General features: G+C 38.9%; 1 protein-coding gene across 1 annotated transcript; it reads left to right on the forward strand.

Annotated features, from left to right (window-relative positions):
- The first annotated feature begins 8,192 nt into the window (after window positions 1-8,192).
- LOC101438656 (cytochrome P450 2J2-like) lies at window positions 8,193-51,307 on the forward strand. The gene is made up of 9 exons (XM_004484531.4): window positions 8,193-8,564; window positions 17,115-17,277; window positions 20,838-20,987; window positions 21,377-21,537; window positions 39,064-39,240; window positions 40,182-40,323; window positions 42,605-42,792; window positions 43,674-43,812; window positions 47,890-51,307. The coding sequence occupies exons 1-9, from the start codon at window positions 8,355-8,357 to the stop codon at window positions 48,066-48,068; spliced, it is 1,509 nt and encodes a 502-aa protein (XP_004484588.1). The 5' UTR covers window positions 8,193-8,354; the 3' UTR covers window positions 48,069-51,307.
- The last annotated feature ends 9,641 nt before the right edge of the window (window positions 51,308-60,948 follow it).

A 60,948-nucleotide genomic window follows, 5' to 3' on the forward strand; every position in this document is an offset into this window, starting at 1 on the left:
TGCTTTGGGGATCTGCAGACCAAGAGAGTATTGTGCATCCTCTAGGAAGGCAAGGGACAGGAGGAGAAGAAGCCAAAATGAAACCATGTGTTTCTACCCCCCCACACACACACTATGGCCAGGAATGGCACCCATCCCCCACCCTCAAGACAAAGCCTGGATAAAACTCATGGTTCATTGCAGTCAACTGAGAAGAGAAAAGGAATTTTCCTCCCTGGCAAGAGGGAAGGTTCAGTAGAGGGTGGAGAGTGGTTTCTTTTCAGAAAGTTTGGCCAGTAGAGCCTGCTTTGAATCTCAGCTCTGGCCAGGTCTCCACAGGTAAGTGGAGGTTGAAAGAGAACCTTCTTGGAAAGATTTGCTGAATCTGCTGGCAAACCACAAAGAGAAAAAAAAAAGCTTTTTGTAGTCTCTTGTCCCAGACCCCTGGGATCAGATCTGTAACCAAAGTGAGACCCTGGTCTTATTTTGGTAACTTAAACTGTGCAATTTTAAATACTTAGAATAAGCTGAACCAAAAATTAAAGAAGAGCTGTGAAAGAAAACCACTAGGCAAGAGAGAGAAATTGATCATCAGTATAAATTCACCAACATATTCAGATACCTAGAAATCAGCAAAAAAATTATAAGCCATTGTATTAATCAGCCAAATGGGTGCTGATGCAAAGTACCAGAAATCTGTTGGATTTTATAAAGGGTATTTATTTGGAGTTGAAGCTTACAGTTACCAGGCCATAAAGCATAAGTTACTTCCCTCACCAAAGTCTTGCCCCGTGTTGGGGCAAGATGGCTGCTGATGTCTGCCAAGAGTTCAGGCTTCTTGATTTTCTCTCTTCCCAGGGCTCTATTTCTCTCTGGGCTCAGCTGCTGTACTTTGTCCACAAAGTCAGCTGTAGACTATCAGCGAATGGCTGTCTCTCTCCCTGGGGTTTCTGCCATGTCCAAGGAGATGTCTCTATTCCTCTGTGTTCTTCTCCTGTTTGTTCACTTCCCAGGGTCCTCCTCAAAACTCCAACATCAAAACCCATCCTCCCCAAAATGAAGATGAAGATTGTAGTTAACAGTATAAATATAAGAATATTTTTCTGTTACAATGTGTTAGGAATCTGGTGATAAATGGGAAAATTACAACTAATGTAGTTACCAGTAATATTGTAATATTTTGCAGCAAGGGAAAAAAAGATGTTATGTCAATTCTAAAGGACAATAACAGAGGTGTAAAAGGTTTTTCCCTCCACTGTAGTATGAAAATGTTCTAAAATTGACTGAGGTGATTATAGCACAACTCTGTGATGAGAATAAATTGTACAAAGCATGTGACTGTATAGCACAGGGAATCCTGTGGTGGATGATGAACTGTGGTTAACAGGACAAATATGAGAATGCGCTATAACAAATATTTAATACCAGTACAGGTGTTAATAATCTGGTGGGCTGGGGAAATTACACCAAATGTAAAATAGGTCTGCAGTTTGTAGTAATTTGATGATGCTCTTTCATAGTTTGTAAAAAATGTTTCACAATGATGCAAGGTGTTGGTGGTGGGATGATGGATGGGGGCCCTATATAATGATATGTATTTTTGTTTTGTCAGTTCCCAACTTTTACTATACACTTAACATTTATGTATGTTCATGTATGAATGAGCTACTTCAATAAATTTTTTTTAAAAAATCACCAAAATTTAAGAAGTAACTCAAAGAAGTAACCCTGGTTAAGCAAAATATCCTGACAGAGGCTCACTAAAAAAAGAGATCCAAATGCAGGATGGAGTCCTTGCATTTTGAATGTTTAAAAACAATTTATTGGGAAAGAATAAAAAATCAGGTATCTATGAATGGAACAATAGTCATATTTGAAAAGCAAAGCTAAGAATAAAAGTCTAGACCAGGGATCTATAGGCCTCAGGCCAAATCTGATCCACCATCCATTTTGTAAGTAAATTTTTATTGGAACACAGCTGTACCCATTGTCTACATATTGTCTGTGGCTGCTTTCATGCTAAAAACAACAATGTTGACTAGTTGTGACAGACATAATTTAGCTCACAAAGCCTAAATATTAATAACTGGCCCTTTACAGATTTTGCTGGCTCTTGGTCTAGATATGTACATTCTTCCTACTATGTAACCATTGCACAGGACTGGAAAGAACTGGAAAGATCTAACTATTGATATCAAACATAATGTTTTCAAATTGTAAGGAATGGAGAATGCTAGTTATGTCACAGTTAATTCCTTTTTATACCTAAAATAGACCTAATTATTTTTAAAATTTTTGGTCCTACACAGAGTATTTCTAAGTTATTATAAAGATGATCTAGTGTTAACTTTCTATAATGATGAAAATGCTCTATATCTGGACTGCCAAATGCAGTAGACAATAGGCACATGTGTCTATAGAGATTTTAAAATATGGCTGGTACCACTAAGGATCTTAATTTTTAATTTTAATGAATTGAATTGAAATTGCCCCCTGTAGCTTGTGGTTATGTATTAGATAACATGGATTTGGCATAATTAAATTAAAATTTCAAGTTTTTAAATTTATGGTCAAAAATTTAGAATGTAATGTCTTTGGAGGAAGGAGATTTTATCAGAAATGAACTAGTGCCAAAGACTCAGTCCAAGACTTCCAGGATTCTTTCTCCAGGAATTTTGTTGTGTTAAATGTTGGAGTAAAGTAAGTTAGACTTCATTCTTTCTAGCTCATGTAGGAAATAATTCCTCTAGCCTAGACACCTTAATCCAGTTCAGAATCTTGTCTTCTTTCTAAACCTGCTGCTTGAATTTCCAGTTTGTTCTGCAAACATTTTTCTTTTTAAATTATTAATAAGGATTTTTTTCTGCTTACATGATTTAATCTTTATTCTAAAGAATAAAATATTTCATTTTATCCATCGACTTTTGTATTAGTCAGCTAAAGGGGTGCTGATGCAAAGCACCAGAAATCTTTTGGCATTTATAAAGGGTATTTATTTGGGATAGAAGCTTACGGTTACCAGATCATAAACTGTAAGTTACTTCAGTCATGGAAGTCTGTTGCCACATGTTGGAGCAAGATGGCTGCTGGTCTCTATGAGGGTTCAGCCTTCCTCCTCCCTTAAGGCTCTGTGGCCCTGGATTCTTCCTTTCTCAGCTTTAGGCTGGGGTAAGTTTCATCTCTCTCCCTGGGGCCCATTTCTCCTCAGCCTCAGTTGCTCCGCTCTCTCCAAAAGACCTGCTGTAAACTATCAGGCGAATGGTTCATCTCTCTTCCTGGGGTCTCTGTCATGTCTTATTGAGCCTTCTCTCTCTCATGTATCTGCTTCTCTGGGTTCTCCTTCTCTGTATGGTTACTTCTCTGTGTGTGAGCCTGTTTTATACCCACCAAGGAGGGTAGGGACTCAATCCTGCACACCCTAATAATGTGGTCAAATAAAATCCCTAATCGTAATTTAATAAAGTAGAAGTGAAACCTCAGAATCTAATACACCCAGAGAAACAGACCAGCTTACAAACACAATCCAATATCTATTTTTGGAACTCATAAACAATATCAAACTGCTTCAACTTTCTTATAGCTTTTTATTGTAATATCTCTAAGAGCAAATGAAATAATGCTTTAGTTTACTAACACTGCCAACATTGTGACTGATTTTTCTGTTCTTATCGAATATGTTAGATTAAGAGTATTTGTAAATCATCTCATAACTAAACAAAACAAAGGAAAAAAACACTAAAATAGTAAAAGTAATGTAGGCAAGATTTTTAATGTGTATTCAATCACCAATATCACTTTGTGGGTGTGTTTGGTGGACTGAGGTAATATAGTTGTTTTGGAATACAACATTTTTAAATTTATTTAAGTTATTAAGTTGAAAGATTTCAAATTGAGTAATTTCAATGTTACAGAATGCCTAATGAATTAATACGGAGAAGAGTGAGTCTTCTTAAAGAATGTAAGATATAATAAAAGCATTTCACAAATTATTTTCTTATTTATTGTTATATTTGGAATTGCTTATTGGAATTGCTGTTCAGGTTTGAAGGAGATAAATAAGAATCATTGGTTTCCACATTAGTGTGGCAGTAGACATTGTTTCAGCCCTCTCAGGACAGAGGTGGAGGCAGTGGAGATTTAAAGATGCAGTGCTTCCTCAGGGCTGCTGGAGACAGTTATCTGAAGAGCTGGAATTACTAGGCAGGCAAGGAAAGCCAAGATTTGGGGAACCATTGGAGAAGGTTTCTTGATCCCTCCCCAGGGCAACAGGGAGCCAATCTGCATTCCTTTCATGGATCCTTGGCCCTGTTTGTCTGGGAAAGACTGACTTGGGAAAGTACTTTCTGGGGTGCCCCACCTCACAGAATTTGCCTTCCATGCAAAAGCAGCTTGACAAGAAAATGAATATAAAGAACTATATTTGCCCTGGCATTTGAAGATGGTAGATGTTCCAGCCCACTGTTCAGGGAAAATTTGGATTCCCCCAGGCTACAGAAAGTGTGGAGCACATTCCCCTATGGTTGGGGAGAGTTAAGTCACCAAACCACTTCTCTTAAGAGGTGGGCCTATTCTCCATAGGTTGGAGAGAGTGATGTCACTACTTCACTGCTCTGATGGGGTTAGGAAAGAGTAGGAGGGGCAGATCATGATAAGAGAGGAGACATTGAAGCCCTAAATTCTGCTGTGTTTTCTTTGCCACATAATCCTTTAATGGCCTCTTCTGGGAAGCATCCTCCTACTCTTGTCTGGGAAGATTAACTCTGTTTCAACAAACTAACCTGTAATGGAATCCCCTGAAATAGTTGATGTGCAAGGCACTGATAATTCCTCACAGAACTCACCTGTGGAAGTTTGATGCTGGGTATACTCCAGAAAATTATGTCCTTAGAGTTAATCCATTCCTAGGGGTATTAACCTATTGTTGGTGGGACTTCTGAATATCACTTCACTTAAGGACCTTTGGGTTAGATTACTTCAGTAAGGCTTGAACCAGGTTGAATTTTAATCCTCTTATTGGAGTTCTTGATAAACAAGATGACTATGGAGAGAGACACAAGCGCTCAGGGAGGAACCCATGGAATTTGAGAGAGAAAGCCAGATGGAACAGCCAGAAGCTGAAAGCAGCAGAGCCCAGAGGAGAAGGCAGAGATGAGCAGACTCTGCCCTGTGCTTTTCAATGTGACAGGTCCCAGGATCATCTGCAGCAAGCTTACAGAGAAAGAGTGACAGCTGATGACGTCTTGATTGGAGACTTTTTTTAGTCTCAGAACTGTGAGCTTGCAACCTAGTAAATTCCCGTTGTGAAAGCCAATCCTCTTCTGGCATATTGTGTTTGGCAAGTTTTTAGGAAACAAGAAAACATCCATACCACTCCTCTTTGTGTCCAGAAGATAACTAATCTAAATTCCCAGTAGACCCTGAAAGGTGGGGTATAAACCCATGAAGAAGTATGCTACACTCAAAAGAACTGCATGAATTCCTTCCAGTTTATGTGGACAGAAATCAGGGGACTATGTGTGGGAATGGATATTATGGGTGTGGAATAACGTGGAAGGAACATAAAGTTAGACCTTGGAATCTTCTGGAGTTCACCTTGCTGGGTCTTGGACTTGCTTGGGAACAATGACATCTCTTTTCCACTCAATTTCTCCCTTCTAGGATGGTAATGCCTTTCCAAAGTCTGACTCATCATTGTACAGCACTGGAGGCTATTTATGATGTTTGCTGCAACCCAGGTGGGTTCTTCTTAATATCTCTTTTCTTGGTTGTTTCTGGTAAACTTCTAACTAATCTGTGGTATAGATTATTGCTTTCATGGAGCTAACAGTCTCCTCTATATGCGTCCCACAAAAATTTCCATTGTTTTCCAGAGCTCCTTTAGGCATAAACTTCCCCACACACTGTTCTATATGTCAGTTCCCTGGGGAAGAGCTTCAGATTTCTCTTTTTTTAGGACCTGTCTCTTCTGGCAAAAACCTCTGTGCTACTACTCCACAGCTGAGTGTGGGGACAATAGTCCACTTCTCTGGATTGGCACTTCTGCTTTATGAGCTGGCCCTGGGCAGGGGCAGTAGCCTCTGGTCTTCATGGCTTGCTGCTCCTGATATAGGACCTCTGTCACTAAGAATGAAGGGGGAGGTATTTGGTGCCCCAGTAGGTTCAGTCAGCCAGCCTGAAGTAACACTTCCACCCTAAATGTTGGGGCTGGGTGGAGGAAAGGAACCCTGAACCTCTCAGCTGCTCTTGCCTAGAATAGAGTACTGCATCATGGAGTTGAGCCTGGGGGAGAGGTGAGAAATGCTGTCAGACTTTCTCTCCCTCAGAGATTCAGTAGCCCTCAACTGGTAGCTATGGAGCTAGGGAGCCCCATGTCCTTGGTTGTGCTCACCCAGCATTCAGCTTCCATCACACTGAGCTTGTGTTTGGGAGAGAGAGGCAATGGTTATCCCTCAAATACCACACACTCTTGCTGTAATAACTGAAATTTAGATTTTCTTGAATAAAGTTTTTCCATTTGCCATATGCCCTTAGGAAATTAAGAAGATATTTTAAATGGTTACATTTTTTAAAAATAATTTTTTTCAGTTATGGTTGTTTTGCTTAGGAGAATAAGATGATAGTTTAAATGGCTGGATTTCCCCCCCCCCCCCCCTTGTGGCTTGCTTGCTGTCTGCTCTCTGTGTCCATTCACTGCACTCTCTGTTGTGTTTTTTGCTTGTCTCCCTTTTTGTTGCGTCACATTGCTGAGTCAGCTCTCTTGTGGTGCCTGCAGGCCAGTGGCACTCCGTGGTGCCTGGGGTCCAGAGGCACTCTGCAGTGCCTGCGGTGGGGTGGCACTCCACAACCTGTGGGAAAGCCTGCCTTCACAAGGAGGCCCTGGGACGCGAACCCAGGGCCTCCCATATGGTAGACAGGAGCCCAACTGACTGAGCCACAGACTCTTCCCAAATGGCTGGGTTTTTAAAAAATAATTTTTACCTGTCATAGTTGTTTTGTTGGGAAGAAGATCTGCACAGCTCTTCGTGCTGCCATTCTAGAAGTTGCCCCCTGCAGTATTGCTCTAATGCAAACAAAAAGGGAAGGAGGGAGATAACAATTCTAAATGTCCATTAATATGGGAATAGGTAAATAGTGTTGTAGTGATAAAAGATTACATAGCTGTTAAAATGAGTGAATTAGAGCCACATGTATCAACCTGAATAGATCTCAAACACATAACACAGTGAAATAAAAGAAAAGCAAGTTGTAGAATAATTCTTTGAAAAACAGCATTTATATGAATATTAGAAACGTTTAGGAGAGTATAACGATTGTAGTAAAACAGAAAAATAAGGACTGGAAGGATATAAGCTAAGTTCTGGCTAGAGTCTCCCTCTGGACTTTGGACAGGTAGAGAAAAGATTTCAATTCTGTTCTATTTTTTATTTTCTTTTTAACACAAGATTTTAAGCAGAATATGTTTCTGGACATTGAGTATTTGCTATAATATTCCAGAACTATCCAACAAGTTTTGAGTATCTCATAAATAGTAAGATAGGTGGGCAAATGAGGGCAGAAAATGTTGGAAAACGAAAGCTTAACACTGTCTTGGAACTTCAAAGGAAGAGCTTCAAAAAGCAAACCAAGAACTAAAACATATCCCTTCAACATCTTCTGGATTAGGCTCAGTTCTAGGAGTTTGCTGTTAGATCTTCAAAACACTTTTCTAGTGCAAAACCTTGATTAATCTGGTAACAACCCCTGTGAGGTTTACCAGTCTAGGGAATTCATTTTCTCACTACTTATTTAATCCTAAACTGTTTCTCGGTTTCTTCAACTACAATACCTGCACAAATGTGTGAGGATGAAATAATTTATTTGCCGGTTTGTTTATATTAAGAGCCCAAGATTAGTCAGTTCCTGTTGTATACCAGGCACGGTTCCAATAACTGAGTGAGGAGATGACTGCAAAATGTGGAACCTGTCTGTTGAGCTCTCTGAATTGCATTACAACTATAAACCTAAGAGCACTAATGATGTCAAAGAAAGATGGACCTTCAAAAGAGAAGAAAAAACGCCCTGGCCTGGCCTTTTCCAAGACAGCTTTCCAGGATTTGGTGGGGTTTCTCCCCGGTAATCAGCTCCTAACGAAAGCTTTGCAGAGTCCCGCGCCTGTCATCCCGAGGGCGCACTGCGAGGGGCGTGGCGTGGAAGGGGCAGGACTCCGCAGCAGCGTCATCAGCGGGGCGGAGGGGCGGGTCTTTGTTGGAAGCTCGGCAGGGAACTGGGCGCAGCAGACGCGAAGTCTGGAGGGGAAGGGCGGGGCTGCGAGCGGTGCCGCAGAAACTGGCAGTCACGGTCCTCCCGCCACAGAGAAGCAACCGGGCATTCCGGTCATGCTCGCGGCGTTAGGCTCCCTGGTGGCCGCCCTTTGGGCCGGGCTCCATCTCCGGACTCTCCTGCTGGGTGCTGTCACCTTTCTGTTCATTGCTGATTTTCTCAAAAGGCGGCGCCCAAAGAACTACCCTCCTGGGCCCCCGGGCCTGCCCTTCATAGGCAACTTCTTCCAACTGGACTTTCAGCGGTCGCACCTGCAGCTTCAGCGGGTAGGAGCTGGCAGAGGTGCCCTAGAATGCCCTTGCCTTAAACATTAGGGCGGCGGGCACTCCAGGGGCCGTGGGGGCAGGGTTTGGGTGGATTTGCAGTCAACGCTGGTAACCTGGGTAAATCTCACTTTGAGGCTCCTTCTTCTCATCTAAATGACATTTTTCTATCTGGCCTTTTATATGGGTGAAATATCATTAAACGGTTATTATTTAAATGTGCTAGGCACGTTACCTTCCTTAACTTATTTAATTATGTTATGTTGTTAAATATTATGCAACATATTATTCATAATATGAATGCTTTGTCACTTATTACTACTCTGTAAAACATTTCGAACATATGCTGTATTTTCCTTCTTGGAGGTTTCATTTCCCCTGCGTGAAATGATGACAATAATGCCTAAATCCTCACCACTTTTTAATAACTTACTGCCACCTCCACAGGTGCTGCTCACCTTCAGCCTCTTCCCCCTTTCAATGCCCTCTCACTAAAGTCATAATTTAAATTTGTCATTTCCCTGCATAGCGGTTTTCAGTGCCTTTCACAGACACTCAGAGTTCACACCTTATTAAGTCACTTGAGATCCTTCTTGGTCCAATCTCTTTCCACCTCTTTATTCTCATCTCCTGCTAAGACTTCCTAACTCTGGTGGTTCTGAATTCTTTAAAGTTCCCTCCAACATTCAACACTTTCTCAAGAATCCTCAGATGGTATAATTGTTCATCAGTGGAGGTGCCTAGCTGAGAGTCAACACTGTGCTAAATGGTTATGAAGCTTAAATAAAACAGTTAATGGACAATATTAGCATAGCTTATAGAAGGGGCTTGACAAATATCAGTCCCACTTTCCCTACAAATTTCTGGCATAGTTAAAATATGGATTTATATTACTTAAACACAAATGGACAAGATTTATCATTTTCAGGGAGAAATACCCAATTGGTAAGCTGTGAGACAGAATTACAGAAATTTAAAGTTAGGCTTCTAAACTCTTTCATTTGTTTTAGATGTGTGTGGTTTAATTTTCAAGTGTTTGGAGATTTTCTCATTGTCTTTCTGTTAATGATTTCCAGTTTGACTCCAGTGTCTTCAGAGAAGATCTGTTGTATTTTTAAAATTCTTTTAAATATTTTAAGGTTTATTTTATGACCGAAGATATTGTCTGTCTTGATGGCGGTCCCATGTGTGCTTGAAAAAAATGTGTATTCTCCTCTTGGTGGGTGAAGTATTTGATAAATGTCAATTAGATCCTATTGGTTGATGGTGTTATTTAGTTCTTCCTTATCATCTGCTGACTTTTTGTCCATTGGTTCTACCAGTTACTGAGAAAGAGGTGTTGAAGCCTCCAACCATAATTGTAGATTTACCTATTTCCCCATTCAGTTCTACCAGGGGATCCTTTGTGTATATGGCAGCTCTGTTGTTTGGTGCGTGCACATTAAATTTGTCATGACTTTTTGGCTAATTAACCCTTTTGTCATTATGTAATGCCTCTTTTTGTCCCTGGTGATTTTCATGCCTCTGAATTCTACTTTAACTGGTATTAATATAGCCACTCAGACTTTCAATTGTTTAATATTTTCCTGGTATATTTTATACATCTTTTTCCTTTTAAGCTACTCATATCACTGTACTTGAAATTGATTTCTTATACACAGCATATAATTTTACACTTAAAAAATTAATCCTCCCAATGTCTTTCTTTTAATTAGTGTATTTAGACCCCTGATATTTAGTGTAATTGTTGCTATATTTGAATTTAAGTCTGCCACTTTAATTTTTTTGTTGTTTTCTCTGTTTTATTATTGTTCTCTTTGCTTTCCATTCCTCTCTTTCTCTAATCCTCTATTCCTGTGTGTTACTAGAACAATTTTTAATTCCATTTTTATTTTATCTAAGGTGTCTTTGACTGTATCTATTTGAATTAAAAATTTTCAATGGTCACTCAAGATGTTCCAGTATACCTACATATCTTATTGCAGTCTACTGGTGTGACAGTTTGAATCTGGTGAATCCCCAAAAGATTACGTTTTTAAACCAATCCATTCCTGTGGGTGTTGGGTCATTTTGATTGGACTACATCAGTGCAGCATGATTCAGATTGGGTCTTTGACCTCTTAATGGAGTTTTATATAAACAGAGAGACACACAGAAAAGGGAGCTCAGCCATTTTTATCCTGCCATGTGAGAGAAAGGAGAAAGTAGGACTCCAGATTTGCCTACAGTTGTAGGAAGGCAGAGAAGCCTGAGAGACTGAAAGAGATTCCAGAATCTGGAATCAGCAGAGCACAGAGGCATGGAAACAGATCACCTAGAAACCTACAGTTCATCTCAAGGCTGAGGAGATGAGCCCTGACATATGCCTGATTACAGCATGGTAGAATGCCTTCTCAAAAATGTCGGTTACTGGTTTTGTGCCTTGGTTTGGACATTTTTTGGCCTTGGAAGTATAAGTTATTATTATCCCAAAGAAATTCCCTTTTAAAAAGTCACCCCATTTCTGATACTTTGCATTGGCAGGCCTGTGGCAAACAAAGAAAACTAGTATCAACATTTTACCACTTAAAGTGGAATATAGATAGCCTATTACCACATAGGTACCTTTATATTTCTCCTATATGATGTAATTGTCTTAAATATTACCTCTAAATATATCAAGAACCCACAGTAGACAAAGTAATGCTTTTTGTTTTTAACTGTCAAACATGGCTTTCAATAGCCAAGGGAGAAGAATAGTCTATTTGTGTATACCAAATTATTTACCCTTTTTGTTGCTCTTTCTTCATTTTTGAGGCTCTAAGTTTCCTACCATTATCATTTCCTTCCTGTACGAATAACTTTCTTTGCTGTTCTTTTAGAGCAGTTTTTCTGATAACAAGTTCCTTTCACTTTCCATCATCTAAGAATGTCTTTATTTTACCTTCATTTCATAAAAGTATATTTTCACTGGATTTAGAATTATGCATTGACAGCTCCTTTCTTTTGACACTTAAAAGTATTGTGCTTCTTTTCTCTGCCATCATGGTTTCTGATGAGTCATTTAATTTGTTGTTTACCATGGATAATGGTGACTGCTTTCAAGAGTCTTCTCATTACTTTCAAGATTTTTTTCTTTGTCTTTAGTTTTCAGAAGTTTGATTGTGACGTGTCTTTGTTAGCATTTCTTTGTGTTTGTCCTGTTTGTGGTACATTGCTTTGGATTTATCTTTCTTGGGCTTTCTCAGTTTTTTGATTCATACACTGATTTGTTTTGCCAAATTTGGGAAATTTTCAGTCATTATTGCTTCACATACTTTCCATGTCACATTATTTTCCCTTTTGTGGGACTCTTGAACTTTGATGGCATTAGTGCAATCTTCTGTTATTGCACCACAGGTCAATCACTTTTCTCTGTGTTATACTATTAGATACTTTCTATTGATCTGACTTCAAGCTCACTACTTCACCTATCATTACTGCTTTGCTAGTCTGTTCATCCACTGAGTTTTATTTCAATTATTATCTCTTTCAGTCCTAAAATTTCTACTTGGTTATCTATGGTCTTTATTTCCTTGCAGAGATTTTTTTACTTTTCTCTTTGGTCATAAAACTATTCATTATTGCTTGATGGAACAAGTTTATGATGGATGCTTTAAAATACTTATCCAATAATTCCAACATCTATGTCATCTCAGTGTTATTATCTGTTGGTTTTCTCATTCAAGTTGCTGGTTTTTACTAAGATGAATAATTTTGAACTATATCCTGGATATTTTGTATATTGTGTTAGAAGACATTGGCTACTATGTAAATCGTCTATTTTTGCATGTAGTCAACCTGCTCAGTTTTGTGGACTGTGGTTCAAATGTGATTCTAGACATAAATCCTCTACAGTGCTGTTTTAGTTTGCCAAAGAGCTACTGATGCAAAGTGTCAGAAATGGGTTGTTTTCATAAAGGGGATTTTTTGGGGTAAAAGCTTACAGTTTTGAGGCTTGAAATGTCCAAATTAAGGCACTAGCAGAGATGCATCCTCACTAAGAACTGCCACGTGGTGAAGCAAGATGACCACCAATCTTTGCCGAAGTCTCTGCCTTCAGAGCTAGCTGTGGGCATAGAACTTGTCTCTTTCTGGGCATCCTCTATCAGTCTCGGATGATCCACTTTCTTCCCAACTTCAGTAGCAAGGTATCAGGCATATGGCTCATCAATCCTGCGTCTCAGCTCTTTGATCCTCTTGGAGACTTCTCCAGTTTTAGTTCAGCTATGGGCAAAATTGGAGTCCTTTCTCTCACATTGCTGGATCAAATATGGTGTCTCCCTTTTCCTGTGTGTGTCTCTGTATGTCTGTTTTTATCAGACCAGCAAGAGGGCAGTATCTCAACTGAGTTACACCTCACTGACATAGTCCCATTGAAAGAATCTCACACCCTCAGGAATGGATTAGTTCAAAACATAATCTTTTTCTTTCAGGGATTCCTAAACTAATTACAAACTGCCTCAAGTATTGTTGTAGTCTCACTTATGTGTTACCCAGTACACGTTCTCTTTAGTGCAGGCTGGGGAGAGAGATGGTTGGTACAGAAGACAGGATACTGTCCACTGACTCCTCCAGGGAGGGGAGCCTCCTTCTTACTGCATGAGGAATGGAAGGCAGTGTTCTGTCCACACGCTTAATGAGGAAGAAGTACTTCCTTGTAACTGAAGAAGAGGGATAGAATTCCTAAGTCGCCTCCCCCTAACTTCTCCAGGGTGTCTACTACTTCAGAGCATGTGTGGAAGTGCGAGTTCAGCCCTCAAACACTTCAGGTGAGGGGTACCACCTTGTTATGGCAGCACCCATAGGGTGGGGGAGTAACTACATCTTTTTTCATGGTTTTTGCCTCAAGAACAGCAGATTAAAAGATTAAAAGGATTGTGTCCTTTTGTGCTTCTCTTTTTCTAATCCTTTGGCTAGATAGAGAGAACAAGCATTTCTTGGAGCTATTTTTATCTGTGCCCATTTGTGTTATGATTAGTCGGAAGAGTAAAATGGAAGGCTTTAACTCAGTGTTGTCCAGAATGAGATGTTAAAGACTTGTAGTAACCCCCACCCACACCCCAGCACTTGCCCTTGACCTACCACATAGTTGGGCTCCTTTAACTAATGAACCCTACACATTCCAGTAACATTGGGTATTTTGTTTGTCCTTGAACACCCAAATTTTCCTGCCTTTTCTATAATGTGTTCTGTTCCCACAGCCTCAAAGGTCTCTGACCTCACAGTTTTTGTTCCTTTGCTGACATCCTGACCTCCATTTAAGATCTAGCTCAAATATTACCAACCTTTAGAATTTTTCTCTGATATTTAGGTATATATTTATCTCTTCTTGTCTCTTTCTACCTGCATTACAGCATATGTTATCTTCTGCTCTGTATTAGTTTTTCTACCCAGTCACCCTCTCCCAAGGATGGGAAGTGCTTTAGAAAAACAACATGTCTTGTTGATACTGATATTTGTCCTACCTTAAGATGTAACATGAAAAACAGGAAGGAGTCTGCCACTTCTTATAAGTGTTATTAAAACTTGTTGGATTCATCTTGAATTTTATTTCCACAAATTGTTCTTAGAAATCTAAGATATTCCCAAGAACTAGCTATGAGACCAGGATTCTTACTAAGCACCACTGAGCCCAAGGACACTAGAGAATCCCTGAAACTGCATGCAAAACAGTATTCATCTGTAGAGGATTTTATCGGAGAGTAGATCCATGACCAGCACTAGATTTTCAAAGGATTCCATAACTCCAAAAAGATTAAGAACCACTGTTATAAAACTTCACTCCTTTCTTTTTTTTTCTTTCTTTTCTTTTCTTTTTCTTTATTGGATGAAAATACCTTATTAAACAATAAAAGCAATAGACTCTCATTGCATGATACAGTTTAGCAACAGAGAGAAGACCTGACAACTCCTCCTGCTCATCCCTCCCACACCCATCACTGCCTCCCACCAGCCCTCTTAACACAATGTGAGGTTAGCCCTTTGATATACATCTTTCCAGATTTCTGTGTAATAAAAATAAAATTATTTTGTAATGCTTTATTAGAGTCTTTACATATCAAAGAGAAAAATGTTGAATACCTAAATACAAAAATAATTAGAGGATAAAAGCAGGCAATTCAATTTGCAGATTGTGGAAAAGGTGTTTGCTTTAGTTTGCCAAAGGGCTGCCAATGCAAAGGCCCAGAAATGTATTGGTTTCTATAGTGGGGACTTATTTGGAGTATAAGGTTACAGATTGGAGGCTGTGAAATGTCCAAATTAAGGGCATCAACAGAGATGCTTTCTCTCTAAATCCAGCTGCCACCTGGTGAAGCAAGGCGGCCACAAATCTTTGCTGTGGTTTCTGCTTTTGGAGCTAGGTGTGGGCAGCCAGGCATAGGCTTGTCTCTTCAGGGCCTCCTCTGAATGAGCATATGGCTCATCTCTTCCTGGGCTTCAGCTGTTTGAGCTTCTTGGGGGCTTCTCTGCCTACAGTTCAGCTGTGGGTGAAACTAAACCACTTTCTCTCACATTTCAGGATCAGATATGGTGGCTCCCTTTTCCTATGTGTGTGTCTCTTTCTCTGTGTCTCGGCTCTTATCAGACACAGTAAGAGGGCAGAAATGCAACTTGAGTCATGTCTCACTGACATAGTTCAGAAAAAAGGATCTTACATCCGCAGGAATGGATTAGTTTATTTTTGAGATTCATAAAAGAACTTCAGTCACAATGTTAAACTTCAATGAAATACTGAAATGGCAAGAACAGGCAGGGAGCCAGATGACTTGCCCTTCCACTCTGGGGTTCCCAGCATGGCTGAACCAATCTGCTTCCTAGGGGAAACTTGGGGGACCACGGTGCACCATGGGCATAGATGTCTGCCGAGCTGGACACAGACTCCCCCTTGCACCTGTCTGGCCAGCTTGGTCTGGTTTCAAGTTCTGGGGCCATGGGAGTGTCATGGGGGAGGGACTAGGAAGTGTCCAGGGACCCGAAGAATAGGCAATGTTTTGGACGTGGCCATGGCAGGGGGCCAGGCCACCCCGCTGGGACCTTCCAGGCCAGGGAGGACTGAGGAGGCATGTCCACGGAGGAAGGGAACAAGCATGAGTGACTGAGGCACTTGAAAAATGGGCCTGGGCTCAAGAGAATTTTCTTCTTTCTCTCTTTCTTTCTTTCTTTTTTTCTTTTCTTTCTTTCTTTTCTTTGCATTTTTTTTTGGACGGAAATACCTTTTTAAAGTAGAAAATCTATACACACTTATTGCATGATATAGTTTAGTAAGAGAGAAAGGCTAACCACACCTCCTGCCTGTCCCTGTACATTTTTGTTTCTTTTTCTGGAAATTAAGTTTGTCATTCAGGTAACTTCAGCTCCCTGGAGGAAATGGAACCCTTCTGTTCGATACCACTGTCTTCACCTAGGGACAACCCAGGCAGGTAAGAGGCAGAGGCAGTGTCTGCCAAGATAGGCTATGTCTTAGAACAGACAGCTGGGAAAGACTTTGATTCATGAGCAATCATTGTCATCTACGCCACATTTACGCACTTCTGCACACCTGAGCACACTCATGAAAACATCCACCCAGGTTTCCATGGATCCTCCACACCCTCCCTTTAACTCTTACTAAATTCAAAGGTTAAGGAGTCATCTCATGTTCAGTTTTTGTTCTCAGTCTTAACAAGATACCCAGTGAATGTGGCTGTCTTTATTCTTTTCTCCCTCATGTCCTTGGCTCGCATGCTTCCATCACCATGATTATGTACACACATCCCTCTCCACACAGAGGCTATTCTTTCCTCAGAGACTCTCCCAGCAGCAGTGCACCAAGCACCAGAAAACAAAGTGCCTTTCTCTTTGTGGCTGTAAATATTCCTCACAGAAACCTCTTAGTAAAGAAAAATTTTCTCTTTTTTATAGCTGGTTGCTAAGGCTTAAAAAGGTGAAGCCACTTTACCAATAGTCCACAGCTAGTAAATTTCCAAGCCAAGATTCACATATAACTCCAGAGCTAGAGTCCTTTTCTATATGTGCCCCAGCCCTCTAATGAATTTTCTATTATTTAGCATGTTTCGGGGGATGGAGCATTCTCTTCTGGGTAAAAAGATACTATGATTAGTAAGAAATTTGTGTTTTCTCTACCAGACTTTCATTAAATATAACTTTGTTTGTTTGTTTTTTTGGTGGGCCAGATGTTCAGAATTCTATACCTTCACTATACTCTTGACAGCTGGAGATTAGAGACCTTGTTCTTTTATTTGTAGTTACATCCTCATTGCTTTCTAGGAACCTGTAGTAGGAACTCACTCAGTTCAGGTTGGCTGAATATATGAAAGGCCCTCCAAATCCTGTAGTAAATTGAAGTTGAATCTAGTTGACAGGAGAAGAAAAGGAGACAGAGCAAAACACTCCCATTAGACAACAAAGTGTGTGTACACACATAGTATCCTCAATCCACGCCCCTCCAGGTGCACACACACACACACACCCTTTATTTCCTGACACACAGGCAAGTACATATTCAACTGTAATCATTTAACTATTTTTCAGCTTGTGAAGAAATATGGAAACCTCCTTAGTCTGCATTTCGGTGACTTGCGTGCAGTAACTGTAACAGGGTTGCCCTTAATCAAAGAAGTCCTTGTCCACCAGGAACAAAACTTTCTGAACCGTCTCAGGACTCCTATCCGAGAACGTATCTTTAAGAAAAATGGTAAGTTTCTTGCCCCAGGTAAGATTTGAGTGTTTGCTATTCTTGTGTTTTCTTAAGGGTTCCTCTATGATTATAATTCTTTAAAAACCCTCGAGACCAGACCCACTATAAAATCTCCTCCAATAATAAATAAATCTCTTCCACTATAAAATCTCTTCCCCAAGTGACAGGACCTTATTGGATTCAGCATGGTCAGTGCTAAAGTCAGAGATTTGGAAGAAGTCTCCTCTCCTGTAGGAACTGGATACTTTGATAATCAAGTAACCTCAACTCTCAATGATAACAGAGGAAGAGGCAATGTGTTTGTGTTTTCTGCTCTCCCATTCCAAACCTCTTACCATAGAAAAATGACTATGGATTGACTTCCATCTGGTACTCATCAAATTCCTCCTTCTTGTCTCTAGTTCCTTCTGATTGGTCATTAGGATCATGCCACAAAGGGTATCTCCAAGACATCCGGTCAATTACAAGTCATTACATACTTTTAAAGAGGCTGATGGGACTATTTAAAATTATTATTAAAGAAACATTTAAAAACTGAAAAGATAAACTCTATTAGTTTATCAAAGCATCATTATTTTCCAGGTGTTTTGCAATTCCTCTTTGAAGTATTTTATCCTTTCAGTCTACATCCAGTCCCTGTAATTTTTTTCTCCTTAAAGAGAATTTTGTGCCATCATTCTGTCTGTATGCATTTAATTTTTTCTGATTTTTAATTTTAATTTTTAAAGAAGCTTTGGCTTACATAAATGTTACATAAAAAATAGAGGTAATTCCCAAATGCGCGACACCCTCCCTCTCTCACACATTAACACCAGTCTTATTAGTGTGGTACATTTGCTAAAATTGTTGAATACTTATTAAAGCATTGCTACTAACCATGGACTATAGATACATCATAGCTTATACTCTATCCCACACAATTTTGTAAGTTATGGCAAAATATATAATGACCTGTATCTGTCATTACAATGTCATGCAGGACAATTCCAATAATCTGAAAATGCCCCCATATTACACCTATTCTTTCCTCTTCCTCCCCTCAGAATCTTTGGTGGCCACTGTCTTTATATCAATGATAAAAGTTCTTTCATTGACAGAATAACACTAAGTCTACAATAAAATAATAATGAGTCTACTTTAGTCCATTGTTTATTTCCCAATCTTGAGAGTTTGGGGATGGTGATGCCCACTCTGTTTCTAATTGAGAGGGTGCCTACGTCCCATAGGATAGATGGATGGAACCATCTTGCTTGCAGTTGCACACATTCTCTGTTCCTTTGGATGGGCATGGTCCATCATCATTTCCTTGTTAGTTTTCCTGGGTGAGTCCAAAGAACTGGAGAGTAGGTGTTGCAACTCTCCTGAGATCCAGGGCTTAACTGGCACATGCAGAGGCCAAAGATTTAAGTCCCTAGGACTTATATTTAACAAGTATAATGCTAATTATTGGTTCAAATAAAAGGGGCAGAAGAGTCATGTGTAGGGATACTCTAAATGAGTCTAAGTCTGTTATAATGGGGAGCATAAATTCCAGAGTAAGGTAGACTAACATGGTGCCATTCCCTGTATATTTTTATTGTCTACCATGTAAAGTACTCTGCTAGGCACAAGGGATATGATAGTGAGTAGAATAAAGGAAGTCCATGTCCTTATGTAACTTACATTCAATTCAGAGAGAGAGACAGTGTCAATTAATTCTATGACAATTAAAAGCCTGTAATACTATGGAGACAAGTGCAGGGCACACTTATTAGAAGTAACTAATCTAGTTCAGGAATTCAGGAAATGCTAACATAAGGAAATGGTGATTAATTTGGTAAAGTGAAGAGAAAGGTGGAACAACCATGCAGAATGAATAACATGAAAATTGATGAGATGGGATGAAAGACAATGAACTTAAGGAATTGAAAGATGGCCAATGTAGCAAGAGAACAAGCATTAAATGGAGATAATTGCACTACATGAAGTTGTTAAACATGGCTAAGAATAGTTCATGCAAGTTCTTGCTAAGGATATTGGTTTATATACTAATAACAATGGAGCCTATTGAATAGTTATAAGCAGAGAAGGGAAACATCATAGTGATAGTGGATATTTCTAAGACTCATTTAAGCTACAAGATAGAGAATGGAATGAAGGAAACAAGAGTAGATGCAGAGAAGTTCATTTAAGAGCCAGGAGAAAATGGTAGCTTGGATTAGGTAGATGGCAAAAATTAACAGTAGGTTAGACAAGCATGGTAGCTGTGAAGAACATGGATTCAAGATATTCAGGAGGTAAATCCAATAAGAAATTATGAGCTAGATAGAGATAGGATGGAAGGAGAATGAATTGTTGAGATGGATGCTTAACAGAATTAAGGAAAGAAGAACACCTGAAGGAAGATAACGTGTTGGCTTAGTTTGGCTTGGGTGGGAAATTGTATGGAGAAAATCCTGATTTCAGTCTTGAAGATGCTGAATTTGAAATGCCTTTAAGTTGGCATTAAAGTCAAGCAGGCAGTTGTGTTTGGATCTGGAACTCTACTCAGAATTAGATGGTCAATATCAGTAGATGCTATTTAAAATTTTAGGAGTTTATGAGATTTCCCAGAAATAAAATATATAGGGAGAAGAGAGGAAGCTTTGGAACTAATCTTGAAGAAAGTCATTATTTCAAGATTTGATAGAAGCATATGACCTATCAAAAGAAATGGAAGGAAAATTTGGAGATTATGGTGTTTTGGGTGCCATAGAAAGAAAGTATTTCAGGGAAAAAGTGTCCAAGGCTATTGAAAGAGCACATAAAATAAGGTTAAAAAGTATCACTGATTTTACAAAAGGAAGACCATTTCATTGGAGTAGTAGAAGCTAAAGCCAGAATTTAAAGTTGAGTGAAGAAATAGAAAAGATTGTAGCACAGCCTGTGATATAAAACAAATTATGTTAGTTTGAGTACACCAAGATTTATTTTACCTTTCTCTTTACTGTTCTACTTTCTGCATGGTATATTCACTCCTCCTTGCTTTCTTGAGTCATTCCTTCACTCTTTAAGAACCAGCTTAGATAGAATCCCTCCTATAAAGTCTATTGTGCCTCCTTCAGAGTTTGACTAAGTTTTGCCCATGAGTTCATTCCTAATATTTAATACAACATAAGTCCTTAAATATACTTATGTAAATACTCATCCAAGCATGAGCTTTGGAATCAGGCAGAACTAAATTTGAATGCCTGTTCAGATTTTGTAATGATATGACTGTACAAAGTTTACTTTACCCTTTATGCCTTGTGTTTCATCAATAAAATGGAGCCATAATTGTAAATTCTATAATAATTTACCCCATAGAGTTTTGTGAGGATTAAATTATATAATGCATGAAGAACACTTAGTAAATTGCCTGGCATAGCAAACATTCAGTAACTGTAAACATTATATCCATTGCTTTGGGACTATTTTTATGAACATGTTTCAAGTGCCTTAAAGCTCTTCACCTTCCCTCCCTCTGATCCCCAAAGTATTTGACAGACATTCATATTATAGAATCAGGGTAACATTAATAATGACTTTCTTTTTCCCAGGAATAGTCATGTCCAATGGCCGGACTTGGAAGGAGCAAAGAAGGTTTGTCCTGACAACACTAAGGAATTTTGGATTAGGGAAGAAGAGTTTAGAAGAACGCATTCAAGAAGAGGCCCGCCACCTCATAGAGGCAATAGAAGAGGAGAAAGGTGAGTGTTTCTGAGGACAGGTGTAGGAGACTGTGGCTCATTTATGGACTGTACAGATACTCATTAAGTTCCTGTTCCATGCCCCACATTATACTAGGCACTGAGGAGATAACAGTGAACAACTAATTGTCTGTGCCCTCATGGGGCTGTAGAATTAATCACACAACAGACATTTAAAATATTGTTAAATTAAACCTTGGTCATCAATTTGACTTTGTAGGTATTGACTGAGTACTTGCTCGGTGTCAGCCCCTGTGCAGGTTGCTGTGGCAATAACCTCATACATAGTTCCATACCAAGTATACCATGTGTCATTTTGAGTGGGCTTTCCATAGAAAGCAGGAACAAACCCATCTGAATGATCCATCTCCTTCTTCATCTACCTCCAGGACAGCCTTTTGACCCTCACTTCAAGATCAACAATGCAGTTTCCAATATCATTTGCTCTATCACCTTTGGGGAGCGCTTTGATTACCAGGATGGTCAATTTCAGGAACTGCTGAAGTGGCTGGATGAGGCCACATGCCTGGAACCTTCAATGCAGTGCCAAGTAAGACAGTTCTCCTTTCATAAATATGGGTTAAGGATATTGGGTCTGGTATCACACAAAAACAGTTTCTTTCTTTACCCTTCCTAGGTAAAATATAATATCTTTTAATTGATTTCAACAAAAATTAATTTGAAATAATTCTGTTGGCTTTCACATTTTTGATAATATTATGAAATTTTTATTAAGTGCAAAGAACATTTTAAACAATTATGTAAGGTACAAATTTCCTGTAGCAGTTTGGTATTATTTATGATTTCCAAAACAAAGATATTGATTATGTTTGTAAACTGGTCTTCTCTTCCAAGCATGATACCTTTTGATTGTGTTAAATTCAAAGGTTTTACTCCTACTTGATTAAATCAAGATTAGGGCTTTGATTCTACCATGTCAGTAGGGTGTGACTGAGGGTTAAGTCCCTACCCCCTTCATGGGCTGATAGAAACAAACACTCATTCAGTAATACACACAGGGAAGCAGTTGTGGCTCAACTGATAGAGAATCCACCTACCAAATAGAGGGTCCAGGGTTCGATATCCAGGGCCTCTTGACCTGTGTGGTGAGCTGGCCCATGTGCAGTGCTGCCACAGGCAAGGATTGCCATGCCACACAGGGGTGTCCCCTGTGTAGGGGTGCTCCCCACACAAGGAGTGTGCCCTGCAAGGAGAACCGCTCCATGTGAAAAAAGTGCAGCCCACCCAGGAGTGGCACGGCACACATGGAGAGCTGACACAACAGGATGATGCAACAAAAAAGCGACACAGTTTCTCAGTGCCACATGACAAGAATGCAAGCAGACACAAAAGAACACACAGTGAATGGACACAGAAAGCAGCAACCATCTTGCTTAAATTTGTGGCACACCAATGACTGCCATCTGCTGGGCAGTCTGGAAATTACATGAACAAACACTGCTTTTAGAATTCTCTCTACCCCAACTCTGGGAGAGAGTCTGCACACCTTTAGTGAGCCCCTGGCACAATTTTGATAATTTAAGATGGGGAATTTAAAAGACTTAGGATAAGTTGAACAAAATATCAAAGAAGAGTTTTGAAAAATATAATAACAATAGTCAAGAGAGAGAAATTAGCCATCAGAGTAAATCCAACATCATATCAAATGCCTAAATATCAGAAAAAATTACAAGCCATGTTAGGAAACAGGAAGGCATGGCCCAGCCAAAGGAATAAACAAAATATCCTGAAGAGATTTAGGATTTAAGAAATTAATCAAAGATAATCACACAACTCTCCTAAATCAACTTAAAAATTGAAAGAAAATATGACTAAAGAAATTAATGATATTGAGATAAAACTGTATGAGCATAAAGAACAATTTGAAAGTCTGCAAAGAAAAGTAACAGACCTTATGGGAATGAAAGATATGATGGATGAGATTTAACTATATTAGAGGACAACCAGCAAGATGGTGGCAGAGTAAGGAGATCCTAGAGTCAGCTCCTGCTACAGGGCAGTTACACCCAGACCCAGAGCTACCTAAATCACCTGTATGGGGACTCCAGGAGACCAGGAGAGCACCCTAAAACATCCTTGAAAGAATGGAAGGAGGAGACTGCCCATCTGCAGAGAATATGCATAAGTAGAGCACTCCATGCCAAGGAGGCTGGTGCCCATCCTCCACTGGTGGCACAAGCTGCATTGGAAGCTATTCCATGACTGGAATTGGAAGCTCAACTTCCCAAAAATGGGGGAGGAAGAGAAGATTGGCCACCAACTTCAGCTACTAATTAGTAAATTTGGCAGGCTAAAGTGTAATCCTAAGAGCAGTTAAAGTTTTTGAAACTCTAAGTCAGAAAGAGTTTGGTGCCGCCATCTTAACTCCACACCTGACACAAGGGAAACTGGGGTGCACCGAAAATCACAATACTGGTAGGGACTGGCTTCTTTCCATCTAGATCAAATTGCAGCTGTAGCATAAGCCACAGCCCTATCTCCAGCAGGGATGAAGCTAGGGGACATGCACCAGCCCTTCCGGAAAACTACAGTCCATGCTATGGAGGCCAGTGGGTGATCATCCTACTTTGGTAGCACAAGCTGCCCCAGGAGCTATTCTGTGGCTGGAATTGGAGGCTCCATTTCCCAAAAATAGGAGAGGAAGAGAGAGTTGACCACTGATTTCGGTTACTTATTAGTAAATTTGGCTAACTAAAGTATAACCCTAAGAACAGCTAAAGTTTGAACCTTTCCAACTCAAAAATAGGCTGGAAGCCACCATTTTGACGCTGCCCCCAGCCTGAGGGAAAGCCAGGCTGATTGAAAATCACAGTGAAGGTAGAGACTGGTTTCTTTCACCCAGATTGGTCTGCAGTCCTAGCCTAGGCTTCAGCCCCACCTCTATCAGGGTGGAAGCTGGTGGTCCCTGAACCAGCCTATCCAGGTAACTGCAGGTATATTTGGCTGGCACAGACTGAATAATCAGAAGTTTACCGGGGCAACTGTGGTGAACCTGCACTGCCAAAGACAAAGAGAGAATTCTGAAAGCAGCAAGAGAAAAGGAATGCATAACATGTAAGGGATACCATAAGATTAAGTGCTGTTTCTCACCAAAAACCATGGAGAGAAGAAGACAGTGGTATGATATATTTAAAATACTTCAAGAGAAAAACTATCAGCCAAGAATCTTATATCTGGCAACATTGAGTTTATGAGTTTAGAATGAGGTGAGTTTAGAATATTCCCAGATAAACAGAAACTGAGAGAGTTTGTAACCAAGAAATTGGCTTTGCAGAAAATATTAAAGGGTTTAGGGAAGCAGATGGGGCTCAGCTGATGGAACTTTCACCTACCATTTGGGAAGTCCTGACCCATGTGGTGAGCTGGCCGATGCACAGTGCTGATGTGTGCAAGGAGTGCCGTGCCATGCATGGGTGTCCACTGCATAAAGGAGAACCACATGCAAGGAGTGTGCCCTGCAAGAAGAGCCACCCTGTGAGAAAAAAGTGCAGCCTGCTCAAGAGTGCCGTAGCACACACAGAGAGCTGTCAGCAAGATGGTGCAACAAAAAGAGACACAGATTCCCGGTGCTGCTGACAAGAATGTAAGCAGACACAGAACACACAACAAATGGACACAGAGAGCAGGCAATGGAGGAGGGGGGATAAGAGGAGAGGAATAAAAAATAAAAAGAAATCTTAAAAAATAAATAAATAAATAAATAAAGGTTTTGCTACAGCCTGAAAAGACAAGACCAGAGAAAGAGGCCTGAAAGAGAGTCTAGAAGTGAAGATTATATCAATAAAAGTAACTAAAAGTGCCAAAAGAGTGGTGAAAATAAAATATGACAGATAATACCCAAATATTTAGGAAGGACCTTAACCAATGATATAAAGCAGTTGTATTCAGAAAATTACAACTCATTATTAAAAGAAATTTAAAAAGGCCTAGATAAGTGGAAGAGCATTCCATGCTTATGATTGGAAGACTAAATATCATTAAGATGCCAAATCTACCCAAACTGATATACAGATTCAATGCAGTCCTGATAAAAATTCCACCAGCATTTGAAAAATAAATGAAAAACATGATTATCAAATTTATTTGGAAGAGTAAAGGGTCCTGAGTTGCCAGAAACATCTTAAAAAGGAAAAGTGAAGTTGGAGGACTCTTATTTCCAGACTTTAAATCATATTACCTAGCTACAGTAGTAAAAACAGCATGATACTGTCCTAAAGATAGACACGTAGACCAATGGAACTGAGTTTATGGTTCAGAAACAGACCCTCACATCTGTGATCAAGTGATTTTTTACTAGCCTGTCAAACCCACCCAGCTCGGGCAGAACAGTCCATTCAGCAAATGGTGCTGAGAGAACTAGATATCCATAGCCAAAAGAAAGAAAGAGGAACCCTATCTCATACCTTATACAAAAGTTAACTCAAATGAGTCAAAACCTAAATATAAAATAAGAACCATAAAGTTTCTAGAAGAAAATGTAGGAAAATATCCTCAAGTCCTGGTGGTAGGTGGTAGCTTCTTAAAGGAGATACGAGGAGGACTGAGATGGACCCCTGATGTTTAATATATATAGAAGTTTTAATTAGCTTTACTGTAAAAGTGCAGAAATGTACAGAGTTGACAGTAACACATTATACTGACTAATAGCTGGTTTATAAATGGGGATGTAAATGCCAATTTACAGAATGCCAGAGAATAATCTAGGGACTGAAAGGCACCGTAAACCCAGAGGTGGATGAGAATTGTGGTTAATGGTACAGATGCAAGAGTGTCCTTTGTGAGCTAGAGCAAATATACATCACTATTGCAGGGTAGTGGGAATGTGGAGAAGCATGAGAAAAATACAACTGGAGTGACCTGTGGACTGTGGTTAACAGTAATAATGTAATATTCTTGCATCTATGCCAAAGATGTACTGTGTTGATAATGGGTGAGTATGGAAAAATGTGTGCAAAATGTGTGCTATGAGCCTGGTAATAATCAGATGATATTATCTCATAATCTGTAACAAATATTCCACCATGGTGTAGTGTGTTAATAGAGGGGTGTTGTTTGGAAATTCTGCACATGTGCATAATTTTTTTAAGTTTACAACTTCTGTCATAAAAATATATTTAAAAAATAATAGTAGGGTGGGTTGGGGAAAAACACACCAAACATAAGATAAGACTATAATTGGTAGTAAGAATTTGACAATATTCTTTCATAATTTGTAACAAATGTCTCACAACAATGCAAGGTTTGATGACATTATGCATGTTTGCTTTGTAAGTTTATGACTGTCACTATATCCTTTTTGTTTATGTATGTTCATGTATAAATGATATAAATATATTAATAATAATTGGTTGGATTGGAGAAAATACTTTGGTTAGTAGTAATATTTTGAGGATGCTCTTTAATCATTTGTTGAAAATATTTAACAACAAATCAAAGTATTGGTGGTAGGGTGAGATGAGAGCACTGTATGATGCTATGTATATTTGCTTTGTTAAGTTCACAACTATTACTATACACTTATTGTTTATGTATGTTCATGTGTGAATGATATACTTCAGTAAATTTTTTAAAAGCCTAAAAAATGTATTAGGGGCACATAAGAGTATACTTGAATTGCTTAAAGAAAGAATTAGTGACTTCAAAGACAGATTATCTGAACTGAAAAAGACAGAAAAACAGAGAGAATAGAATGGGGAAAATGGAGAAGGAGCTCAGGGAATTGAATGACAGGGCAAAATGGGAAAAAAAAACAAAAAAAACTATACACATTATTAGTGTCCCAGAGAAGAAGAAAATGGAAAAGGGGCAATAAGAATATTTGAGGAAATAATGCCTGAAAACTTCCATACCTTTATGAAAGACATAAATATCAATATCCAAGAATTACAGTGCACCCCAAATAGAATAAATGTGAAGAGACATATCCCAGAACACTTACTGTTCAGAATGACAAATATCAGAGAAAAAGAGAAGACTTTGAAAGCAGCATGAGAAAAGAAAGCATCACATACAAGGTAAACTCAGTAAGATTAAGTGCCTCCCTTCTTTTCAGAAACCATGGAGAGAAGAAAGTGGTATGATGTTTTTAAGGTATTGAAAAAGAAAAACTGCAAGTACAGAAATCTGTATCTGGCAAAACTGTCCTTCAAAAATGAAGGAAAGTTCGAAGTTCTTCACAGACAAACAAAAATTGGTAGAATATGTTACCAGAAGACCAAAATTACAAGAGCTACTAAAAGGAGTGCTGCAAATTGAAAGGATAAACAAGGGCAAGATACTTGGAAAAGAGGGTAGAAATGAAGATTATTAGAAAGGATAAAAATGATAGACTATAATACAATAGGACAGCACAATGCCAAAAGTCAGAATGGATGAAGTAAATAATGCCTTTAGTTATATCATTGAATGCTAAAGGCTTAAACTCCCCAAACAAAAGACATAGACTGAAAGAATGGAATAAAAAAATATGAGCCATCTATATGTTACCTATAAGAGAATCACCTCAGACATTAGGACACAACCATCTTAAAAGTGAAAGGTTGGAGAAAGATATTCCATGCAAAGTGTAACCAAAAGAGAGCAGAAGTAGGAAAACTAATATTGGACAAAATAGACTTTAAATCAATAACTGTTTTAAGGGATGAAGAGGCTATTATGTATTAATAAATGGGGCAATTCACCAAGACAAAATAACTATTATAAATATCTATGCACCTAACCTCAGTGCCCCAAGGTGCATGAGGCACCCACTTGCAAAGCTGAAGGGAAACAGCATATTCCATAGAGGCATGCTCCAGGTGCAGTCCTCCCTGCATATCTCTCCACCACCAACACCCTGTACCAGTAATCCTCTTCTGCCACAGTTGCAACCCCTCTGCAACCAAAACTTCATCAAAAACAAAGCAAAATATCATGATAAAATAATAAAATAAGAAATAAAAAATCTGTTTGCATTGTGCCTTTCATCACTGTAAGATGTATATTGACAATTTCTTTTATGTATATTGACAATTTCTTCTGTATGTTCCTCCAGCGTCTTATTTTTATATTCACTTTATTTTCCAAGAAACTTTAGGTTACAGAAAAGTCACATAGAAAATATAGGGGATCCCATATATTGCTCCCTCTCACCCCCACATAATCCCCTACCAACAGCATCCTGCATGAGTATGGTACATTTGTTTCAACTGATGAACCAGTATCAAAGCATTGCTACTAATCATGGTCAGTGGTTTAAATTATGGTTTACATTTCATGCTGTGCATGTTTATAGGTTCTGACAAAATGTATAATGGCCTGTATCTGTCAATGCAAGATCAGGCAGAACAATTCCATTTCAATTCCTTAGAAATGCTCTATGTTCCACTCATTCTTCCTCTTCCCCAGGGAACATATGGTAACCACTGAGTTTCAGTTTTTGAAGAATAAGGTTTCTAGTTTCATGCATTAATAATGAGGGCTTGATATACTGGTCTGTTTTCTTTTATTAGACACTGCCTATGTACTCAAGAGTTTTGCTCCTCTATTTGATAATGTATCAGGACTCCTTAGGGTGGGAGTTCAAGATTTTCTTCTTTATTGTGTGGGTTTCTACCCACTGAGATGACACCCTGTGACAAGATGGACACATTCATATTCCACAGAATCATGGCCGAGGTGCACCCTTTCCCAAATAACCACCCTCCCCAACACCATGCACCAGTGACCTTCCCCTGCCATATTTGCCAAAAGAATATTCCCCCATTGTAGTTTCAATCACAGATCTACAAATCCCCAGAGTTCACCTGTTCCTTCCTCTAGCCCTTTCCCACCCTGCTCACCCTCGCACTCCAGTACCCTCAACCCCACTCATCCCTGTATCAACACCAACCCCATCCACTCCCAAACCATCCCCCTTCAACTTTATCATGCATTTTTTCTGTAATGAGCATCAGTTCACCACACTGTACTCCCATTCTGTCCTCTGATAGCCTATCTTCCATACCTTAATGCAGTGATTCTGCTCAATATGCTTAGGTCAAATTAGTGAGATAATGCAATATTTATTCTTTATTGATTGGCTTCACTTAGCATAAAGTCTTCAAGATTCATCCATGTTGTTGCATGTGTCAGTACTTGAATTCCTTCTTACAACTCAGTGATATTCCCTTGTGTGTATATACCCACATTTTGCTTATTCATTCATCTGTTGATGGACAGTTGGGTCCCTTCAAACTTTTGGCAATAGTGAACAATGCTGCTATGAACATTGGTGCGCATTTATCTATTCATGTCCATTCTTTTAATTCTTCTGGGAACATACCAGAAGTGGGATTGCTGGATCAAATGGCAATTCTAAAGTTAGGTTCCTGAGGAACCACCCAAACATCCTCCACAATGGCTGCACCATTCTACCTTCCCACCAGCAGAGGATGAGTGTTTTTTTTCTTCCATATCCTCTCCAACACTTGTAATTCTCTGTTGTTGTTTTTTTTATAATAGTCACCAGTCTAATAGGTGTAAGAGGATACCTCATTGTAGTTTTGATTTGTATTTCCCTATAGTTAGTGATGTTGAACATCATTTCTTGTGTTTTTTAGCCATCTGTATTTCCTCTTTGGAAAAAAGTTTATTCAAATCTGTTTCCCATTTTTTAAATGACTTGTTTGTCTTTTTATTTTTCAGATGTAGGATTTCTTTATATATGCTGGATATTAGATTAAGTGGTTCCCAAATATTTTCTCCCATTGAGTAGGCTGCCTTTTCACTTTTTTGACAAATCCATTTGAAGCATGAAAGTTTTTAATTTTGAGGAGGTTCCATTCATTTTTATTTTTCTTTCATTTCTCATGCTTTTGGAATAATGTTTATGAAACCATTTCCTACTAAAATGGCTCATAGGTGCTTCCCTACATTATCTTCTAGGAGTTTTATGGTCTTAGTTCTTATAGTTAGGCCTTTGGTCCATTGTGAGTTAATTTTTGTATAGGGCATGAGATGGTGATCCTCTCTTATTCTTTTGGATATGGATTTTGGAAATGGATTTCTCCCAGCACCATTTGTTGAAGAGTATATTCTGTCCCAGCTAAGTAGGTTTAGTGGCCTTGTTGAATAGTAGTTTACCATATATGCGAGGACTATATCAGAACTCTCAATTCAGTTCTGATATATGTCTATCCTTGTGCCAAAATCATGCAGTTTTGATCACTGTAGCTTTGTAGTATGCTTTAAAGTCAGGTGGTGTGATACCTCAAATTTCACTTTTCTTATTCAAGATGTTTTTGGCTGTTTGGGACCCCTTGCACTTCCAAATAAATTGCATAATTGACTTGTCCAGTTTGGTAAAAACTAAGGATGTCCAAAAAAATATCATGGATCAACTTAATGAGTGAAGGAAGGGATAAAGGATATTAAGAAGACACTGGGGGAACATACAGAAGAAATCATAAACATACATTAAGAGATAATAGATTTGAAGGAGATGAAAGCACAATCCAAGAAATTAAAGTATGCTAGAAGCACATAACAGTAGATTTGAACAGACGGAGGAAAGAATTAATGACATTGAAGATAGTACATCCAAAATTTCACACAGTAGAAGAGATTGGTAAAAAGATAGGAAAAAAGCATGAGAGACTCAGGGAATTGAATGGCAACATGAAACGCACAAACACAATATAGACATCCCAGAGGGAGAAGAGAAATGAAAGGGGGAATAAGGAGTGTTGGAGGAAATAATGGCTGAAAATTTCCAAACTCTTTTGAGGAATATGGATGTACATTTCCAGGAAGCACAGCACACTCCAAACAATATAAATCCTAACAAGCCTACCCTGAGACACATACTTATAAAATTGTCAAACAGTCAAGATGAAGAGAGAATTCTGAAAGCAGCAAGAGAAAGAGATCTATCACATATATGGGAAGCTTGATAAGATCAAGTGAAGATTTCTCATCTGAAACCAAGGAAGCAAAAAGGCAATGGTATTGCATAGTTAAGGTGCTAAAATAAAAAGTTGCGAGCCAAGAATCTGTATCCAGCAAAGCTGGCATTCAAAAATGATGGAGAGTTCAAAATATTCACAGATAAACAGAAATTCAGAGAGTTTGTTAACAAGAAACGTGCCTTTCATGAAATACTTAAGGGAGTGCTGCAGGTTGAAAGAAAAAAATGGGAGAAAGAAGGTTGGGGGAGAAAGTAGAAAGTAAAATTATTAGTAAGAATAACTAAAAGACTAAAAAGAGAAATAAAAACAACATATGAAATATATAAACCAAAAGAAAAATGGCTAATTTAGGGACTGCCTTGACAGTAATAACATTGAATGTTAATAGGTTAAACTCTTCAATCAAATGATACAGATTGGGAGAACGGATAAGGAAATATGACCCATTGAGATGATATCCACAAGAAACTAACATTAGACCCAAGGATTCCAGAAGATTGCTAATGAAAGGTTGGAAAATGATTTTACATGGAAACAATAACCAAAAAATGCTGATGTAGCTATACTAATATCAGACAAAATAGACTTTAAATTCAAAACTATTGTAAGAAACAAAGAAGGACACTATATCTTAATAAAATGAGCAATACATCAAGAAGAAATAACAATCATAAATATTTATGCACCTAACCAGGGTACCCCAAATGCATGACGGCAAACATTGGAAAAACTAAGTGCAAAAATAGATGTCTCAAAAATTATAGTATGGGACTTTAATACCCCATTATCACCATTAGACAGAACATCTTGACAGAGGGTTAATAAAGAAACAGACCTTGAATAATACATTAGAGGATCTAGACATAGCAACAAACTAGAGCAAATAAACTAATCCCAAAGTGAGCAGAAAGAAGGAAATAACAAAGATTAGAGCAGATCCAGATGAAATTGAGGATTAAAAAAAAAGAAAAACTAGAAAAAAATTAACAAAACCAATAGCTGTTTCTTAGAGAAGATTAATAAAATTGGCAAACCCTTACTAGATTTTTTTTTTTAAAAAAAGAGAGAAATAAGATGCAAATAAATAAAATAAAATAAACAAGGGGATATCACTACTGATCCCACAGGAATAGAGTATCATAAAGGATACTTTGAAAAACTGCATGCCAACCTGATGGATAACTTAGATAACTGGACAAATTTCTAGAAATACAAAAGCATCCTACAATGGAAATGCAAGAAAATTGATGAATTCAGCAGACCAGTAACAAATAATGAGATGGTATTAGTCATCAAGAACCTCCCAACCAAGAAAAGCCCAAGGCCAGATGGCTTCACAGGTGAATTCGACCAATCATTCCAGAAAGAAATAACACCAATCCTACTTAAACTCTTCCAAAAATGGAAGTGAAGGGAACATTACCTAACTCATTCTATACTAACAATTTCACCCTAATACCAAAGCCACATAAAGATACCACAGGAAAAGAAAATTACAGACCAATCTCCCTAAAGAATTTAGATGCTAAAATCCTCAAGAAAATACTTACTAACTGCAGTCAACAACCTATCAAATGAATTATATACCATGATCAAGTGGGTTTTATTCCTGGTATGCAAGGGTGTTTCAACATAAGGAAATCAATCAATGTAATATACCAAATTAACAAATCAAAAGAAAAAAATCACATGATCATTTCTATTAATGTAGAAAAAGCATTTGACAAGATACAGCATACTTTCTTGATAAAAACACTTTGAAAAATAGAAATAGAAGGAAACCTCCTCAACATGATAAAGGGTGTATATGAAAAACCCACAGCTTACATCATACTCAATGGTGAAATGCCAAATGCTTTCTCTCTAAGATCTTGAACCAGAAAATGATACCCACTGTCATTGCTCTTATTTACCCTTGTGTTAGAAGTACTAGCTTGAGGACTTAGGCAAGGAAAAATAAAAAGCATCCAAATTGGAAAGGAAGAAATAAAAATTTACTATTTTCAGATGACATGATCCTAAATTTAGAAGGCTTTGAAAATCTAAAACAAAGCTTCTAGAACTGATTAACTAGTTCAGTAAAGTGGAAAGATCTAAGATCAACCTGTAAAAATCAGTAGCACTTCTGTACACTAATAATGAGCAATCTAAGGAAGAAATCAAGAAAAAATGCCATTTACAATAGCACCTAAAAGAAGCAAATATCTAGGAATAAACAACTAAAGATGTAAAGAATTTATACACAGAAAACTATACAGCATTGTTAAAGGAAATCAAGAAAGACCTAAATACATGGAAGAATATTGTATATCCATGGACTGGAAGACTAAACATCATTAAGATGTCTGTCCTACCCAAATGGATTTACAGGTATACTCTTTTGCATCTCATTCAATCATTTTGAGATCTATTTGTGTACATGCTGAATAGTATTCCATTTCACAAATATGTCTCTGTTTGTTAATCTGTTTTCTAATGATGGGCATTTGGGTTGTTTCCATTTTCAGGGTGTTCTGAATAAAGCTGTCATGATCAGTCTTGTACAAGTATTTTTGTGGATGTATCTGCTCATTTTTCTTGAGTAAATATGGAAATAAAAGATGGCAAAATATTTTCAAAATGATTGCACTATTTACACACCCTGCAACACTTGGTATTATTAGTCTCTTAATTACATAGAGTGCAGCCCTTTGGGATCCTAACATCATCCCTTTCCTTGATATGACCTGAACTCCAAATTTTATGTTTCTATGCCTGCATGTCTATAAAAAACTCTGAATTTGGAAGACACTTCTAGAGTCACCCCCTAAGTACTGAGTTCACCGCTCTGGGCTTCTTTCTTTCCTTAGATCTTATTCCTGAATTCCTCACTAACTTGATCAGTAAGTGTATGCATGTCACATTGTACAATTTTTTTTATCTTATCTTACTATTCTTATTAAAGGGTTGTCCTTAATATACTTCATCTGACATTGCCAAACTTTTAAAATGTTGCTTCACTTTGAAAAATCAGGTGGCGGACTTGGCCCAGTGGTTAGGGCGTCCGTCTACCATATGGGAGGTCAGCAGTTCAAACCCCGGGCCTCCTTGATCCGTGTGGAGCTGACCCATGCGCAGTGCTGATGCGCGCAAGGAGTGCCTTGCCATGCAGGGGTGTCCCCCACCTAGGGGAGCCCCACGTGCCAGGAGTGCACCCCGTAAGGAGAGCCACCCAGTGTGAAAGAACGTGCAGCCTGCCCAGGAATGGCACTGCACACACAGAGAGCTGACACAACGCAACAAAAAGAAACACAGATTCCCGTGCTGCTGACAACAACAGAAGCGGACAAAGAAGACGCAGCAAATAGATACAGAGAACAGACAACCAGGGTGAGGGGGAAGGGGAGAGAAATAAATAAATAGATAAATCTTTAAAAAAAAAACCACTTTATTTTAGAAAATTACAGAGGCATATAAAAGTAGAGAGAATATAATAATAAATCATTATGTACCTATCAATCAGCTCCAACAGTTATTAACACTTTGACAATTTCATTTCATCTGTACCTACAGTCAATTTTTCTTCCTGGCCCTGGATTATTTTGGGGCAATTTACAGATCTGTTATTTGATACATTAATATTTCAGTATATATTTCTTAAAAGGTCCATTTTAACAAATATATTAATGAACCTGAAAAATATTAATAATAATTCTTTGTCATCAAATACTCAGTATTCAGATTTCCTAAGTATTTTTCATGGGTTTTATCATTTTTCCTTTGAATCAGAATCCAAACTAGGCCCATATGTTGAATTTGATTCCTATGTCCCTCAAGTCTTGCTCATTCTATTGCTTTCTGCCCATTGCTTTTTTTTCCCTTTAAAATTTATATACTGACAAAACTTAGTTATTTGTCTTGTAGTTTATTCCACATTCTTGGTTTTGCTGGTTATATTTCTTTGACATTGAAAATGTCCTTCTATCCCAGAGTTAGTAGTCAAATCCATGTCTGCCTCATCTTAAGTCTAGGCAAATTATTATATTACATGCTTTCTATCAGATATTAGAGAAAATTTAATTAACACCTGTTTTATTTAAGTAAAAATACCAAGTTTTGCCCAAATGAAAATTACCTCATAGTGGAGAGACAAATACAAATATACATGTACATATATGTAAGTATATATGTGAAGGTGAGATTATTTATGAATTCCAAAAAAAGAGACTATTTTAGTAAACTGGTTTGTATCTCTGGACATGATACCCTTTGATTGTATTAGATTCAGCTGAGGTGACTTTGATTAAATTATGCTAAGATTAGAGCTTTGATTCAACCACTTTGGCAACATGTACCTCAGGTTAAGTCCCTGCCTCCTTGGTGGGCTATGTAAATGGTTACTCACTCAAGAAGACAGATGGAAGAAGATACATTAAAAAAAAGAGAAAGAGCTCCATAGATGACAGAGGAGAGAACTTTATCATGACTTGGAAGAGGAGACAACTTTGATCCTGTGGCCCTGGGAGAGGGACAAGCTCTGTGCCAGCCTGTAGCTGAGAGAGAGGAAAGCTGAACTCTCAGGGAGGTTGGCAACCATCTTGCTTCAATACGTGGCCACTGACTTTGGTGAGAAACCAACCTTAAGATAGATTTGTTAAGGCCTTTAACTGTAAGGTTTTACCCCAAATAAATATCCTTTATAAAAGCCAACACATTTCTGATATTTTGCATTGGCACCCCTTTGGCAAACTAATATACCAGGTAATATTGTAAGTGGCAGTACCACTGTCACCATTTATCTATTCCCTTACACTGCTTTATTTTTCTTCATGGCATTTGTTTCTCATATATATATGTCAGCCAAAGAGGTTTCATAAAAGGTATTTATTTGGGGTAAAACCTTACAGTTACAAGGTCATGAAAAGTCCAACTCAAGGCAACTTAAGAGGTGCCTTCTCACCAAAGTTAGCAGCCATGTTGAAGTAAGATTATGAGTGGTCTCTGCCTTCCCCTCCAGGTTTCCTTTCTTAGGTTTGGCCACTCTGCTTTCTTCCTGATTTCAGCTGCAAGCTATCAGGCATAAGGCCCATCTCCCCCTGGAGCCTCATTTCCTGAGCTCTTCCTTTCAGTCATATGGCAGGGCCAAAAATGGCAGAACTCTCTTTTCCTGTGTATCTCTGTTTTTTATCAGAACCAGAAAGAGAGCAGAGATTCAACCTGAGTCATGCCTCATTGACGTAGTCCAGTTGAAGATCTCATGCCCACACTAGTGGGCCAGCCCACAAAAATCTTTCTCTTTTTGGGATTCATAAAATAATTTCAAATGGTCACACTCCACCCTCCGAATCCCAAAAAGAAGACATGCTTCTCCCATATGCAAAATAAATTCATTACATCACAATATTTCAAAAACCTTAAACCATTTGAGTAGTAACACTAAGTACAAAATCACATAAAAATTAGTTATAGGCATGCAGTTTGTCTTGGGTCAAAAGTACTCTCACTGCAGACCTGGGAAACTTATGAAACAAGTTATCTGCCTCAAAATACAAAAGAGGGCCAGACATAGGATAAACATTTGCATTACCATGAGGAGAAACTGTAAGGACTATAAGTGTCCTGGGTCCCTGACAGTTCCAAGTCCTGCAGGGAATACTCCATTAGATTCCACAGTCTGAGAGTCACCTATAAGAAGCATGGTTTCTTCTCCTCAGGGCCTCATGAGGACCCACCCTTTCTATGGGCGTGCTCAATGGCCATTTTCTCAGCTCCACCCTCATCAAGCATCTGGATGGTGGCTTAGCTCCAGACCTCACCCTCCAAGAATATTGGGATGATGGCCATATTTTTTCCCAATTTCTGGACTACATGCTCTATCTCTTCCATAGCCTCACTATGGAGAGCCAAACTCTCCCTAAACAATGGGCTGGAATAGCCACCTTCTTCAAACACCAGGACAAACTCACCCTTTCTGCACAAATGGGTGAGGTCCCTCTCTTGGCCAAAGGAGGTCTTAATTCTAGACCTCAGCTTCCATGGTTTTCCTCTTGAAGTTGTTTTTCCTTCAGTCTCTCCTCCTCCTTTCCCTTTTCATCCAGGCTGAATATGGTTTCATTAATACAGGCCTTGCAAAATGCTTGTTGGTTTAGCATGCAGAAAACAGGGGTTCAAGCCATCAGAAAGTAAGACTTTCCACAAGTCCTTCTTGGATAATGCATTTCCAGTCAAGGAGATGGCTGGGCTAGTTAGTTCCAAATTTATTTAAATCCTTCTATAGGGTACTATCCTCTGGGGGCTCATTTTCTGGAAGCTTTGGATTTCCCAAACCATCAAGTTCTGGTTACTTTGTGCCTAGCACTTCAGCTCTCAGCTTAGCCCTTTCCTTTCATGTTTTGGTATAGCTGCAAGGAGAAGCCAGGCTGCAGTTACCACATTTAATTTGGAAATCTCCTCGTCTAAATACCCAAGTTCATCATTTTCAAATGCTGCCTTCCATCTAACGTCAGTAGTCAATTTTGCCAAGTTCTCTGCAATTTTAAAACAAGAATTGCTTTCTTTCCAGCATCATTTCTTTCAGAAATAACTTTAGGGCCTGTATTCCTATTAACAGTCATTTCAAAGCAGTATAGGACTTTTCTATCAAGGATTTGAAAAATTCTTCCAAAAAAATGCCACCTACCCATTTACAAAACTGTTCCAACATTTTTGGCAGAAACTCTACTTCCAGTACCAGACTCTCTAGGGAAAATAGAACCTATAGCAGATATCTGTAAATGGTATGAGCTTTTATAAAATTGTCTCACATGAACCCATGTGCAGAACTTTGAGCAGTGCACCAAGTTATTCATTTTGCTTGGAAGGAGAATGGCTGGAGGTGCATTTTTACACTGATTCATGGGATGTTACCAATGCTTGGCTGGAAGGTCAGGGACTTGGAAGGAACATGATTATAAGACTGTTGACAAGAAGGTCTGTGGAAGAGTTATATGGATAAACCTTCCTGAGTGGGCAGAAAACAGGAAAATATTTATGTCCCATATGAATGCTCATCAAAGGGTAATTTCAGCATAGGACAATTGTAATAATCAAGTACATAAGATGGCCCATTCTCTGGATAGCAGTCAGCCTCTTTCCCCAGCCACACCTGTCATTGTCCAATGGGTTTATGAACAAAGTGAAGAGAGAGACACACTCAGTCCCCAATATGGCACCATTTCCCAAGAAGATCAGCCTCTTGCCTGGTGGAAGGCTGATTACATTGGACTATTTCCAACATGGAACAGGCAGTGATTTGTTCCAAGTAGAATAGACACATACTCCAGTTATGGGTTGCCTTCGCTGTATGCAGTCCTTCTTCTAAAATTACCATCTCTGGACTTACTGAATGCCACCCTACATAATATGGATTTGTGCCTCCCAACGGAAGTGTGAGACAATTTTATAAAATCGCATACTATTTACAGATATCCCCTATCAGTTCTGTTTCCCTGACTAATACATATGGTAAGACTGTTCCAAGTAAGTGGCTCGATAATGAAGTGAGGAGGTGGGACATACAGGTTTATAGTGGAAGAGCATTGCAAACAGAAGGAATAGCATATGCAAAAGCCTAAAATAGGAACATGCTTGATGTAATCATGGAGGCCAGTGTAGCTAGAATGTAGAGAGTAAAGCAGCAATAAGATAGACAAAGCAGGGACCAAATTGTGTAAGGGCTTAGAGAAACAGGTAGCATTGTAGACCTTTTTACTGAAATTAATGGAAAGCCATTGGAGGATCAAGAGCCAAGGAGTGAAATGATCTATTAAATTGTTAAGTGTTCAGTCTGACAACTCTGTGGAAAATAGACTAGGAATGGGTTTAAGAATGGAATCAGGAAAACTATTGGAGGCAACCAAAGATAAAAACTGCTAGTATTTGTTCTAGGGTAGAAGCAGTTGGAATGGTGACAAGTGGCTGCAGCTGGATATATTTTGCATAACTGAAATGCTTTGCTAGAGGGGTGAGAAGAAGAGAGAAAGAGGAAAAGATGCATCAAGTTTGACCAGGCTTAAGCCTAAAAAGAGAGATGGAAGGAAAAGATTGTTTGTCTTAAAAAGTAGAAAAGTAACAACGTATGATCCTGCAGTGCTTTTGCTTTCGTCATTTAGCTCTACAATCTCTTTCCATGGATAATGAAATTCCTTCCTGGACCTCACCAAACACTCTTCAGAAACTGGGAAAACCTGAAATCATTTGTTTCTCATATCATTGAAGAACACAAGAGAAATTGGAATCCTGCTGAAATGAGAGACTTTATTGATGCTTACCTCCAGGAAATAGCAAAGGTAAGGAAATCAAAGTTATTTCCTGTGTTTTGTTATGAAAGGACAAATGAAGATATTGCTGCTGTAATAAATTGCCATAAATGTGGTGTCTTAAAACATGTGTTTAGTTCATACAGTTCTGGAGATCAGATTAATGTTTCCTGTCTCTGGAATAGACAGAATGGTATTAATAGATTTATTTCCATTTCCTCCCCTATTTTATCTTACTGGCATAATATTAATAGAATCATTGTTTTTCCTCAAAGAAGGAAACTTTACTTACTATATAGTGCTCTAATATGGTAGAAACATTAAGAAGGCTGTTGAAAAATTGAAATTTTAAGAGGACAGTGATAAAGATGAGAAGTCATGAGGAATGTTTAATGGCATCAGAAAGGTTTAACCTAGAAAAGAATAATAGGAAATGAGAGTATTGCTACATAAAAGAGAAATGCAGTTTATCCTTTCTGATATCATTAAAATTGTGTTGCGTATTTGCTATGTTTCCTTTTGCATCTCAGGCAATTCCTGAAGTGATCTTAAGAGGGACATATTATTTTCATTTTGTGAATGAGGAAACTGAGGCACAGAGAGGTTATGGAGCTTGCTGTAAGTCATAGTGCTGTAAATGATGTAGCTGATATTGAAACTCAAGTCTGATTTATTTATATCCCATTCTCTTTCCACTGTACTAATACCTTTTCCCAAATTATAAGCTAAAGACAATGTCCATCTTGATTTTTATCCCTCTAACTGCTGGAAATCCTAGGTAACTTCCTACACTTGGGGCAGGATGATGCTAATGATACTGGCATAATAGCTGCTGTCTCCTGAGTGTGACAAAAGGAGAATCATTTATCCAGGGAACATTTCCCTCCATCTTCCCTCCCTAGGATAAAGCTCTGCGTTTTGTAGTCAAGAACAAACACTACAAACTAATCAATAAACACTGTTCTTTCTAGAATTCAGACAATGCTGCATCAAGTTTCCATGAAGAAAACCTTATCTGCAGCACTCTGGACCTCTTCTTTGCTGGAACAGAGACAACTTCTACAACGCTACGCTGGGCTCTACTTTACCTGACCGTCAACCCAGAAATCCAAGGTGAGCGTGTTGGTGCTGTGCCAGGAACAGGATGGACCACCTCACAGAACCTACTGCCCAGAATTTGGGGCCAGTAGATAGCAGGACATAATAGAAAGATCACTTGACCACTCATGAGGTGATATGGACTTGAGAACTGGAGCATTCTTCAGCTTTTCTGTTGGGATAGTGATGAATCCTGGTAATTCAAATATAACACCACTTTCTGCCTGTCCAGCCTCAACCCACTCCATCTGCATGGCAGCCTCACTAAATTACATGTTAATTCCCATTGTACTATCCTTATTTATGCCCCTATGGCATCTGGTATGATGTTCCCTTAATAAAGAATCTACTTTCCCAATTTCCCTACAAGCAAGCCAGTAGTCTTCTTGAAGAATCTTCTCAAACACTACCTACCCTGTGATGTTTCCCATTCTTCTAGGAAATCACTAGCATTTCTTCTTCTAGGGATGATTCAGTGATCAGCCTCTATCATTGTGCTGATCACACAATATTTACATAGGTTTCCCACACATTGTGCTCCATTCAAGGACAGTGCCTGTTATATTTATATGTTCATTTTTCTTTCTTCAGGCCTTGGAACACTTTGAGCCCATGGGTGCTGAGTACTGTTGGGGCACAGTTTTTCAAAAAATATGGCTAGCAATTTATTAATAGTACTTGTATTAGTCAGCCAAAGGGGTACTGATGCAAAATACCAGAATTAGTAAATTTCATATACCAGGCCATAAAATATAAGTTACCTCCCTCACCAAAGTCTATTTTCAAGTGTTGGAGCACAATGGCTGTCAACGGTTGTGAGGGTTCAGGCTTTTGGTTTCCTCCTTTCCAGGGTTTTTCTTCTCTTTGGGTTCAGGTTTCGTCTCTTCCTGGGGCTTGCTTCTCTTTTCTCTGTGCTTACTTTCTGGGGCTCCAGCTTAATGCTTCAGCCTTAAACTCCAACATCAAAACTCCAGCATCCAAATCCCTCAACTCTGTCCTTTGCCATGCCTTTTATCTGTGAGTCTCCACCCACCAAGGGGTGGGGTACTCAATTCTCTAATGAAGTGGCCCAATCAAAGCCCTAATCATAATTTAATCATGCCCAGGTACAGACCAGATTATAAACATAATCCAAAATCTATTTTTAGAATTCATAACCATATCAAACTGCTACAGTACTTAAAATCAATTTGGTGAATCAAGACCACTCTTTATTCTGAAATAAATAGAAGTAGTAGGCTTTCCATATACTAAAGATAATTATGCCCATGAAATTTTATTTCTTTTATATTTCATAAATGTACATATAATACATATGTTTTTGTGTGTATGTTTCCTGGAAGATGATATAAAATGCATTTCTAATTTGGAATACATTTTTTAAAAACTTTCAAACCTTGTTGGGAAATGGATTTTGTTTCTGTAACAGAGTCTCTAAATTAGCAATGGCTTAAATGATAGTTATTTTTCTCTCAGGTGAAAAGTCTTACCTGTTCTATGAAGAACTCTTAGAGTTCCAAGCTCCTTTTACTTGCTATTCTATTGGTTCTAGAATGATGCCTTTTTTTGCATTAGGAAGGATTACCACTAGGGATGTCATTCCACCAGTAAGAAAGGGAAAAAGATAAGGGAGCATATGCTGTTTCATTTAAGGTCAGGTTCCAAGTATTAAGTATCACATCTGTGCATATTCTATTAGCCAGTTGGTCACATTTAGTGACAAAGGAATCTAGGAATGTAATTTTTAGCTGAACAACCATGTATCCAGTCAAAATCTCTATTATTATATAAAAAAGGAGGAAGGACATGTTGGAGGACAACTAGCAGTCCTGTCATATATTGGGTGCTCACATACATCAACTCATACAATTGGCAAAATATCCTTAAGATGAATGCAGATTGGTCCTTGCTACTCAGATAAGGAAACAGGCTCAGAGAATTTAAGATAATTTGCAGCATTAATATTGTGGAGCAAAGTTTACATCCAGCCTTTCTTACATCATAGCTTATTTTCCACTGGTTTATGCCTCCTTGAGAAACTGGAATCTATAAATCTTACTACAATCTTTGCCCTTTTGATCCTGGTTATTCTACTCCTTAGCCTACCCAGGATCAAGAAAAATTATGGACTGGGCAGCTTTCTAAATAAGTCCTTGAAAAGTTAAAGGACCATTTTATTTCACTGCAACCTGGTTACCAATTCGAATACAAAAGATGAGAACTTGGAGACACCTTTACATCTTTGGAAGGAATCACAGACATTTAAAAAATAATAGATCATGCTCTTCTTTTCCAGAGAAAGTACAGGCTGAGATCGACAGAGTGATAGGCCCTTCGCATCAGCCAACCACGGCAGACCGAGAGCGCCTGCCCTACACCAATGCTGTCATTCATGAGGTGCAGAGAATGGCCAACATCATTCCCTTCAATGTGCCCAGGGAGGTGTCAGCCGATACCACCGTGGCTGGATACTACCTGCCCAAGGTAATCAGGAGCTCCCCAGACCTTCAAGCCCATCTTTCTGGATGTTTGGAAACTAAACTTGTAAAAGTGACAAGTATTCAAAACCTATGAAATCACATGAATGGGGAGAGAGATATTATACCCGACACAATACCATTTTTCTTCCTTCACTTATGAATGTTAAAACCTTAGTTCAACTACATATTAATATGTATTGGGGAGGTAGGGGTTCCTTAGTCCAGTATCTTTAGGGCAAGAAGACCTGTGGGATTTCTCAGAATTTTTCCTATGTAATATGTGTTGTGAATATTTGTGGGGATGTAAGTGTCAGTAGTACTCAAACATACTTTGCCAAAGAACCATTTAGGGACTTTGGAAAATACTTCTACATACAGTGCTGGAGTTATGGAATGTTAAAATGTAGAAGGACATTTGAGACCACTTGGGCCAACATCACATTAATGCTAGTATTTTTAACATACCTCTATTTTTAACCCACTGTGTGTGTGTTTGGAGGTGGGTAGTGTGATAATGGAAGCAATGGAGGAAGGCGAATGAGAGAACAGAGATGAATGAGACTTCTTTTACCCTTGTAGAGCTGCCTAACTGAGGAGCTGCTTGATTTTGATAAAATGCTGCCTGGACAACATGTCCACAATCAAGAGTAGTCAAACTTCCCTAAGAAAATACCCAACAGCCAGTTTCAATCCATAATATGAACTGTATGTCCCATAGCAAAGGGCAGGTTTTCAGGTGGTGGCGCGCTCAGGAGATGGTGGCTTTTGGAGGGCAGGGGAAATTTACAGTGTGGTCAGGCTTGCATGGAACCTGATGGCAAGTGCCTGTTGTGCAGCTGTGTTCTGCATATAGACCCTCGCTTGAGTCATTGCTATCTTCTCTAGGGAACCATGATCCTGACCAATCTGACTGCGCTGCACAGGGACCCTGCAGAGTGGGCCACCCCTGATGTGTTCAATCCAGAGCATTTTCTGGAGAATGGACAGTTTAAGAAAAGGGAATCCTTTCTGCCTTTCTCAATAGGTAAGTTGTAATAAATGAGCATAAGTGTTTAGAATTCCTCTTTCAGTCCGCCTTCACTATTCTGAAGTCCTTTGCTTTAGTTGGAATGTCTCCATTTGGTCCCACCCAGTGTGACTCTGTCTTGCTGTTGGTGGCAGCTTCAGGATTCCCTGAACTGGGCATTTCTTCAGACTGCTCCTTGCTTCCTGAGCCTTCCCTTGCCTCTGATGAAGATTTCAGCTTTGTTTTGTTCTACCCGGAGCATGGGGAGCAGAGACCTAGACCCTACCTCTTGCTCAAAAAGAAATTTGGTCACCTGCCATCTTATAGGGTTTTTTTAATGTTTCACATTCGTTTTAAAGACCAGCCCACTTACACAAACAAATCTGATATAAAATAAAAAGATAGGAGGGTGTGAGGAAAAGGGGCTAGTTACTATTTAGGGCATCAGGCAGTGATTGTAAATATCATAAGCTTAACTAGATCAGGTTCTATTCTATACCTTCTGAAAAGTTTCTTTTGCCTGTTTAATATTTTAATTGCCTTTTTAAAATTTAGTTATTACATTTAAATTATATACAAATTGAAAGGTATAAAAGAGGATGCAATGGAAACTGTTATCTGCCAGTCATTCAGTTCTGAGTATATGATGAAAAAGAAAAAAGAAAAAAATAAATCTTTCTTCATGGATTTTATGTTCTAGTGTAACTTTCCAAGGTTCAAGTTACTATCCTCAATTAAGAGATAAGACACTGAGGCTTAGAGGGTTAAGTATGGCAACTAAAGTCATAAAACCTCTACATGGCAGTCCTAGGTCTCAATGCCAGTCAACTTTCTCAAAAATCAAAGCCTGTGCCCTTTCTAGTTAAATCTCCTAAAAATAACTAAATGCTACACAGAGTACAATAATTGAGGATAAGTTGGATAAATAAAAAGGCTTGTAATTTAGAAATTGCACTCACATTTACTTGCTTGCTCCTTTGGACAATTTCCATTTAAGGACTGAAAAAAATTAAGGTAAGGCTTTGTGTTGACTGCTTTTTTATTGTTTATTAATTGACTTTTATTTATTTTTTTAACATTTCTCAACAACTCTATATTTGCTAAACACTTTTCTTATATTGGTACTTAAACTTCGGAAGTGAAGGTTATTTCAATATAACTGAAGCTTAGAGGGCTTAAGGAACATGAATAAATTTAGGGAAACAAGGATTTAGTAAAGCCTCACAAGAGTCTGGATTTTAATCTCATATGACACCAACATTTTTTTTTTTCTTCCCCACTTCCCATACTGACCACATTTACCCACATTAACATCCTTCATTAGTGTGGGACATTCATTGCAATTGATGAACACATTTTGGAGCATTGTCACTAAGCATGCATTATAGTTTACATTGTAGTTTACACTCTCTCCCACACAATTCTGTAGGTTATGGAAAGATATATAATGACCTGTATCTGTCATTACAATGTCATTCAGGACAATTCCCAAGTCCTGAAAATGCCCCAGTATTATACCTGTTTTTCCTCTCTCTGACCTCAGAACCTCCAGTGGCCTCTGCCTCCACATCAATGATATATGTTCTTCCTTTGCTAGAATTACAATAAGTCTGTTGTAGGATACCAGTAAGTCCACTCTAGTCCAAAGTTCATTCCCCAGTCCTGAGGCTTCTGGGATGGTGATGCCAACTCTACCTCTAATTGAGAGGGGGCTTCAGTCCCAAATGGCTGATAGATGAGACTCTCTTGCTTGCAGTTGTTGACTCTCTCAGTTTCTTGGTATGGCAGTTGTCCATCATCACCTCCTTGTTAGTTGTCCTGGATGAGCCCAATGAACTGAAGAGTACATGTTGCAACTCCTTTGAGGCTCAGGGCCCAGCTGGCACATGACAGCCCAAAGATTCACATCTCTTGGACATACACCTACCAACTCCAGCACCAGCTATAGGTTCAAATAGAAGGGACAGAAGAGCCATGTGCAGAGAAAGCACAACTGAGTCCAATTCTGTTACACTGGGGAGTACAAACCTCAAAGTAGGGCCCACTGGCAAGGTACCAAACTCTTGAATTATCTGCCCTGACCATAGTGCCTGGGTATCTCCTGAACCCTTAGGAGGCCCACTGTTTCGAATAGTGTCTAATTTGTCAGTCAATGAGATTCTGCTGAGATGTTCATAAGCATAACCTCTGGAATGATCTCATGACTTGCTTTGAAGTCTCATAGCCATATAAACTCATTTGTCTTTACCTTTACCTCCTTTTGGTCAAGGTCTTTTTCCAGTTGCATTGCTAGATGTTGCTTGGTAGTAATCCCTCTGTGCCAGGGAGGCTTATCCCTGGGAGTCATGCCCCATGCTGGGGGGAAGTTATTGCATTTATATGCTGAGTTCAGCTAAGAGAGAGGCCACCTTTGAGCAACCAGGAGGTTCACAGGAGGTAATGCTTAGGCACCGTGTAATACTAGGCTAAGTTTCCATTTCAAGAGTAAAGGTTCATAAGCACAGTCATCACTATCAGTGGCCCATTAATGGACCATCCTTCTTCACTAGTAATTGCCTCTGTACTTGTGAGATTCTTGCTGTCCAGTAGAGAATATGGCAGGGCTCCCCAGGGTTGGAATTTAATATTCTTTTGGTTATTGTGTGAATCTCCACCCACCTTGACAATGCTCCATGAACATTTGAACACATTTTTATGTCTTATATATATGCCCAGGTGAGCTTCCTCCCGTGTATCCCCCATCATTGATACCCCTCACCAATGATCCTCCCCTGCCACAGCTGTAACCCTTCTGTGATCCAAAACTTCTTCAAAAATGAAGCCAATAAAGTAGCCAAATACAATTAATAAGAAAATGAAATAATAGTGATAGTTTTAAAAATAAGAAATAAAAAAAAAGATTAAAAAAATTTAAAAATTTGGGATAGTAAAAAATAATGAAAAATATAAAAAATTTTTTTGACATTTTGCCTCTCATTGCTGTAAGATCTTTTGTCCTGTATGTAGGGTGACATTTTCCTCCATTTATTCCCCCAATTTTTTACTTTTTTCATTTTGTCTTCAAAGAAGTTTTAGGTCACAGCAAAGTCACATACAGAATATAGGGCACTCCCATATATCCCAACATCCTCCCCCTTTTCCCCTTTCCTCTATTAATAATATTTTATATGTGGATGGTACATTTGTTACATCTGATGTACAAATATTGAAACAAAGCTACCAACCATGGTAAGTTGGTTTACATTGTTTCCATTTTGGGCCATACATGTTTATAAATCTTGATGAAACTTACCATGGCCTGTATCCATCATTGAAGATCATGTAGAACACTTCCCTTAACTTCAAAAGGCCACCTGTTCCAGCTATTCTGTTTCTCCCTCCCCCTTCCCTTGGGACCCACTCCTGCAACCACCAGGCTTCACTCCTTGAAGAAGAGATTCATAGTTACTTACAACAACACTGGGGCTTGACACACTGGTCTTAATTAACTTTTGAAAGCCTTTAGACTAGGCATCCATTTTCTTGGTCCCAAGCATCCCAGTTTAATAGTCCTGTTCCCTCATCTTCTATCCTGTTTTTCACCAGGCTAATCCCTGAAGGTATTTGAGTTTGTGATCCCAGGCTTATGTTCTCTGTGCTTTAATTTACCTGGGAGATTGCCACAATATAGATAAAGCCCTAAGACCTAGCAGGCCCTTCCTTTGCTCAGATATTGCAGGACTGTGTTTTAAGAGTTGAAAAGAACCTTATATCATTCTTCTCACCCCATTCCATCCATTGAATGGTCTTCTATAACTCAGGTATATCAGATATCAAAAATATCAGTGAGCTATCCTGGCTTTATAACATAAAACAGCAACTTATAGGCAACCAGTTTCTTAAATCCAAGTCAAGGACCAAATACTAATGGATAGAACTTCAAAAGTCTGCTGTGTTAAAATGGCTTTGTTAGCACAGGCAAAGTACTTCCTATTTACCTCTTCAGCATCTGGGGTCCAGAGTCATGGCTGCTCCAGTTTTAAGCAGTATTTCAAGCCCTGTTGGGTACCTCCTCAACCTGGAAGATAACTGAGTCTTACTATTTCTGTCTTTCAGGAAAACGCGCATGCCCTGGAGAACAGTTGGCCAGATCTGAACTGTTCATTTTCTTCACTTCCTTTATGCAAAAATTTACCTTCAGGCCAGCAAACAATGAGAAGCTGAGCCTGCAGTTCAGATTGGGCCTCACCATCTCCCCAGTCAAACACCACCTCTGTGCCATTCCTAGGGGGTGATGCTGTTGGGGAAGGACAGGGGAAAGGAAAGCAAGAAGAAATAAAGAATATCTTCTGAAGATGGTTTGCCTGCTTAGATGTGTGGAACAGAATGAACATGGCCCTAAGAAAAAATCACAGGTGGTGGACAGAAAAGAACCTGGATCCAAATCCTAGCTCTAACATATTTTTTGATGATTTATTTACATTCACTTGTTTGCCTTTTCAGGAAATGAAACTGAAATACAGTCTTCTGGATGATGAGAGGTTAATGATTTTTTCCTAAAAAGAGTTGCTGTAAGAATGAAAGGAAATACTGAACTTTAGACAGTTTGTAAATCACAAAGTATATCATAAAATTATAGTTATTAGCTGCCTTCCCCTTCATTAGAATTACCTGCTTATGATCTGTTAATATATCTGGATCCACAAAGTGGTACAAATGGTTGATGAGAGTTAGAAGTTAGAACATGGGTCCAGGCCATATAGTTTAGCCGTAAAGACTTGGCACATGTGGTAGCATGGTGCAACTTTTATCTCCTTGTCCCCAAGAATGGCCTGTTGGTGTCAGCGACCCTGATAATGTTCCCTATTTACAGGCAGGGAAATCAAGTTTTGTTGAAAAGTTTCTGTGGTTTCCTGAAGGAAACACTACATTGACCTTGGACTCAAGGTTAAGTAAGATGTAACTACAATAAATTAAACCTGAGATGTATGTTTAGGGGAAACAGTGTGCAAATATTTTCCATCTTTAAAAGTGGCTTTGATCCTCAGCCTCCTTGTCTGAATTCCTCCATCAGTCTTTTATTACCATGTTGATTTATACCAGGATTTAACTGTGATTGTGTGTGCTTTTTTCAACTAAGTTATTAACTTTTGGATGGTAAGTATTACCAGCCTATACTGGTAGAGTATGTTATACCAGAAATGACAGAATCCTGTTTAACCCCTCTGTGTGTAATTGCTCAGGGAAGATAATGGTTATAAAAAGGAAGACCATGTAACTTCAAGTTTCACCCCAATTTTCATGCCAACAAATACAAATCTTTGTGAACTGGACTAAAACATATGAAAAATTCTTTTTCATCATGCAGAACAGTAGCAGAGCACGCACCCTGAAGTTTTACAGAAATGTGCTATGTTTAGGCATAGCTGGAATTCATGCATCAGAAAGAGGCTCCTAAGAGGTAGACCCAACTTTACAAGGTCCAACATATTTATAGATAAGGAAGAGGGATTGCCTAGGTGACAAAGTAACGAGATCTTCCTGGGTAAGATGGTGGCTTTGTGGAGCCTGGAACTCCAGAGCTCTGTCTCTGGTGTCAAGCTGTTGAAGACTGCCAAATAGTGTCCTATGCTGCTGGGACAAAGTTCATGAACTGGTTGATGTAAACCAATAGACTTATTGTTCATAGTCTGGAAGATAAAAGTCCAGAATCAAGGTGTTGACAGGGCTGTGTTGCCTCTGAAACCTGTAGGGGAGAATCCTTCCTAGCTTCTGTTAGCTTCTGGTATTTACCACCAGAACCTTGGTATTCCTTAGCTTATAACTGTTTCAGTCTCTGTCTTCGCTGTCACATGGCTTTCTCCTTTGTGTCTGTGTGTCTGTCTCACACTGTGTCCAAATTTCCTAGTCTTTTAAATCCACCAGTCATATTGGATGAGGGCCCACCCTATTCTACTTCAGCCTCATATTAACTAATTATATCATCAAAGTCTCAGTTTCCAAAAAAGGCCATGTTCATGGGACAGGAGATTAGGTTTGAACACATATTTGGGGGTACACAATTCAAGCCATAACCAACCAAATGGGGTTTGGGATAAGGATGAGTATTCAGGGTCATTTGGATTTGTCTTTCCTAAACCCCTTTCTGTGACCTTGAGCAAGATATTTATACCTGTAAGCTCCAGTTTTCTTCTTCGGAAACAGGAGTACAAGAGTAGAAACTGCACTGTGCGCCAGTAAGGTTAAAGCTTAAAATCATGAAATACCATTTGTATAACAATTAGACTGAAGGCATAGTACTCATAGAGTCAAGCTTTAGTCCTTCCCCACTCTTAAACATACTCTGTACACTTCCTTCTTTTGCCCCTGAAAGAAATTTCAGGCAGAACCCATCATTTTCTGGTTGCTCTTAGATAATAAATGTTCTTCCTGTTGAATTCAGTCCTAAGAAGAATCATTTTGGTCATTAAGATTTGCAGCCAGTCTTTAATTTACACAGCTCTATAAATGAGCTGATTTCACCCCTCACCCCCTATTCAGTCCATTTTTAAACCTAGCAACCTGATAGATGGTGGGCAGGAGGCATGGCATACTCTCCCTTTTGTTACATTTCCCTTACTACTCCCCTACACTCACAAAGGGCTGCCTCTGGCTCCCCGTGTCTTGCAAGGGAAGGTGGGCAGAATGCCTTGCCATTTGTGTGAATGGTTGATTCCCAGGGCTAATTATTGTTCTCCTGAGGCCTCTTCCACTAGGGTCCTCCATCTGCATTGCCCTCGATATGGACTGTGCTTTCCTTTGGTGAGTCCCTCTCCCACTCCTTGGCATCTGCCAGTCCACTTTCCCACTCCTTGGCATCTGCCAGTCCACTTTTTTTTAGACCACACTCCAGGCAATCCCCTTGTGCACCCAAGTGATTTCACACTGTCTACTCCTTTGGGGTTCACATCAAGTCTCCCACATTACTACATGAGGAGGACAGTGTGGATACCTACCAGGAGAGCCCTCTCTCTGTGCCTCTGTCAGTCTCACACTGATCTCTTACCACCATCAGGAATTAGTTCTTCATACCCCAGAAACTCTAGAAGGCACAAGCAAACCCCCTGTAACTTGAAGCCTCTTTATTAATGAAGGGAGAAATAGAAGGGCACTTCTTCAACATGTTAAAGGGCATAAATGAACAACCCCAAGCAAACATTATAATCAAAGGTTGAAGACTGGAAGCTTTCCCCCCAGTGTCAGAAAAAATACAAGGATGCGAAACATCATCACTGTTGTACTAGAATTGGGCAAGAAAAAAGGCATCCAAATTGGAAAAGCAGAAGTAAAATTATCGCTATTTGCAGAGGATGTGATCTTATATATAGGAAATCACAACCAACAAGAAAGCTACTGGAGCTAATGAGTTCAGCAAATTTGTGGGTACAAGATCAATATACAAATTTTTTTAGTTCTAAGATCTTTTTATTGGGTGCTTGAAAATTTTCTATACCCAAATCTTGTTGTCCACAATAAATATAGTTATACTTTCCTATTTGAATGCCTTTTATTTCTTTTTCTTACCTAATTTCCTTGGCTAAATTCTTTTGAACAATCAGAACAATGTGGAAAAGAAGTGGTGAGGGTGGCCATATACTAGGAAGGGTGAACTATTATGATCTGTGAATTAAATCTCAGTAAAGTTGTTATTTAAAAAATATGTTTGTGGGGAGCTGATGTGGCTCAGTGGTTGAGCACTGGCTTCCCACATATGAGGTACAGGGTTCAATCCCTGACCCTGGTACCTCAAAAAATTTTAAAAATTAAAAAATAAAAAAACCACTTGTAGTAAGAATACTAAGAGGCTTAGGGATATGCCCAGGGAATTCATGAGGCTGAAATTAAAAGCCAGGTCTCCTAATTCCCTGCCTATTCAGATGTTCCTTGCAAAGTACTCCCATGATTTCTTCAGAGCTCTTAGAGACTGGATTTCCATAGAATGCATTCTGTCCATTATCAGCAAACCTAGTTCACTGTAACCATATGTTTACTGACTGTGTAAAAGATGCTATGCTAAGTACTGTGGGGAAAACAAAGATGAACCAAATATGGCTCTGGATCTCAAGAAACTCAGTCTAGTAGGACAGACACATAAACAAGGTAGATCACATTAAAAGCACAAAGAAAAAAGATTTTCAAAAGTTTAGAAAAATGGATCTTTCCTCTTGAATAAATCATGGAATGTTTTATGGGCAAGGGAGATGTTTGAGTTGAGGTAAGAGGTCAAAAACTGCAGCATTCACCACTTACTAAGAAACAAGTTGCTGGAGCCTGGGAGGGCAGGGATATGGAATACTTTACCTGCAAAGCCACAACCAACTTTGGTCCAACTGTAGCCTTATTCCCAAGCATGTCACTGTGCTAGAGTGTGATGTCTGCATTTCAGTTTTCTATACTTCTGTGACCCCAAATCATCTGGAACTTCCAATAGAGATGTGAAATGTGTACATTCTCTAGATACCTAGAAATCTAGAACAGAGGTGTCCAATAGAATTCTCTCTTATGATAGAATTATTCTGTACCTCCACTGCCCAGTATGGTAGCAATTAGCCACATATGGCTATTGAGCACTTGAAATGTGACTGGGGCAAATGAAGAAACAAATTTTAATTGTAATGAATTATATAGAATGTAGCAAGCAGTCACCATATTGCTCAGTTCATATCTAGAACCTTGAATCATTCTTTGTCAACTAGTCACAAAATTATGTGATTTTAGTTGGACCAGCACTTATTGTCCAGTCCTTCAGACATTTAGATTAGTAGAAGCATGCTCTTTAGGGACCATGGGGACAGACCTAAAGTGAAACAGGACTTCACTTTTGCGTCCATCCTTGCATACCTGGCACATTATACTTAACCATTCATATGATCTTAATCAAACATCTGTTGTGCATCCACTAGCAGTGATAGAATTAAACTTTTCCAAGACAGCATAGAAAATGGAACACCTGCACTTTTCTAAAAATCTATTTCACAGCTCATTATTTAAAACCTGGTACAAATGAGGAAATAAGTTAGGATGCTGGAACAAAGAAACCGCAAAATATAGTAGCTTCAAAAAAAGATAGCTTAAAACATGAGAAATCTGGGGAAGTGGGCAAGTAATGAGTTCACAGTTGATATGGCTAAATGTTAATTTCAGGGACCCCAGTTCCTTCTAGGTTGTTGTTCTCCTAGGCCTAAGAGTGTTGGCCAGTCACATGACTGAAGGCATTATCTGGGCCAACATTCCAGCCAGGGGGAGGAGAAAAGGGCTAGGGAGTACATGTTCATGCTTTTAATATGCACACATCAAAACTACTCACATCCAATTGGCTAGAAGAAAGGCTACACCCAGACAAGAGAGTCTAGGAATCCTTGAGTAATATAACAAGTTAAAATTAGGGATTCTGTTACTAAAGCAAGAAAAGATATTGAGGTAATTAGCAGTGTCTGCCAAAGAAAAATCTTTAAACAGTAATGTTCTGGACTTCAAGCTAATTCAAGATGTCTACATTCCATTGATGAAATTAGAGACATAAAAGGGCACACCAAAAAATTAGTTTCACACATCATTTCATTTGCAAAAAAATTTTAAAGGAAAAATAAAATTTTAATAAAATTAATGCAATGTATCTTTCTTTACTGTCTCAAATATTTTAAATCCTTTAACATACAAATAGTGTGCATTTATGTCACTATAAACCCATCATACATGGAAGCAGAAAGTTTCCTTTGTAAATCATTTTCCAAATAATATATTGTTTTGGACAATAATGTTTTAAAAATAATATGCTAATTACTTAAAAAAATGAGCCAAATATTGCTTCAGTTTTTCAAGTGTCAAAATCTTTCCCATGAAAACCTAAAGGACCTTTTATAAACTAAACATTCATTTAAATTACATCAATTTTATTAATTGCACTCTTTTTTTCTTTGTGATTGTGCTTTATGAGATTCCAAACAAATTCTTTGCAATTTACAGGTTCAAAATAAGGATATTTGCATATAATCCATATACACACATTTTTACATAGGAATGTTTCTCATTAAATATACATTTAGAGAACTTAAGAAAGACAGTACTGTGGCTAGAAAGTCATTCCATACACTACTAACCAGAAACAGGAGTAGATGTGTAAGCAATACCTAACATTCAAATTAGCACTCAAGTTATCCAAGATGATGACATCTTAATGAAGGACACTCAGTGTAATGTATCAAGATAATAAGACATTAATTCTTAATTTATATGAAATCAGTTCAATGGCTTTATTCATTGGGAAAATAGAATAAACTTAACTATTTCTCAATTCATTTAATGAACCACAGGGTAAACATTACTGTCATATATAAACCCACTTTTAATTTTTAATTTTTATTTCCCTCCTCCTCCTAAGGTGGATCCCTCACTCCCTGGTCTGTCTGCTCGTTGTCTATTTGTCTTTTTTAGGAGGCACCAGGAACCAAACCCAAGCCTTCCCATGTGGGACGTGAGTGCCCAATGACTTGAGCCACTTCAACTTCCTGCTGGCTGCTGCATCTACTTGTTACAGCATCCGGCTGGTTATGACATCTGCTGATCTTCTTTAGGAGACACGGGGAAAGGAACCCAGGACCTCCCATGTGGGAGGTGGGGGCCAAGTGCTGGAGCCCCATCCCTTCCCCCAACTTTTTAACTTTAAAAGAAAGAAATGAATATAAATCTTAGACCAAATTCTCAAATTAAAGATCATTTCCATCTGCTTTATCTGTCTCTCAGACTCTGCTCAGTTGTGCATAAGGGCAATCCTTCTGCCAGCCTCCAGACTCTTTTTTAGAGACTCGTAGCCATATAAACTCATTTCTCCTTTCCATTTCCCCCTTACATTAGGTCAAACAGCATTTTAAAGTCATGTTATTTTATGTAGACAGGGATACAACCCCCAGATATTGGTTCCTTTGAGGGCTAAAGAGACCCATGGGAGTTATGGTCATGGCCGATGGGGTTAACTACTAGGTCAGATGGCCCCTGTTTGGAAATGGTGTTTATATGTGATGAATCTGGACTCAGATGGGATCTCTCTTCATAAGACTTTCATGCTAATGTGCTGGAGGTGCAGTTAGTGTTGGGGTTTAAGATATATTTAGGGGATTTGAATCTCTGGACTGACAATGTGATAGCCAGGTCCTGAGCCTCAACAGACTCCGGCACCTACAATCTGATTTATTGGACTTACCACACTCAGCTAAGATGGAGTTGAAGAAGGACAACCACCACACCATGGAGCCTAGAGTGATTACAACTGAAAGTGGGAGGATTGCATCCAGCATCCATGTGGAATCTGAGCCTCCTCTTGACATAGAGGTGCAATGGACACAACCAATCCAATATCCACATAGAAGAGGTGGCATTGGATTGGGAAAAGTGGACATGGTGGCTGATGGGTATGGGGAAAGGCAGGAAGAGATGAGAGGTGAAGGCATCTTTGGGACATGGAGCTGCCCTGGATGGTGCTTCAGGGGCAATCATCAGACATTGTAAATCCTCACAGGGCCCACTGGATGGAATGGAGGAGAGTATGGGCCATGATGTGGACCATTGACCATGAGGTGCAGAGATGCCCAAAGATGTACTTACCAAATGCAATGGATGTGTCATGATGATGGGAACGAGTGTTGCTGGGGGGGGGGGGGAGAGGTGGGGGGGGAGAGGTGGGGTGGGGGGGTGAGGTTGAATGGGACCTCATATATATTTTTTTAATGTAATATTATTACAAAGTCAATAAAAAAAAAGAAAAAAATAAATAAAGATCATTTCCAAATTTGTGGTTTTATTTGTAATCACAGAACCATTCAAGTTCTTGTCAAAAACTTAAATGCTGAATTTCTCTTTTATGGAATACATGTTCAAGTCTTCCTTACAACACATGTGTGTAAATCATGGTTATAATTAAATATTTATAATGCTTTACCACCCATATGACATCAATCTCACTACATTAGCCACACTTTTGTGGTTCCTGAATTTCTGTTTGATTACTCACAATAACAAAGAACTTTAAATTATGTGAGTCTTATATAAATACATGCATATCAAACACTTTAATTTCTACTTAACAATTAGAAAAAGTAATCAGTAAATTTGCCTTTTCTCTAGTAAGAAAAAAGAATCTAGCTCACTTCCTTATTCAGGTATTGTATGAAGCAGGCCAAATCTGACCCACCATCCATTTTGTAAGAAAGTTTTATTGGAACACAGCCACACTCATTATTTACATATTGTCTGTGACTGCTTTCACATTGAAAAAGCATAATAGACTAGCTGTGGCAGAGATCATTCAGTCTTACAAAGCCTAAATACTTAATATCTGGCTCTTTGCAGGGTTTGCTGGCTCTTGGTCTAGACATGTACATCCCTACTAGTACGTAGCTGTTACACAGAACTGAAAGGCACTGGGAAGATCTACCCATGGATATCACAACATAAAGCATTCAAACTTTAAGGAATGTATGATGCGAGTTATGTCACAATTCAATTCGTTTTTATACCTAAGATAGATCTAACATTTCCTTCTTAATTTTTGGTCCAACCCCAAAGACTGTATACAAACAATTACAAAAAGCTTTAGTGTGCTTGTCCAAAAGAACTTTCTGCAGTGAAGGAAATGCTATATATCTGCACTGTCTAATATGTAGATGCTAGCCACATGTGGCTATAAAACATTTGAAATGTGGCTGGTACCACCAAGGAACTTAATTTTTTATTTAGCCACCTCTGGCTTGTGGCTATGTATTAGCCAGCATAGATTTAGCTCAACTAATTAAAACTTAAAAGTAGTTACTTTGTAAGTTGACGACCAAAAGTTAAGAGTGTAACACCTTTGCAGATAGAGCTATTCTAGGAAATGAATTGAATATCACAAACTCAGCCCAAAACAGACCTGCAGGTTACTCTCTCCTGGAACTTTGTTTTGATAAAGGTTGGGAAAAAGTAAGTTGGCTTTATTTTTTCCAGATCAAGTAGTGAATTGGTTCCTCTAGTGTAGACGCAGTAATCCAGTCCTGAAATCTCACCTGCTTTCTAATCCTGCTGTCTGAATATCCAGTTGGTCCTGCAACAATTTTTCTTCTTAAATTATCTATAGGTGATTTTATTTTGCTTCTATGATTTGATAGTTATTCTTTTTTTCTCTCTTTATTTTTTTAAAAATGTTACATTCAAAAAATATAAGAGGTCCCCATATACCCCCAAACCCCCTCACCCGACTCTTCCCACATCAACAACCTCTTTCATCATTGTGGGACATACATTTGAGGAATATATTTTGAAGCACTGCTGCACCACATGGATGATGGTTTACATCATAGTTTACACTACCCCAGTCCACCCGGTGGGCCATGACAGAACATACAATGTCCAACATCTGTCCCTGCAGTACCACCCAGGACAACTCCAAGTCCTGAAAATGCCCCCACATCATATCACTTCTTCCTCCTCCCTACCCTCAGCAACTATCATTGCGACTTTCTTCACATCAATGCTACAATTTCTTCCATTACTAATCACAATAGTTCCATAGTAGAATATCGTAAGTCCACTCTAATCCATACTCTATTCCTCCATCCTGTGGACCCTGGGATAGTGATAACCATTCCACCTCTATATCAAGAGGGGGCTTAGATTCCACATGGATGATGGATGCAATTCTCCTGCTTGCAGTTGTAGGCACTCTTGGCTCCCTGGTGTGGTGGTTGACCTTCTTCACCTCTCTGTTAGCTGGTCAGGGTAAGTCCAATAAACCAGAGGGTAGGAGTTTCAACTCTGCTGAGGCTCAGGTCCTGGCTGTCATATGGACAGTCCAGAGATTCAGATCTCCTGAGTATGCACCAACCCCAGCACCAACTACAGGTCCAAAGTGACAGAAGAGGCATGTGTAGAAAAGTCACATCTGAGTCCAAATGCATCACGCTCAGGAACACAAACCCAAAGTAGGGCCAACTGACATGGTACTGCACTCCAGAGCTATCTGCTATGACCATAGAACCTGTGGGTATCTGTAGCCCTTAGGTGAACCAGTACCTGGGGTTGTATCTACTTTGGCTGTCTCTGGGACCCTGCTGAGGTGTGTGTAAGCACAACCCCTCTGATGACCTCCTGACATTTTTTTGGAGACTCATAGTCATATAAACTCATTTGTCCTTTCCATTTCCCCCTTTTATTCAAGGTCAAAAAGCAGTTTTTAACACCTGAAATTACATTTGGGTTGAGACATTCTGCTGGTCTGAGTTGACCCTTTTATTCAAAGTCTTTTTCTAGTTACATCATTAGCTAGTGCTTGGTAGTAATCCTTCGGTGCCAGGGAGGCTCATCCCCAGGAGTCATGTCCCATGCTGAGGGGAAGGTAATGCATTTACATGCTGAGTTTGGCTTAGAGAGTGGCCACATTTGAGCAACACGCAAGCTTTCAGGAGGTAATTCTTGGGCACCCTGCAGCTCTAGGCCTAGTTCATATTTCAGGCGTACAAGCTTATAAACATAGTCATCAGTATCAAGGGCTCATTGTTGGACTATCCTTCTTTATTGGTCTTTGTCACTGTACTTGGGGGATTGTTGCTGTTCCATTGGGGAATGTGATAACTCAGCACTCCTTCAGTTGTCATTTTTAACTGTAACTACTATGAAAATATCCAAACATTTTTATGTACCCTGTATACATGCCCTAGAGAACTCCCTCTCAACCATGTGACCCCCACCAATAACACCCCATACCAGTGTTCCTCCCCTGTCATAGTTGAACCTCTCTGAGGTCAAAAACTTCTTCAAAAATTAAGTCTAATATATTGCCAACTTCCATTAATAGTAAAATGTAATATAGTGATGGGTTTAAAGGTTAGATATATAAACCATAATGTAAATCCAAATGGAACCATGTTTGGAAGCTATGTTTCAGTATCTGTACATCAGCTGCAGCAAATATAATATGAATATTTTGAAAAATCATTGCTGGGGAAGGGACAAAGTGTTTGATGTTGGATGTGGGAGTAACCTATTTTGTATATGTGAATTACTGTGATCTAAAACTTTTGTGAAGACAAACTTAATTAGGAAAGAAAAAGAAAAGATGTAGACACTGAGGAAGAAATTAAAGAAATTGCCTTGCCACTGTATATACAGGGCAATACCGATTTCAGTGATGAAAGGCAAAACGTCAAAAACAAAGCTTTTTCATTTTGCCATTTTTTGACACCTCAATTTATTTTTTCTTTATGATAATTATTCTTAAGAATCAAATATTTCATTCTATCCAATGGTAAAATATACCTTTTTTCTTGCCAATTTTAATTGTATTATATCTAAGCATGACTGAAATATTGCTTTAGCTTATAAACATTTCTATCACTCTGAAGGATTTGTCTGTTCTTATCAGAAATGTTAAATTAGGAATATTTGTAAATCATCTCACAACTAAAAGGGACAAAGCAAAAGAACCCTAAAATAAAAGCAAGGTAGACAAAAATTTTAATGTGTATTCATTCACTAATTTCACTTTGTGAGTATGTATGGTGGACTGAGATGATATAGGTACTATGGAGCATAGCATTTTAAAATTTATTTAAGTTAATAAGTTTAGAGTTTTCAAATTGAATAATTTTACTTTTATAGAATGCCAAATGAGTTAATGCTGCGGAGAGAGACACTTCTTAAAGAATGTAAGATACAATAAGAAAAGCACTTCACAAATCACTTTCCCAATCATTCACTTACTGGAATTGCTCTTCAATTTTGAAGGAGATAAATGAGAATTATTGGTGTCCATGTTTAGTGTGGCAACAAACATAGTATTATCCCCCCAGGTCAGGGGCAGTGTTGGTGAGATTTAATGCAGTGCTTCCTAAGGGCTTCCATAGACAGTTAGCTGAAAGCTGGAATTGCTGGGCAGGCAAGGAAAGCTGAGCCATCTTGATCCCTCCCCAAGGCCACTGGGAGCTGGTCTGTATCCCTTTCATGGATCCTTAAACAGTTTGGCTGGAAAAGATTGGGTAAGTACTCTTTTGGGTGTCCACTTCACAGAATTTGTCTTTCAGTCAAAAGCAGCTTGAGGCAACAGAAAGAAGGCTAAAACTGTAGAAGTGGGCAGTCTGGGACAAAGACCTGCTGGTTTCAGTCAACAGGGATAAAGAGGTCTGTCTCCTGGAAAACAGGGAAAACCATGAGCACTGTATTTACCTTGGGCAGAACTTTCTAATAGAAGGGCTGAAGCTCAAGAAAACCTCTGCCTTATTACCAACTGGCTAAAAGATCAAGTAACAACATCTGAGGAATTAAATCCCACAGTTAATATTTTTTTAAATTTTTCTCCCCTTCCCCCCCCAACCCCCCCACCCCATTGTCTACTGTCTGTGTCCATTTGCTGCGTGTTCTTTTTGTCCACTTCTGTTGTTGTCAGCAGCATGGGAATCTATGTTTCTTTTAGTTGCGTCATCTTGTGTGTCAGCTCTCCGTGTGTGTGGCGCCATTCCTGGGCAGGCTGAATTGTCTTTCACACTGGGCGGCTCTCCTTATGGGGTGCACTCCTTGTGCGTGGGGCTCCCCTATGCGGGGGGGGCACCCCTGCATGGCACAGCACTCCTTGCATGCATCAGCACTGTGTGTGGGCCAGCTCCACATGGGTCAAGGAGGTCCGGGGTTTGAACTGTGGACCTCCTATGTGGTAGACGGATGCCTTATCCACTCTGCCAAGTCTGCTTCCCACAGTTAATATTTTAAAACATTAAAATTTCCAGTGTGCAACAAAAGAGTACAAGACAAAGAAACAGGAAATGATGGCCAAACCAAAGGAAAATTATAAAAATACAGAAAATCATAAAAGAGATAGAAATTTTACAATGGAAACAAATAAAACTATTGGATTTGAAGACCACAATAACTGAAATGAAAAACACACTGGAGGAAAGCACAGCGAAATCACTGGAACACAATCAAAAGCACCATATGCAAATTATGTGTGTCCCAGAGAAGAGGAAAGAGAAAAAGGGTCAGAAGGAATAGTCAAAGAAATAATTGCAGAAAACTTCCCAAACTCAGCCAAGGATATGAATGTGCACATCCCAGAAGCTCAGAGAACACCAACAGAATAAACCTGAAGAAAACTACACCCCATAATACTTTGAT

The sequence above is a fragment of the Dasypus novemcinctus genome, chromosome 9 (genome assembly GCF_030445035.2).
Source record: "Dasypus novemcinctus isolate mDasNov1 chromosome 9, mDasNov1.1.hap2, whole genome shotgun sequence".
NCBI classification, from domain to species: Eukaryota; Metazoa; Chordata; class Mammalia; order Cingulata; family Dasypodidae; genus Dasypus; species Dasypus novemcinctus.

Bases quoted from the DNA above. Each gene is read 5' to 3' on its own strand.
- LOC101438656 (XM_004484531.4), top strand. From the start codon at position 8,355: ATGCTCGCGGCGTTAGGCTCCCTGGTGGCCGCCCTTTGGGCCGGGCTC. The intron at 17,278-20,837 runs GTAAGTTTCTTG...TCTTTTTCCCAG, and splicing joins ACGTATCTTTAAGAAAAATG to GAATAGTCATGTCCAATGGC. The intron at 42,793-43,673 runs GTAATCAGGAGC...TATCTTCTCTAG, and splicing joins CTGGATACTACCTGCCCAAG to GGAACCATGATCCTGACCAA.